Here is a 72,089-nt window from a genome sequence, read left to right on the forward strand (position 1 = left end):
ACCCTTTGTTATGAAATGGAGCAACAAGCATATGCCACACTTCACTCGATCAGAAATTTCTCTCCACCCTACTCGATCATGGCGCCTCTGTCTCTCTTCCTCTCCCTCTTCAACTTGCATTGTAGATCATGGCTAACCCTAGATCGTGAAGAAAACCTAAGTTTCGAAGAACATCGAATCATGTAAACTGTAGAAAAGCTGTAGATCGTGGCCAACCCTAGATCGTGGCAAACCCTACTTTGGAAGGTATGTTTTATATGTAAAAAAATCCTAGATTTTCTTATTAAATGGCACAAATGTAGATGTATATGTTCATATTATAAGATATATGAACACATTAGGGTTTTTGTTTGGGAATAGTAGGGTTTTTTTGAAAGGTGTTGTACAGTGGTGACTTCGATAACCTTTAAAAATTAGGGCTTTTGTTGTTTTACATTTGCTTGTCATCTATTTTGTATTTAAAGTCCTCAAGGGGACTTTTTCTCCACAACGGCAGTAGGAATCAACCCAGTTTTGGGTTTGGTTAGAGTTGTAGCTCTAATTGCAGCTATTAGATCTGTTGTTGGTGTGGCTATGGTGGCTACGATAGCTATTGTTGACACTTGCCACCTTCCATGGCTGTCGTAGGAGAGAGAGAGAGAGAGAGAGAGAGAGAGAGAGAGAGAGATTTGATATAGAGTGAGAGAGGGAATCTTTTATATAAAGTGAGAATGATGAATGAGGTATGAAAGGCAACTGGGTATATGTTGCCATTAAAAGGCATTTTTGTCTAAAATTTGGCAAAAGTATTGACATGTGCCTCGCAACAAACGGTACTCAAACGGAAGGGTGCTCCTTGGGTAACGGTAGAAGATGAGGGGGTGTGTATGGGCGTTTTTAAAGGTTAGGGGGTGTCCGTGTCTAAACCAAATAGATGAGGGGGTGTGTATGGGCGTTTTTAAAGGTTAGGGGGTGTCCGTGTCTAAACCAAATAGATGAGGGGGTGTTCGTGTAATTTTACCCTTTTTTTTTAAGATACTTGTGTTCCAATCATAGAACTTCTATTTTCGATTAACTTGAATTTTTGCCTTAGTTACTTGCTCGATGAAAAGAAGGAAATGAACAATTGAAATCGAATAAAAAGACTCCGAGTGGGCCTGATAAGGGCTAACGTACACCCAAGACCAGAATGATCATGGCATCAATATTTTTTGGAAAAATGACAGCTAATGACGTGTTTTGATAATTAATACCCGCCAAGGACATTTTTAGCATTAACAAATGTTCTCAGCATGTCCTTGACGGATATTAATTATCGAAACACGTCATTGGTCGTCATTTTCCCTTCTTTTTTTCCCTGCAAATAGAGTTGGATATTATCAATAAGAAACAGGGCCCGAAAACCTAATTCAGTAAGGCAAGATTAGCTAAATGGTGGGGGACAGGAACCAAACCACCCCCCCCCCCCCCCCCCCGAATGTGGGTTACTTTTTCAGTTATTTATTCTCTTAATGAGCTTTTGGTTGGGCTAGTATATGATTGTGACTTTATATATGTCTCGTGTCATGTATTTCATATACTTGTAATCTTCTACCGCTTATACTAAAAATAATAATTAATAAGCACAAATCTTTTAGTTTTGGATTAATTGTCATCAATACTTTATGAAAAATATAGTATATAGTAAGCGTTAGGTGTTCAGACTCGAAGTCTTAAATAACTAATCAAGGGTCTTGTCTCAAGGGCAATACTAATCTAATTCGTCCATTGCCAATCAGAGTATTATAAAACATTTCTGTAGACGGTAGTAATATCTACTACTCAATTATTATAGGCGTGTGTGTACCATACTTTTTGGAGCCTAGTTTTTGCTTCGTAATATCACATAATTTTTTTTCTATTATCATAAACATTGTAGAATACAAATTTCTGAATTACACCAAATGGGAAGTCCACAATCGGACCAAGCCTAGTAAAAAAACACTAAAGATAGGTACACTACATTGTTACACTACATGATACACTACATTTTATGTGGAGCTCACATCGGGTCCCACAAAAATTCAAAAAATACCCATAAATTTTAAAATATTATTTTATGGGGACCTATGAAAAATCAACTCCAACGAATATCAGTAAGTATTATTTTTTGATTCGTAGGGGCAAAACTATTCAATTGCACAGTTTCGCCCCTACAATCCAGAAATAATACGTACTGATATTCGTTGAAACTGATTTTTTTTACAGAGCCGCATAAAACAATATTTTAAAATTTATGGGTATTTTTTTAAATTTTCGTATGACCCAGAGTAAACCCCACATGAAATATAGTGTAACAATGTAATGTATGTAGCATCTCCAACCATTAATTAAGAAACAAATAACTCCCATTAAGGAGAACCAATAATCAATCTTTCTTTTTGGCAAAGATTGACCTTGACCTCTCGAATGGAATTTTGGTAGTATACATGGTGGTAGGGTTGCAAATGAACCGAGCCGAGCTTTGTTGAGCTCGAGCTCGGCTCGTTGACTAAACGAGCTAAAATCTTGAACTCAAGCCTTAACGAGTCAAGCTTGTCATTTACTAAACGAGTCTCTTTAATAGAGCTCAATCTCCCTTAAAGAGCCGAAAACTCAAGCTCGAGTTTGGGTCATTTACTGAACGAGCCGAGCTGAGCTCGCGAGCAACTTGGTTCATTTGCAGCCCGGCCACATAAATTGTGTCAGTATATTTGTCACAAAATTTCATTAGCTCTTGAAGTGAAAAATAAGTTCAAAAAGCTCTACAGTCGGATTCCGTGAATAATATTTTATGCTAGTCTTAAACGACCCATAAACTTGGACAATTAGGCGTTGCCTTTTTCTGATGGAGCAAATGCTTCACCTTAAAGAGGGAAATTTGGAACTAGGAAAGTCATCATTCAACAGTCAACCTCTTCAAAACTGGGGAGTCATTTTCATTTGTTTCCCTTTTCCATCCCTTGGAAAAAAACCCGACACCTAACGTACATCACAAGTCCCCCACACAACAAATGAAGGCAAAGAAGACCATTACAACATCTTACACCTATATGTAGACACAACAACTTATAAGAGGAATCGTTCCATTCCCCCTCAACATATTGCAATAACACCCAAACCAAAACAACGCCACCCACTCCTCCGCCACACACCGCCATGCCGTCCGAGAACCACGACGACTGCGATAAGCGCCGACTACGTATTCCACGATCCGGCTCTAACTGTCAATTCCCATCGTCCGAACATCGTAGAAGGAGCCAATATGATTTGAACAACAAGATCATGCTCACAGCAATCATTTCGCTATCCGTTGTGGTTGTGGTGGTCATCGTGCTCCACATATACGCGAGATACGTCCTCCGTCGCCAGGCCCGCCAGAGAGCCGCGATTCGGCTGGGGCTGATCGTTTCTCAGGTGGAGCCGCCCAAGACAGGGCTCGACCCAGTCGTCATCGCCTCTCTGCCGGTATTCTCCTTCAAGAGAACGGAAACCGGCGATGAGAGAGAAGGGGAAGCAGAGTGTGCGGTTTGTCTGAGCATGTTAGAAGACGATGAAATGGCTAGGCTTCTGCCAAACTGCAAGCACACTTTCCATGCGGAGTGCATTGATAAGTGGCTTGGTTCCCAATCGACATGTCCCATTTGTCGGACAGAGGCGGAGCCGAGGGTGGTGCCGGAGCTCCCTGAACTGCCGCTAGAAGGCGGTGGCGCTCCACCTACTGCACCACCCGTTGCTCCGCCTCCAGAGGATGCCAACTCCACATTGGGAAGCGTGGAAGGGACGTCATCAGATGGTGGGATACAACCAACACAATCCTCGGCCAAAGTGAACGGATCGATCTCAAGGTTGAGTTCTTTTCGGAGGATTCTTAGCAGGGAAAGGTCGTCCCCACGAACTCAATCTAGTGGACTGGAAGAAGATATTGAGAGACAGTGATTTTGGGTAGAAAGAGTTTCATTAATCAGTTACCGAGGCAGCTACCATTGTTCCTTCTCTCAATTTCTATATGACTTTTGTATTTGCTTGTTATAATTACACGAGAAACATAGATGAAATTATCGACTCGATCGAGTCGCCGGCCGGTGAGAGGATTTATTCGGAGACGGTTTGGTTCGGCCTATGATTATATTGTTCAAAGCCTGAGATTCTGTACGTTAGGAATTCTATTTGTTTACCAGTCATATTGTCATAAGGAAAGACTTTAGGTATTTGGCTACCTAAGGTGCGTGTGATTGTGAATACATGATAGGGACAGGTGAACTAAAGCTCCATGTGCAGAAGCTAATTTGAGGATAAATTTTTGGGTGCCGAGCAGGTACCCGTGGCGGTACCGGCTGGTGACGGTCCAAACTTATTACCTCTCTCTCCCCTCACACAACCACTCTCTTCTTTTTTCTCTTTTTAAAATCCAGACCGTCCAAAACACGTTTGGACGGCTGAGATCACCAACAGGATACCACGTGTGTGTGATATCCGCCCGGAACCCAAAAACTTCTCTAATTTTAGCCTTTGCTTTTCAATCGTTGACCTCGTGTGCATGTTCAACATTTTAAGTTTGAAAAGTTGAATTCCCAGCAGTTGTTGGTCTTTGACGCTTTGAACTACTGAGGGAGAGGTTTCTGGTGAATTCCCAAAATGAGATTTGCTCTCATTCTGGTCATATTTACCATGAATGACAACTTAGAGTTCTCCCTTTCAAAAAAGGAAGAAAAAGAAAAGAAAAAAAAAGGGCTAGTTTCTCCTATTAAATGGGATTTTTGGTATTTAGCACTAGGTTTTCTATAAGGTATAACAAGTTATTTCTCCCTAATGAATGGTATCTTCAAGAGAACCGAATTGTCTTTTTGCCATAAGACAAAAAAATTAAGGGAGAGTTCTCTGATGAGTTGGAGCAACCCAACACCTGAGCATGTGTTGGGTTTGTTTTGATGATCTACACCGTTGACCATATAGAACTCGTTGAGAATTTCAATCATACCAAAAATCAAGTTCATTAGATATCAAGCAGTATCTTTGTAGATCACATTTCTCTTGAGGAAAACGAAAAAAAAAATTTGAATTTGATCCAATGTCACTGAATCCAATTTTTCCTTGAAAAGAAATGTATTCAACAAAAGATATTAATCAGTATCCAATGAACATGATTTTTACATGATAAAAGTTTGCAATGATCTCTCTATAAAGTAAACGGTTTAGATCGTCAATATAGCTCCGCACATGAGCCCACAAATGGAAAAACTACACGCAGACCAACTGCCGAAAAGCCAACTCTCTCTCTCTCTCTCTCTCTCTCTCTCTCTCTAACACACACACATAGAGACAGACGTGCCGTGCTGTGCACTAATAATGCACACACACAAGCACGCAGATATAAATACCATTTTTTGACACACACACACACACAAAAAGGGCAGGGACTCACTATATGATGAATTTTACTTGATAAATAAGTGAACTAGCATAAAAACTTAAACTTACTAGTAATAAAATGTCTCAGTTATTTCCAAACTGTGCCTGCAAACATAACAACAGATGGCATATCCCTTCAGACCGTGAACTATTATGCATGCTCCAATCCAAAGCAGATGTAACAGATTTTGTCAAGAGTGTAGGTCTTCAGGATGAGACCTCAAAGGAACTTTTGAAGTTGTTGAAATGATCAATCTGCTATATGTGATTTTTTTCATTATTTATTTTTCTTCCCTTTTGCTCTGACTCAAATTTAGTGTGTAGAACTTGGTTATTCCCTCTCTGTTACTAATCATATGGAAATCTACATTCTTAGAGAAGAAAACACAGCAAATATGATGTCTCCATGATATTTTCGTATCTAAAAGCGATTTTCAGTACTGGTGTTTGTTTGAAGTAGGCCCATATTGAAACCTAATATATCAGGATTACGTGAAACTAACCAGAAAACATGCTGCTAGTTTTTTTTGTACTGACAATTATATATTCATTCCCTTCGCATCTGTGTTTAACAAACAAAACAAACAAGCACGGAACTGAACATCCTCTCATCCAAAAATCTATGATTAACGGGCTGCAGGCACTAAAAGTACTAACTAGCAAGTACATTAAAGTCTTAGACACCAAGGTTATGACTCTGAGCACTGAAGACAGAGCAAAACCAGTTCAGATAGGCCGTTCAAAAAACAAAAAAAAAACCAGTTCGGATAGAGCCCCATAGCATCTGCTTATAGAGGTTACTTAAATATCAGTATATCAAAATCAACGCCCTTATAATTTTTACATTAACAGACAAAGAAATACTGACTGCTGTATGTCAACACTTAAATGGTACCTAAACTCCTAAGTCCTAACCAAAATTAACAGGTATACCTAAACCGTACAAGCAGATGACACAGAACACAGAGAATTTTCGTTTGGCACTTTTTTTTTTGGGAACAATTTCCGTTTTATAAAAGGGACGAGCCCAAAAAAGCCAAGGGGATTGCCTTGGACAAAACTACATCCTACCAACAACACCTGACAGCTGAACTACAAACAAGCAACAAAAACAAGATTACACCAAAAATCCTAACTACATGCTACCAGCAGAAACAACGAAAAACCAAGCAAAGGACAAGACTAGGCTTGTTTGAGCACTCTCATAGGAATTCCCAATTGGAACAGAGCTTCAAGTTAGTAACAGACCTGGGTAAATTCTGCCAAGAGAAGATACAGATTTAAGCTGGACCAAACACTATCTCAGGAATACCCCACCCCAGACAAAGCCTAATATTCTCAGTAGTCTTAGGAATCCTCCTACATGAGACTGAACAGGCTTTCACTTCATTCACAATCTGCTTATCAACAGTAGCAAAATCATGTCCACTATTGGAATCTTGGAACAATTTTCATTTGGCACTCTGAATCGTCATTTTAATTTGTTTCCTTCTGCCGGCCAATGTTAAGATATAGAGGTTTGCAAACGAACACAACCATGGCTGATTTTGTAAAGTGGATTGCATACTGAAATATAAGAACATAATTCAGTATATCCAATCTATCTACTAAAGTCTGCAAAACCAACACCAAAAACCTTATATTTTACTTCTCCAACAAAAATTTTGGTTTCGTAATGTTTCCAGGTTACATAGAATTGAACTGGATTGAATTTTACTGTCCCCCAAAAAACAATGTAATAGCCAAGAAAAAATGAATGGTTATCAAGGGCCAATACCATGTACTGGAAAAATAACTGCCACAGCTTATATCAAGATTTGCAGGGTAGATTCCCGCTGTCGTTGATGGCCCGGTAAAGCTTCCATTGTTCACTGTAAAGCTGGAACAGACCATACAAACATTAACATGGATACATGATACATCTAAGTTCCTGTGATACTGAATAGTTTGCACAATACTGAATAATTAGTTACAAAATTCAGTATCCCAATCTACAATTTGGCATAATATTCTTTAAGGAAGTGCTCATCCATAGTTTTCAACTTTTCAGTATTCCATATTCTGGTCATGCATTTGTGCCTCCACTGCTATGAAACAAAAAATAGAAGTCATTAATCTTTTATTTAGATGTCAAGTGTGATTCTATCCGCCCAGTAGTCTATTGTAAATTTGTAATATTGTAAATCTGTATGTTAACTTCGTAGGTAAGTATTGCGGTGTCTAGCCTGGTGAGAATATCATGTTTTCTCAACCATCATGCTTGTATATGTAAGAAGGGAAAAAATGGATTTGAAATCATGATATGGATGAGGTTTATAACTCTGGAAATCTGGAGTATTTTGGTGAGCAATCTCACTACAATTAAAAGTACAAATGTAGACTATCTCGTTTCTCACCAATTGACGCCAGTTTTTTTAATGGAACAATGTAGAAAATGGAAATTCCGCATCTCAGTATATCGCAACCTATGAACCACGGATAATTTCTAGAGGGTAGTCGTGTTCGTATTGTATCGGTATCCACATCAGATACCGATACTCCTATATACATATCCCAAAAAAGTATCCCCAAGGACCCCAACATCAAAATTATTTTCTAAGTTTCGGATACTTTTTGGATAATTGAGATCACATATCCAAATTTTTATGAAACCAAAATTGCGGCACTTCTTGCATAGTGTTAGAGTAAAATTGTTAGGAGTAGAGAGAAAAGTAAAGAATTTTGATTGTTTACTTACTCTATATAGTCTATTGAATATCCTTATCGTGTTGTATGTGTGGTATACAACTTTTAGATGTTAACAATTTAGTCATAGTTGTCAAATCGTGAATTGAATCGAGAATCGAAATGGTCATTTTTCGAATCGTGAATCAAATCGAATCGTGAATTGCTCTGATTCAGTCATGACTTCTATAATGCATAGAAACCTATGGTTATTGATTAGAGTATCAACAATATATACTACAAATGAAAGATTTAGGCCTAAATCAATAAATACTTTCTTCTAAATGATGATTTGATAATAACGTGGAATATTAGGTAAGTTGCTTCTATTGCAACTACCAATAGATGATGATTCGTAAAGCCTACTTATGGTTCTTTTTGTACGAAAGAGTTATAAGTACGAAACAAACCCTTAAAAGGTCTATAGGGTTGTTATATTCCATTTATCTTCCTCATTTTCGATTCACTCTCGTAATAAATCTCTTTTTCTTATTATCTATCCATATAACATAGACAAAAAATGACATATAACAATAATAGACCTTAAACAAAACAAGAGGAAAAAATGAATTTTGGAAATTTTAAGTGAATCGAATGATTCACTTCCGATTCTCAGCTATTTCCGATTCGGCAACCTATTCGTATCGATTACCCACCGAATCGTATCGAATCGTACGATACGAATCGTAAATCACCGATTCACTTACAATTCTCAGCTATTTCCGATTCGGCAGCCTATTCGTATCGATTACCCACCGAATCGTATCGAATCGTACGATACGAATCGTGAATCGTACGATTCTGACAACTATGAATTTAGTAAGTAACCAAATAAACTTGAAAACAACATAAGAAAAATATAACGGCCGGTTTACCACCATTTTTGTGATTATGCATAATATATTGCTAGAAAATTATCAAAATACGTTCTACTCTAACATATCCCAGCCGTACCCGTATCCCTTTTTGTTAGATTTTCTTGTATCGTCATGTCTATATTGTTATTGAATCCGTATCCCTTATCGGTATCCATGCTTCATAGATCGCGACATTATTCTGACAAATGGAACAATGTAAAATGGGAGAGTTCTCTTCATCCCCATTTCTCACCCTTTTCTTGCTACTTCTCACTTAATTTGCAGACTAAATACGAGAGAAAGTTCGGTTTCTCTTCGCGAATGAAGCAGGTTGTAAACTTGTAATACTTCTTCTTCTTTTTGGGTATTCTGAATTTTTGAAACAGGGATGGCCATAAAATCAAAACTCAATATTTATAATTGAGCATGTTCACTTCCTATAATGATGCAAAATACACCCTTAATGAAGTACATAAACCATTGGGCTCCTGTCCCAGTTAGTAACTCTTATCCTCCCCGTGTGGGAGGTCAGGATTTGAGACCCGTCATGGGCGTTTGAGATTCAGGGCTATGGATAGTCTCTGAACCCCATGTGGACTAACCCACTAACACCCCGCTAACCCCGGCCTGCTAATGTATACTCCTACTATATTGGCAAAAAAAAAAAAAGAAGTACATAACAAAATGCACATACATGCATTATACAGATACAAGCTGCCATCCATATTGCATGAGAAATAATTTTAATCAGTTACCTTGATGGGAATTTGCAGCTACCATGACCTGAAATAAGAAACCGAAACAAAATTAAATTAAATTAAATTAAGTTAACAAAATAAGGGGATTATAATTTTTGAGCTCACATTCAAAAAGCCGAAAATCATACTGGGATTGAGAGAGGTGAGAGCCGCCGTGCCGCCAAAGTTACAGCTGTCGTCAGTCAAGCCGTGTGTAAGGAAGTAATCGTTGAAGGCATACGACGCCATTGTTAGTATGTCGCCGGTGTCGTAGCTGGGCCCAGGGCCGGCTCATAAGTTTTGGAGGCCGAAAGCAAATATCTTGAATAAGACCTTCTTATATCTTTCATACAAAAGTTGGTCTACACAAAGTTTCATTAAAAAAAAAAAAAGCCATTACAAAAGAGGGGCCTCAAGGTATGCCGTACGCAAGTATTTTCCATCTGTGATCGTCGGTTCCCTTCCCTTCTGAGTCGTGAGGCTTATTTTGTAGTTCCTAAATTTTAATTGAGCCTATTTTGTGTAAATAAGGTTTAGTGCAAAAAAAATTTGGGTCATATATACATACATATATATAGGAGTCTTAGAATTTTGGAGCCCTCATTTTTAGCATTTTTTTGGGGCCCGAAGCCTATGCTTCTCCCGCCTATGCCATCAGCCGGCACTGCAGGGCCCGCCTTGCTGGATGGGTCCGCTGCCCGGGCCGCAAGCTCAGTCCAGCGCGGCCTGGAGAGCGGAGCTTTTGGCATTGTTCATCGCCACGCACCACAGCTCCGGCATCACCCCTCCGCCGTTCGCGGCGGGACTGGTGGATTGTCTGAGGGAGGTGCGTAGTTAGTGAAGGTGGGTATGGGGATGAGAGAATGCGCGTGAGAAGTGGGATGTGGTGGTGAGGAAGGTGAGGGAGAGGAGGAGAGAGAGAGAGGCGGGCATAGCGATTGCCAGAGAGAGAGAGAGATGTAGCCGTTGACTCAATTTGATTTCAGTGATGACCGTTAGGGATGGCAATCCCGGCCGATTCGGGGATTTTTCGGGAATCGGGTAGGGGATGGAGATAATTTTTTTTAAAAATTGGGGAACGGATAGGGGATGGATATGAGTCGGTCCCCGCCCCATCCCCGCTCCGCGCCCGCCCCGTTTGTGTATATATATATATATATATATATATATATATATATATAATAAATAAGTTATATATATAAATGAAAATTATATAGGAGTACTATATATACATAAGTGAGGAAGAAAAAAAGAAATTAAATCTCACTGTCAATTAACATAGAAGTAATTGAATTCACTTACCACGGATAGAAGATTAGTAGAAAGAAGAGCTCAAATGATAGTTCTAGTTAGATAAATATTATTCACGTCTGATAAATATTGTTCACGTCGGAAACTTATGAAATAGCGTCGTATTGAGAGACTAAGAAACGAAGCTTTAAAGAGCTCTGCGTGTGTTGTTTGTTCTTGGCGTCTTGTTGCAGGAGGGATACCGGATTAAGAATACCGATTTTTCCTGTGGTTCCAATTGGATCCCCAATTCCCCACGGGGATCCCCGTTTGGGGAGGGGATGGAGGGTAAAAATAATTCCCCGGTGGAGATCGGGGAGGGGATGGATTTGGATTCGGGGATCGGGGACGGGGATAGTAGTATCCACCCCCTACCCGCCCTATTGCCAACCCTAATGACCGTTAAATCGCTATTGACTTTTCGTCTTCTTGGGCTGCTATCGGCTGAGAAACTTGGGCTGGGCCAAATTGAGCTCCGGCCCAAATAATTTTAGCAAAAAGGGAGATTTTTAGGCCGGCCCAAAAAATTAGACTTGGACCTAATTCAGTTCAGTACAAAATATTTTATACCCCCTTTAGTCCCGGCGCTACATTGTGGACAAAAATACCTCTCACGGGTCAAAACAAGCATATCCCGGATCCTCTCGCGGGTCAAAAATACACCTTGCAGGTCACGTTCCCGAACCCTCTCCATACAGCTCAACAAAACCCTCTCTCTCCCCAACCACTACAGAACCACCCTAACTCTACCGCTACAGAACCCTAACTCTTCCGCTCGACAGCACTCTCTCTCTCTCTCTCTTTCTCTCTCTCTCTCTCTCTCGTGCAATCAATCAGGCAACAACATTTCAATACGGCAAAGAAAGGTATGTACATTAAAGAATATCGAAAGTCTATGCAAAATTTCTATGCGAACTGTAAAATATGTATATGAAAACCTTAACTCTCATAAACGTGTTGCATCTATGTGAAGTATGTGTTTTCGAGTTATGTGAACTGTGTGTAGGGTTCTATGTGACTGGCCGCTTCTCCGGCGGTGAAGAGGTCGGGATAATGAGCACTTTCGATGGTTTCGGTTTTAGGTTTTTCATTTTTGAGTTTTTTCTATGAGAATTGTGTATTATACATGATATCTGTCTATGAAAACTGTGTATTTTTCTACTGAAACATTGTATTTTTCTATGAGAAAACTGTTTATTTTTTTATGAGAACTGTGTACTATACCTATGATGAGATAACGTAAACACTCTATCTAACTTTTGTTCATATATTTAACGGGACACAAGAAGACTTACAAGAGTTGAACTGTGTATTCTGTTCTGAAAGAATACATGTTTAAAAAGTTACACGTCATCATTCTTATCCATGAGAACTGTGTATTTTCTGCGAGAACATTATATTTTTCTATGAGAACTATGTATTTTTCTACTGAAACATTATATTTTTTTTTGAAAACTGTTTATTTTTCTATGAGAATTGTGTACTATACCTATGATGAGCCAACGTAAACACTCTATCTCACTTTTGTTCATATTTAACAAGGCACAAGAAAACTTACACACAAGATTTAAAAACTTCTTACGAGATCAGACCAAGAACACTAACAATGGAGGAGGCAGGAGTCATTACAAGATCAAAAACTCAACCTAACAGGCCAGCAACCACGATAGTTAACCAATCATCACAGTACCCTTCGCAAACTCGGGGAAAGAAACGACAAAGACCAAAACAGAAAAAGGTCGTCAAGAAACGCCAAAGGCTTACCTAACAATCTGAATCTGAACCAGACTCTCCAATCCAAACCCAAAAGCAAACCCAACGAAAGAAACAACAGAGCCCAAAACAGAAAAAGAAAGCCACCAAACAAGAATCAGAATCAGAATCAGAATCACAACCAGACTCCCCAACCCAGACCCAAAAGCAATGCACATTCAGGTTCAATGTAATAGGAACAGTGGGGCTATTGTCAAAACTGAACTTGAACAATGCCCACTTAGAGCTCTTGAAACAAACACCGTTTTGAATGCTGATTGATACCATTAGGAAAGACAAGTTAGCCAAAAAAGCTTGCATGAAGCACGATAAAACCATCTTGAGTATCATTCAGAACTATGATACCAATGACAACAAGTTCCTCATTGGTGGTGAAAAGGTTGCCATAACAAGGAATGACATCAAGCTAATCTTTGGAATAGCTTGTGGGAACAAACCAATAGAAGATTTGAACAAGAAGAAAAGTGATGTTGCATTTGCAAAAAGAATGGGGATCCAAGAGGCAATGATTGGTAGTAAAAAGATGAAAGACATGATCAATGAAATACTGCAAAAAAAAGAGGAATCCATAACTGAAGAAGATATCCAAGATGTAGTCCACCTTGTATGCATGTTCATTTGCCTGACGCTGTTTTTCTCCACATCAGGAGTCACCATTGCATGGACATATGTGCATTGTATGAAAAAAATAGAAGAAATAAAAGACTACGACTGGGCACAATCCATTGCAGAAACATTGAATAAATCAATGCACAAGTTCCATGACAAACCAAGAGATGCAACAGGATGTGTGGTGGCATTGATGGTAACTTTAAATCTATTTTGCTATGAGAAGTATTTTTGGGTATTTTAATAATTTTCTTTTATTCTAATAATTTCCTTTTACCTGTTTTTGCAGTATTGAATTTGTGAACACACGGATTTGATTGCACGACCAAAAAATGAAACAATTCCAAGGCTACTAAACTGGAATACCTCAGACCTGAAAAAAAGAATTGATGATTTTAAAGATTTGAGCAATGTCAACATTACGGTACATATACTAATCAAATTGCTTAACTTGGACACGAAAATACACATTTTTCATAAAAAATTACACACTTCTCATAAATAAATACACACTTCTTATAGTAAAAACACAGTTCTCATATAAAAAATACACACTTCTCATAGCAAAAACACAGTTCTCATACAAAAAATACACTTCTCATACACAGTGCTCATAGAAAAATACACGGTTATCATATGAAAAACACAATTCTCATACAGAAAAATACACACTTCTTATACACACTTCTCAATAAAAATACACAATTATGATTATAAGTTCACATCTTTCAGGTATATGAGGAAGAACTTCAAGAAACATGTCAAGAAGCTCAAGTCTACAGCATGCCACACCCAGAAGTTGTAGATGACAATGACAGGGAAACTATATCACAGATGATGCAGCATACACAATCTCCTCAAAGTCCGGTACTACGACTTGATGAGACACACTTAACTGAAAAACAGCAAACATCTCCTCTTGTGTCAACATCATCTCCTAAGAAACAACAAGCAATATTCTCACAATCATAATCAGACGAGACTATGGTTCCAAGTACTTACATACCTCTGGACTCCATCAATTTCAGTCAGGGCCTAATTAAAGAGCACAACCAGATGGGTAAATTCTGTGACAGCTTACTGGAGGACAATGATCAAGTTATCATCAAGGATCTCCAGCAACAAGTCCAATATATTCAAAATAAAAAACAAATACTTGAACAACAAAACCACGGACTTCAAAAGGACAAGAATACAATGAAAAATGAGCTGGAGGAAATGCAAAAATAACGGGATGCAATAAAAGAAAAGCTATAGAAGATCGTAACTATGTCCAACACAATGTTGTAGGCCCAAGAACAATACAAGTTCCTTATAGAGAAGACTGCAGTCTTGGAAAAGGACAGCAATACAATGAAAAATCAGCTGTTGGAAATGAAAAAAGAAAGGGATTCACTAGAACAAAAGCTGCAGAAAATGAATACTGTGTCAAACGTTTTGAAAAAGGACAGGGATGAAATGGAAAAACAGCTGTTGAAAATGGGAAAAGAAAGGGATGAATTTGAAAAACAGAAACATATGATGCTGCAACAGTTTGAAATTGAGAAGAACAAAATCAAAAAAGCCCTTACGATGTAAATTGAATCCCTAATGACCGAGAAGAGCCAGCTGCAAAAATATCTGAGCACAACTGAACAAAAGAAAAATGCTATAATTGTTCAAAAAGATGCAGAAATGCGCAGCTTAACCAATAAGCTTTCCCTCACCAGCAAGCTTTCCGTCCAACCGCGACATACCAAAGAACCTCAAAAGCATTTACCGGTTCTTGAAACTGATTCCTCTTTGTTCACACAAAGAAGTGAGGAAGCAATACATAACATCACACAAACGTACACTGATCAGAAGATTGAGCAAGTGGTCCATGAAGTTATACAATTATATGCTCATGCCGGGAAAAATTCTGAAGGGGACAACAAAGATGATAATGCAAAACAAAGACCACGAAGGCAAAAAATGGATGACAACTATTACTACGGTTCAATCACAAAGGATGGTCGCAAAAAAGAACAAATTGTCCTTGTCGAAAGTGACAAGCCACAAGCAGAAACCAAGAAACTTGATGACAAGATTCCTCCCCTAGGAAAAAAGGTAGATATTGTCCTTGCCTTGCTACCTGACGAATGCCAAGAAACAATCAGAAAATTTTGGAAACTCGAGGAGGGATGGTGAAAATGCTAAACCCAACAATTTACTGTCTTTAAATCATTTCAGATTAGCTAATGTTATGTATATCATGCAGTAAACACATATGGGATTGTGAATTAGATGACCTACGCATATATCAAGAAGATGTGAGGTTTCTGCTATGTGATCGAGAATTAACAGGCCAGATAACACAATAAAAAAAGAAGCAACTCTCTTTCTGTATTTTAAGAGAAGTTTATATGAGATCTACGCTTTTGTATGAGAACTGTGTTTTTTCTATTAGAACTGTACGTGATAAACAAATATTTTTTACATTCTGATACAGTCAATAGATGCCTACGTCCACTTGCTGACTACAATACTACAACCACCAACATCTGGACCATCCTTTTCATTGGGAATAGAAGATTCCCAACAAGATATGCCGTTTGTCTTCAACAGCTTTTCATCAATAAGAAAAGGAAGCACTCTCTCACAATTCATGTATCAACACTCACAATTAAGAGGTTGCCTAATTATCTTCTTTCCAAACAGACCTTCCTTGGAGGTGATCAAAACTCAGCTAACAGAGCACTTGATGTCGTCCGCTCAAAGATTTTGAACACCAGAACAATCGTTATCCCAATATTTGGTTCAAACCATTATATTTTGCTTGAGCTAGACACCATTGACCAAGAATGGAGGTTCTACAACTCCATCCACAGATAAGGGAGAAGAGATAAATACTGTAAAGCAACTGCTAATCTGGTAACATAATCCCTCCTTATTCTAAGAAAAATATATGAACTTTTTCAACTGTGTATTGTAGTCTACGTGAACAAACTATGTGAAATGTGTATCGTTAATGTATCCATGATCATATTCTGTAACAGAGAAAGAATGTCACGAACTACATCAACCAACAATGCAAGAAAAAGATTAAAACCACTGCAAAGCTCGTGGACAATGCACTACAACAAGAACCAAGCTCGTAAGTATCCTTCAACTACCAAAACTCGTCACTGCATCTTATATAAGCACCTAACATTAGTCTTGTATTCACAGGGTTGATTGTGCAGTTGTTGTTGTCTACATCATTCGCCAAAAGCTAATGAAAAAATCAATTCAAAGCGACCTTACAAAGCAACAATGCCTTTAAATGAGAGCTGATATTGTGTAAGCTTTTGTCAGTGACCCGAAGAGATCATGGACTCCAGAGATCTATCATAATAGGATGAAAAATCTCAGACGGCAAAAATATTATGACGACCAGGAGCTTCTTGAAGAGAAGAAAAAAAAGGCATAGATTCAACTTACTCATCAAAGTTGATAGTGATGTTGTTCATCAGTTGTATAGTGGTTAATGAGTTGTTTAGTTTACTGGTAAATGAAGATATACAATCTCAGACTGAAAAAATAGTTTTGGATGTGAAAGTAGTGCAGATGAGTAATGACATGGTGAAGGTGTTGTTCATGACTTGTATAGTGGTTAATGCGTACTGTTCAGTTTAGTGGTTAATGAAAATATACAATCATCTTTCTCTGAACTTTATTTTTCATTGTTCAAAGTTTGCAGTTCGCATGGTGGAAAAACACAGTTCTCATACACACTTCTCATACAAAAATTTGTAATTCGCATAGAAAAAATACAGTTCTCATACACACTTCTCATAGAAACCTAACATAGCAGAAACCTCATTAACCACTGCAAAAATATTAGTTTCGGATGTGGACGAGTTTTGGATGTGAAAGTAGTGCAGATGGGTAATGACATGGTGGAGGTATTGTTCATGACATGTATAGTGGTTAATGAGTTGTTTAGTTTAGTGGTTAATGAAGATATACAATTATCTTTCTCTAAATTTCATTTTTCATATGTTCATAGTTTGCAGTTCGCATAGAGGAAAAACACAGTTCTCATAGAAAAATTTACAGTTCGCATAGAAAAAACATAGTTCTCATAGGAAATTTCACAATCTTCATAGAAAATAACCAATTCTCATAAAAAATTTAAAGGGTATATTTGTAAATTACATCTTCAACGTGAAACCCTATTTTATATGGCCTATAAATACCCCTTTTCCTTTTCTCATCTCTTCATTTCCCACCCTCATCACAACTACACCAAAAAAATCCTAAAAAATAGCAGAAGACTTGGCAAGACTTATCAAAGATGTCGTAAATGCATCACTCAAAGCGACCCATGAAAAACTTGATGAAACCCAAACCCGATTCTTCGAAAACCAGGACAACATCAACCTTTTCAAGAAAAAAGTGCAGATCTTCAAAGATGGGAAACTTGCCAAAATTTTGGCAAAGGAAGCGGAAGAAGCCACAACTAGCAGAAACGTGCGACCAAGAAGACAACCACCAACTAACTAGGGATCTAATTTTTCAGTTTAGCTGTTCTATGATTTTTTTTTTCTTTCTTTCTTAGTAGATCTCTTGTTTAAATCTGGTACTTTCTTCTTCTCCTTGTATTTGGATCTATCAGTTCCATCTAAGATCTATCAACGATGTATGTCTTATAAATCTGAATGTTTTTCCTGGTTTATTATATTTCTAATTGCCAAAAATACTTAAACCAAAAAAAAAAAATAGTCACAATTAATTAGTAATCTCGAATATATTCTATTTTTTGTTTTATTTATTTTTATTATTATTTATTATTTTTCAAACAAAGATCTCTATATTTTGTTTTTGTTGTTTTTGTTTTGTTTTTTTAACCCAATCGTTGCACTTTAAAACGTTCACCACGTGTATCACTACCATCTTCTTACTCCATTAAATACCTAAAAAGTTACACAACCGCACACCACTTTTCATTTTCAGAGAGAGAGAGAATAAATCTCTAACACAAACTACGATGGTAGCCCCAAATTAGAACGCTCCGAACGACACACCACCAAACAACGCTCCAAAAATCTCACCCATGGAGGATGCGGTGAAGAAGATCATTGAGGAGCATGTGGCTCCTCTCAAAGCTGAAGTGGATCGACTGCATCGCCAGCACAGGATATAGAGTATCGATCTTCTCCGACTCAGGTTAGACATCCAGGTATTGATGGACGCTCACAGAGCAGAAGGGAACAAGGAGGAAGAGGAAGATGCATAATAGAAGTTAGGGTTTGGTGCCTCAACTACTTTTTGAAAAATTAGGGTTTCTAGTTGGGGTTCATCAACATTTTGGGAATTTTTTGCTACTTTTTGGCTCCTTCCTCAAATGATTAAGGAATCTAACTTCGATGAAAATTAGGGTTTTTAGTTGGGTTAAACCACTGATGCTGTAATTAGTGCTATCTGACTCTGATAATAATTAGGGTATTCTGAATGTTAAGTTGGATTTCATCTATGTTAACAATCATTTGCTATTTGTTAGTATGGTTTGGTGTATGTCAATTTGATGCATGTTGTGTTAGAATTTAACTTATCACGAAAAATGCACACTTTTTATAGAAAAATACACACTTTTCATAGGGGAAAAAACACTTCTCATGGAAAAATACACACTTCTCATAGAAAATAACACATTTCTTATAGAAAAATACACACTTCTCATAGAAAAATAAACACTTGTCATACAAAGTTATCATATAGTAAAAAACACAGTTTTGATACACATTTCACATAGAAAATACACACTTCTCATAGAAAATACAAAGTTCTCATAGAACTATTATACACACAGGTTACTTAGATACTTCACATAATTCAAAGTGCTAGAACAAAACACAGAATTAGTAACAAAAACACAAAAAATTTCTTATTCACAACAATTATTTTATGAATCAAATCCAATAACATTGTTACAAAAGATAGTATAACATTATTTTTTGTACGACTCAATTATTAAAACCTAAAAATCAGGCCTCAAATCCTCCTTACAAGTAAGTTTGTTATGATTCTCCATCTTCTCACACCTACCACACTTCATTTCTTTAACCTTCTCCCCATTTGAACGAATCATCTTTTTCTTAGGCCGCCCTAGAGGCTTTTTTGACAATGGTGGCAGAATACTAGTGCCACAATCAACCACATCACCTTTCAACAATGACGCAACCGGATAAATTGGTTTTGAATACACCTGACGATAACTCTCAATATGAAAATAATGCTCTACATACAAGTTCAAATCCTTTACCATTATATTTGATAGCACAAACAGCGTGGCAACAAGGGAATCCATTCAACTGCCACCAACAACAACTGCATGTACGCCTCTCAATATCAACACATACAGACGGACCCGTGTCAACTTCAAATATATCAGCACTTGAAGGAATCACTTTCCATGTTTTAACTAAATCATATAACTTTTCCAACCGAGACTACCCATAAGGACAAATCACCTGCTCCCATTTACTTGCCATTTCTCTCCTCAAACACATTGATTTCATCATCTTCTTCCTTATACGATCAACCATATCCACCACGGGTAATTCACGCTCTTTCAATATCCATGAGTTAAAGCACTCAGCTAGATTAGAGGACATTGCTCCATAACGTTGCCCCAGGAAAAAAACATTCGCCCAGCACTCATTAGGCAACTCCGACAGAAAATGAACAACAGCTGCACCACCGTGTTTCAGCAAATTACCCATATGCTGATTAAACTTTGCCACAGTGAGAGCATAAGCACATTTTGAAAACACTTTGATCAAACTCTCTTTATACTTGACATTTGTGGACGCCAAAGTAGTACCCAAGTTACCCTTCAAATGATAGAGACAGGAAGCATGAAAGCTTGAAGGAAACACCTTAGCAATACCCTTTTTTATTCCTCTGTGACGATCAGATATAAAAACAACAGCCCTTTTCTCTTCATCTAAAATACCATGCAACTTCTCCATAAATCAAAGCCAATTATCATTATTCTCAAAATCAACCACACCAAAGCACAATGGAAATAGACCTGAGAAGGAAAAAATAATTCAGTAACCAGTTCATACATATGGCAAAATAAGTTCTCACACTTCAAGAACCAGTTCTCATAATTCTGAAAATAGTTTTCATATTTCTCATAGTGCATTATAGCCTATGTGAACTGTATGTTATATTCATATGAGAATTGTATATGTAATCTATTCATACCTGCATTACCATCTTTAGCTCAATCAGATATCAAGCATCCTATATGACTATAAGAAACCAGTTCTCATATTTCTCATAGTGCATTGTAGCCTATGTAAAATGTGTGTAAGTAGTCATATGAGAATTATATATGTGATCTATTTTATACCTGCATTACCATCTTTAGCTGAAGCAGACATCAAGCATCCCATATGCTTTGCCTTCAAGAACGTTGCGTCAACGGATAAAACAAGCCTGTAGTGCTTAAATCCTTGTACACAGGCATCAAATGCTATAAACAACCTCAAAAAATGATTTGTGGTTTGATTCCACTCATCATCAAAAACACTTCTAGGATCCGAATTCAGAACAACATTACCATACCATTGAAGTTGATTAAAATAATTTGAATAATCTCCAAATGCACTTGACTTGGCTTTCTGGACAGCTAACCAAGTACGACTATATGACACATCCACCCCATAATACTCCTTCAAATCATCAACAACATCAACATGACGTTTCTTTGACTTGTCTCGAACATCATCCATTATCAATTGACTAATCAGAGATGAATTAGCATGACAGTTCTTTGTCGTACGCCCAGCAACACCACAACAATAAATATTATAATACCTTTTGATGTAAAAGCAACCACTGACCTTGTCAAGTCTAGCATAGATATTCCACTTGCAAGATTTTACCTTACAAACTGCAGTCTCACTCTCTCTGTTTCATTCTTTACAAAGTCAAACTCAAAAGAATGAACAATTGAATATTTCCGCAATGCATCATGAAAACCTTTCTAACCCCCGACAAACAACTGACCAACACTTTTAATAAGCTCTTTCCACGCATCGGACAACCTTGGCCGCTGCTGATGCGGGCAAAACATAGCTCCCAAATCATCCTCTTTACCTACATATCCCATTGATTCCAACCGACAGCCGACTAACCCTTGCCCACTGAAACAAATGCCCTTACTAGTGCTAGCACCACCACTATCGAAAACCCCACTACTATTAGCACCAATATCAACACCACACCCACTAATACCACTATCAAAACCACGACTATCTACTAATGTAACTTCAATGCAATTCAATCCAATACTATCAGCTACAACAAACATCACCTCCAAATCTTCATCATTATATAACATGGTACTAGGATGATCACGTATAGCATAAAAGAGTTGCAATGAGTATCTTCTCAACTCACTAAACTTGCCACACAATATCTTCATATAATCTCCAATTCTCAACGACCGAGACAACTTTATTCCAGCACACAATCCATTGTATTAACAAAACAGAATCAACGATTTCTCCGTTCCCTAACAAAAAAATAAACAATTCACACAAAGGAAAATGACACAATTTACATAAACCAACACAGTTTTCTCCTATAAGAAACACAGTTTTCATATAAATAAATGCAGTTCTCATTTAAAAAACACAATTCTCATGCAAAAAACACGAAAAGACAGTTCACATCAAAATCTAACAAACAAACACAATGATAGTTCAAGTTAGGCCACAATCTAACAACAAAAACGACATTTAAATAATAAAAATATGAAAATAATCACATAAATAGTAAAAAAATCAAAATCTAACAACATAAACGACATTTAAACAGTTCTTGTGCAAAATACACAAAACAACAATTCACATTGAATTCATATGAGAACTATAGTTCAGAAACCAGTTCTCATAGTTCATAAACCAGGTCTCATAGTTCATAAACCAGGTCTCATAGTTCAGAAAACAGTTCTCATAGTTTAGAAACCAGTTCTCGTAGTTCAGACACCAGCTCTCGTAATTCAGAATCCAGTTCTCATAGATCTAAAAACAGTTCTCATATATCAAAACAATCACATAAACACTGAAATAAACAAATCTACCAACAAAAACGACATTAAATACCTCATCTGCTCGACTCCATCAACCTGCATGTCCTCACGCACCACAAAGCTACAACGAATCACAAAGCAACATACATCACTGCTACATGAAAAGTACATCAACTGAATAACTAATCAAATCTAACAACATACTCAAAAATACCTCTACAGATCGATTGAATTTTAATCCAACGCAGTTCCTCCTCTCAATCAAACATCAATCGCTCAAGCTAGACATCAATCGCTCTCTCTTTCGCGATCTCTCCCTAGATCTCGATATCTCTCTCTCTATCTGTCTTCTCTCTCCGCCAATATTCTTTTGAAAACAAGCCTATATATAGTAAACCCGAAAAATGGCAAAAATGTCCATCACCCAACATACCCGAGCCCTCCAGCTTTGGGAAAATATTTTAGGGTTGGGATCATACTGAGGCTAGAAAGGAGGACCGGCCTCTAATTATCTATAGCAAAAATGACACTCACACAACAATTCAAACACAACAACTTACACAACCTTTCACATATATGTGGGGCCCACACATACTACTATGTGTGGGCCCCACATATATGTGAGAGGTTGTGTAAGTTGTTGTGTTTATATTGTTGTGTGAGTAGCATCTTTGTTAATTTTAGGGCTTTCGGGAAGATGTTTTTGAACAAAAGTTCGGGTTCGGACAAATGTACCCGGTATACTTTCTGCTTCGTTACCATAACTATAGAGTAATGATTTTCATTTTGGCATTTTATTTTTTGAGATTCAAAACATAGTATAGTGTAATTAGAAGTGTCGAAAAGAACATCATAAACTTGAAGCATAAGGAAACACAGAGACCTAATTCGTGTTGGGTTTTGAGTAGAGATAGATAGATACACCCCGTTCGGCTAAATAAGCTAAGTGGCTTATTTTTTTGTCCTTATTTAAATTTTTTCGTATTTATTAGTTTTTCGTCAATTTTTTTGGTATTATTGCATCGTCATGACGAAAGAAATCTAAAAAGTAAAAAATTATGATCGAAATCAATTTTTTTTTGAATAAAGACAAATCGTCATAATTTTTTACTTTTTAGATTCCTCTCGTAATGACGATGCAATAATTCCCAAAAAATTGATGAAAAACTAACAAATACGAATTTTTTTTGAATAAGAACAAAAAAATAAGCCACTTGGCTTATTTAGCCAAACGGAGAGAGTAAAAATTTATTGGGAGCCGTACCTAGAGAGAAAGGTTTGGTTCAATCAGAGATATCGATTCAATTTCTTCATTCATTGGCTGGATAGTCTATCGAGCCATTGAGGCATAAAATAGCGATATGTGCGATTGAAATGAATGTGTTATACATACTTACAAAAATTCAATGGTAGAGAGTGGGGACGAATTTCCCACTTTTTTTTTGTTTTGGGGAGCATGTAAACATAATTTTGATAGAATTTTACAGAAGAAATTAAAAAATGTCAACCATAATTAAAAGTAAAAACAATTTTCATTATGTGAATACCAAGTTATGGGGAATGATACCACGCGATAATTGTTGTCGAATGATATAATAGAAACAATAATTGAGATTAATTTTTGAACTTGTCAAAACTATTTTATAAAATCTTGAATGTTTGGGCTTGGTCATGATATATCATTGTACCAAAATATTATCATACTTCAATGCTCTTCGACTCTGATTCATGGCTCAGCTACTGCAAAAATTAATTCTTTAGAAAATTAATTAGAGGGAAATAGCATTGCAAATTCACAAAGTCTAAGCTCGTGAATTTCATGAGATTCGTGGTACTTATGTTATTCTTAACCAACTACGAGATGGTGAAATTCAAGAGGTTTGACATCGTGAAATTGATGAGACATGAGTTAGTAAAAATCATGACCTCGAAGCTCGTAAAAACCACGAGTGTGTAGCTCGTGAAATTCATGAGGTCGGATATGATAAATTTCTAGAAAAAAACTGTTTTATTGTATATTGAAATTCAGTAAATTTCACTAGCTCGAAGCTCATGAAATCCACGAGCTCAAAGTTAATGAAATTCACCATGTGGAAGGTTGTGTTTTTTGAAATTCAGTAAAAGTAACGAGCTCAAACTAACAAAATTCACGAGGTTGAAGTTAATGGAATTAACTAGTTGGTGGTTATTGTCATCTCTTGTGCATTAGTGTATTTCAATAACTTTTATTGTTAATTTAATACGGAGTAGTATACTTTCCCGTGAATTTAGACAAAAATTACCGTTGTAAATTGAGAGAGAGAGACTGTTCAAAAAAAATTGAGAGAGAGAGAGAGCCGAGAGGGGGAGCGCATCATTAAATACGGCACATGTGGGAAGGAAAAGGGCTGGGGGAGCGCATCATCATTAATTACAAGTAATCCTCACGTAATTAGGTTTCCTAATTTGCTGTTTATACATGGAGTGGAGGACGTTGTGAGAGAGCACCGTTCAAAACCAATTCCCTCTCACCGTTCAAAACCAATTCCCTCTCTCTCTCTCTCTCTCTCTAAATCGCGACAACAGATTCTTCTCGTTAAGCATCTGTGCTCTCGAATCACACACCTGCTCACAAACCCTAGGGTTCTTCGTGCCCCAATTTTCTCTCCAGAAAATGGCCGGAAACATCCGAATCCAAGACGACGGAGGTGAAAACCCCACTCTCACTCTCACTCCACGAAAATTTAGATTTCCGAAACATTCGCTACGAAATCTGTGGTGCTCACTTTTTGTTTTCTTTCTCTTCACTCGTTTCGTGCAGATGAACTCGATGCTGAAGAGGACGAGAGAGAACCCATCGACGGTGACCCCGTCGTCAACGACGACGAAGATGAGGAAGACGGTATTATGGCCTTCTCTTCTGCTTTGTTGTTTTGTTTTTCCCACTGTATACTCTTGTTTGTGCCATCTCTTCAACTTGTGGAAAACTTATTGGGTGATATGTTGATTTTGTGCATTTTATCTTTATGTATGTAATGTGGTGGTTCGTGTGTGTGTGTATATATGTATATTTACAAATTTGAGTGATTTTAATGTGTTGCTGTTTATTGGTTTTTGTTGCAGCACTGTACATGTTCTCCATTTATACATGGGGTGGAGGACGTGGTGAGAGTGGGACTGCACCGCCCGAAACAAATTCCCTCAATCCCTCTCTCTAAATCGCGACATTACTGATTCTTCTCATTCAGAAGCATCTGTGATCTCTTAGGGTTTTCGCTCGAATCACACCTGCCCACAAATCCTTGGGTTCTTCGTGCCCTAATTTTCTCTCCATAAAATGGCCGGAAACAACCGAATCTCAGATAAAACCTCCACTCTCACTCCATGAAAATGTGGATTTCTTAAACTTTCGCTACGAAATCTGTGGCGCTCATTTTTTTTTTCTCTTCGCTTGTTTCGTGTAGATGAACTCGATACTTGATGCTGAAGAGGATGAGAAAGAACCGGTTGACGGTGACTCCATCAGCGACGACAAAGATGAGGAAGACGGTATTATTGTCTTCTCTTCTGCCTCTTCATTCTAGTAGGTTACTCGGGTTTCTGGTGGCTTATTAGGGTTTATTTGGTTTCACCTTTTTGCTCTGGGAAGAAGGGACTTATTTTAGTAGGTTATTAGGGTTTGTGACTTGTGGTCGAAAACTTATTTGCCAAAATGTTGACTTTGTGCATTTTTTCTTTTTGCATGTAATTTATATTTTTTAAGAAATTTTGAGTGATTCTAATGTGTTGCTCTTTATGGGTTTTTGACCGGTTGGAGTTAATTTAATGGTAATTCATGTTCATGTAGATGAATATAGGACCCTTTTTCATAGTCTTTTTGGGTGCAAGATCCCTTTTGGGTTCGGTGCAGGTGGGCTTGAAATTAGGTGGTGGTGAAAATCTTTGTTGGATTACATTTTGGTCGGTGTAAGCATACCAACCACTGTGGATTGTTTGCCATTTTTTTTTTTTTTTGCATTTTCCATATTGACTAATGCTTTGTTTCTGGTCCTTGAAGCATTTGCTTGCTTGCAATATCAGAGGGAATAATGTGTTACGGTTAGGTATGATTCATATGAATGTTTTCACACTCATTGCATAAGGTATAGTAGTTTTTTTTTCTTTTGTCATGTGAGGCCAATATTTTGGCTTTTTGCTTGACTGCCTATTACATTAAAGGAGTGTCGTCAGAAATATAACTGTGAGATGCATAAATGTCCAATTCATAAATGGAGTTATGTACTTGATGACTTTTTCACTTATGGTGATTGTGGATGTCTATGAATGCTGACTAATGTGGAAAAACCCTTAGGCCAACAACTTTGCATCCTTGTTTGAGTTTTTGTTTCTACTATGGTCAACCCATACAAGTTCAATTTGGGGGGATCATGGTAGTTTGAGGGCCTTTTGTTTATGTAGCCTTACATAACTATTAAGTAGAAGTTGTTTCAAGTTTTTAATTGTTGGGGGGAACCTTCAATGTATTAAAAGGGCTCTTTTTTTTTACTAGTTTCTTTTTGGGTGCAAGATACTATTTGGGTTCAGTGTAGTTGGCCTTCAAATTAGATGATGGCGAAGTACTGCTTGATTTGGATTTCTCTTTTTGTGTTTGCAGTCTAAACTATAAACGGGTCCTCGTATCGGGACAAACCATAATGAATTGTTTGGCATCTCTTTCCATTTCTTATTTTCTTTTCTACCTATTTTCAAATGACTATATTGATTTGTCATATCATCTTATGCTTTTAGATGTCTATTCCTTTGAAGCGTTGGCTTACCTTCAATTTGTATGGGGAGGAATGCTTTCTTACCCACATATCGATGAAATCGTATGCAAATTAATCACAATATCTAATCCTTTGTATTGAATGTCAAGTCATTCAATCTGCACTCATTATGTAAGCTATGAAAATTTCATCTTGTCTTTTGAGGCCCTTTCTCAGCTTTCGCTTCACAGCCCATTGCCTAAAACTATGCATGGATTGGAGGTAAATGGGCTTTCATCATTACTAGTTTCTTTTCAGGTCTAGGATCGCGCTTGAGTTCGGTGCATGTGGGCTTGAAATTAGATGGTTGTGAAAAACTGGATTAGGGCATATTTTTCATTGCTTAGAGTTGGAACAAAAATGTGGTAGCTGTAAGCAAACTAACCACAGTGAATTGTTTTGCATTTCTTTTCATTTGCATTTTTCATATTGAGTAGTGCTTAGTTTTTTCTCCTTCAAAGCATTGGCTTACTTGTAGTATTATAGGGACTAATTTGCTACGGTCTGGTATGAAAGTTTTGGCACTCATTGCATAAGGTGTGAAAGTTCTTATTTTTTTTTGCTTTGAGGCCACTATTTTGGCTTTTGCTTGATTGCCCATAGGCTCCCCCCGCTCTCCATCTTTTTCTAGTGATTTCTCAATGACGCTCCGTTCTTGTCAACTTTTTGTCCAAAACTTTTTTTGGTATTCTTTACTCTCTTTTTTGAGCTTTTTGTTGTAATTTTTTTTGAGATTAATAATGTCTGAATGAGAGGAAGCGGAAAAGTATGAAAATGTGGGCCGATATTGAAAAAAGTCAATAAGACAACACTTAGACCAGAAAGACAACTGTATGGTATTGTTTTCGTCTTTAGTGAACTTTTTTTTTTGCTTTTGGTCGTAATTTTTTTTTGAGCTTTTGGTCATTATTTTACTTGGGTAAGTAGAGCAACGTTGATATACCCCTGAATATGATTATCTTATTTATTTTATAGACTTTCTAGTGGTTTTGTCGTACACCCAATTTTGTATGAAACTGCAGCTCCTGCCTACCATCTTTAATTTCAATCTAATGTGCCGTGGTCATAGCATCCAATGTTGAGTCTTCTGGATATTGGTTTTAACAGTTGCATGTAGGCATTACATGTTAATGTCAAGCGCACTTGGTGTGACTGGGAAACTGGACATTTATACTGTTGAAACTTGAAATTTCTTGTACTACTAAAAGGGGCACGCCTCCTGTAGTGATCTGTTTATGTAGCATTATATTTTTGTGCGGTGTCAATTTTTCTATTTCGATGTGTATCATTAAAGTCCTGTAAACCCTTTGCCTGCAGGTTTTAATTTTACTCTATTGACGTTGCCGTTGGGAGCAAAGCTTGCTGTCCACATCTGCCCGCTCATCTGCAACGACTGGCTCCAAGGCTGTGTCGATTGCATTACCGTGGTCCCCGCAAAACCTCAAGTGCGCTTGGTGCTGGGATACTGAAAATGAGAGACAAAGCCCTGTTCCTCGGCGGCGAAAGGTATAATCGTGTACTCTTCAGTATAATATGCATCTGTAAAAAGTGTGGTTTCATGGATTTGTAGATCTAAAACTTTAAATCCCCACAGGGGCTTGCCCGATTTCGGTGCCCTAATGAGGTTTCGTTTGTTTTGTGAATTAACCAGCTTGGAATTGGAATCAATACTCACACACTGAATGTGTTTTTGTATTGCATCAACTGTGGTGGTTATTAAGTATTTCACTTTTGCAAGTGTCATATTTCAGCAGATGAAGGATCCTCATCTCTCTCTCTCTCTCTCTCTCTCTCTCTGACCATTAACTATGCGTGCCTCTCTCTTACCTTTGCCCACCTGTAGGTCTGTTTTTCTCACAGCTGAAACAATACAAATGGATATTGTGCGAAATGGAATTCAATTTTTTATTTGTTTTTGCTTCATATAATTGCATGTCCTAAACTTCTCCCTGAGGCTTAAAAAGCCTATCAGCTTCTTTTCGTAGACTAAAAGAAGCTGAAAAAGCCTATCAGCTTCTCTTTTTTTGCTCAGATTGCAGGTATTTCTTGTTAATGAAAATAACTTATAATTTAGGCAGTTAAATGTATTAATTTAGGCAGTTAAATGTATTTGTTGGTGTTTATTTTACAGTGCCACCCCGACCGATGGATCCCAAGAAAACAAGGCAGTATATGGGTAAGGTACAGCTGCGTGGAAAGAGAAGGCAGAATGAGAGACTTCAAGTGGTTAAGCATGAAGGAGATGGTGGAGATGATCCTGATTTACCCAATTAGGTGCATTGAAAAATATTTATTGGATGGTTTGTATTTGACTTGAACTTATTCTATCTTCAAGTTGGTTGAAATTAAGTCTGATTTAAAGGTGCATTTATTTTTACTGTTAAGAGCAATAATATTTATTGGCGGTTTATTTAAGTCCCTTTTGTTCTCTTTTTTTAAGCATAAGATGACCGGTCAAGTACTCACCATCTCTCATATTCATTAATTCTCTGATATTTTGAGTATACTTAGAGGATTTTGGATTGGGTTGAACAGGGATTCCTTCTGGTTGTTTGTCAAAACATTAAAGGGGTAAAGTTTGTCAAAACATTAAAGGGGTAAATACTCTTTCTTTAGAGCAGAATCTGAAGTTGATTCTCCTTCTTGTTGTATGTGCAACATAATTCATAGATATTGGATCGTGTTCAGCGAATATTCCTTGTGTTTTGTCATGATTTTAGACGGGTTAATCCTAATTTTGTAAACCAGAAGCAAAATCTAGAAAGCATAGAAACGGTAGCATCTTAGAAGAAGTTTTAAGCAGTTTTTTTCAATTCCCAAGTGTGTGCAATAAGTTCCCTACAGGAGCTGGTTTGCGCACTGAGGGAGAAAGCTCCTTTATTTTTATACAAGTTTAGGGCCACAGCACAAGCACCTTGTTTTGTAACATGGGTTATGTAACTCATCTATTGAGCATTGATATGGAAGTGATATGTATGATGATCATTACTCAAGATGATAGATTGATGGTAGAATGGAAGTATTTGTAATTCAAAGTGCGAAAGATACACATGAGGTTGCACAGATACGTACTCTGCTATATAGTTTGAGGGCATTGGTGTTTTCATAGCTTTTATTGCTCATTCTAAAGCATTCAATGCATTCGTATGATTGATCGGACCCATGTTATGTGTATTTAGGCTTTTTCCTTGATACATAAATTTGAAGCTCATAACTAAGTTATGAAAAGAACTAGGCCTTGATCTGGCAATGATCTGATTATTGCTATGCTTTGTTGTTACGACTGATGAAGTTTGCAGCTTTTCTTTTGGATAAAATGTGGAATTGTGGGTATTTATTCAGGAATTAGATAAGAGTGGATGTAGATTCTTTCCAGGCGTGGAGATTTAGCTACTTATGGGATTCCAAAGTTTTTAGCCTTAATTGGAATCATTGCCGTTGATTGCTTTCACATGATGTGTGCTTGGAAAAGGAAATGATGGAAGAAAATAAGAAATGTGTATGTCTTCGTTTGCATGTTGAAGCCTAGCATGTTTCTCTAACTTTGGATTATGTTTTACTGATGTTGTTTTTGAAGGTAGCTGGTGTTGTCTGGTACAACGGACAAGCACACCAAATTATGTTTCATTGTTGAAATTCTGAAAAAGCTGGTGTTATGTGTGTGCAGGTTTGTGCATGACCCTGTGTTTTAGGAACAAATCTATGTTTGTGGAGCTCTCTGCTGGAATCATAAATGTGTTAACTTTCCTTGTGAGGAAAATCCAAACAAGTGTTCTAAGGTAATCTTTCAAGGACAGAGTTACTTTGGTTTTTCATATCTTGTAGGAGTTTGGTTGAACTATTGATTGTGCCTGTAATTTAATTAGGTTCTATGTTGCAGTTGTGCTGTAGCTTTGCAGTTACTTTTGGGCTTGTGTTTGTACAGAAGAGAACAAGTAGGAACTGAACTTTTGGTTATAGCCGAAGGACTCAAAGGCCCCTGCTATTTTTTCTCCCCATGCTGAGACTACTGGGTGAACTTTGACTGATTTCGATAATTTTGTTTTTAAGCGCCGGTGTTCCTTCTTCTTCCTCACCTGGACTTACAGTCTGTAACTTCTTACTTCTAACACTTGACTGCCCATTGCTGTAATGGATGGAATGGAGGTAAAGGGCTTTCTATCTTTACTAGTTTCTTTTTGGGTGCAGGATCCCCTTTCGGTTCGGTGTAGGTGGGCTTGAAAATAGATGGTGGTTAAAATAAAGGCTTCTTTTTCATTGTTTGGAGTTGGAACTATAATTTGGTCACTGTAAGCATACTAACCACAGCAAATAGTTTGGCATTTCTTTCATTTGTATTTTTTATGTTGATTAATGCTTTGTTTCAGCTCCTCCGAAGGTGGCTTACTTGCACTAGGGTCAGGTATGAAAGTTTTCACACTCACTGTTTAATGTATGATTGTTTTTTTTTTTTTTCCTGTACTTTGGGGCCACTATTTTGGCTCTTGCTTTGCCCATTACTTAAAAGGATTGTCTTCGAAAATATTAGTGGTTAATGCATAATTTGTATTTAGTGTCAACCTTCTTTCAATCCACACTCACACAATTTGTATTTCTATTTGTGTGTGGTTTTTTTTCTTCCTTTTCGTTTTCATAAAACGTTATTTTTTTGTAGAGGTCTTATGGTCTCTTTGAACATTTAACCAAACCAAACTGAGTCTTATGTCCCAATCACTTGGGGTCGGCTATTTATTTGAAATGTTAGATTTTGAAAATATTTGCTTATAGTAATCTTGCTCTGAACACATCCAATTTCAACCAAAGTCTATGTATCCCCTTGATTCCACATTAAAAGCTTCGGTTGGAGATTTTTACCGGTAAGTTTCCAGGATTTTAGATTTTATGCTTTTTGTATCTCTCATTTGTGGTGAATTTTGAAATCATGCTGAGGAGTTTGATATGTGCCATAAATAGGTTTTAGTGTTAGTTTGAGATTGTTTTGTGGCGAAAACTGGATTAGCCACATTGAATCACGATGATGAGGTGAACGAAGTCTAGCCACAACAAGAAGACAGAAAAAATGCTCATTGCATTTATGGGGTTTGATGAATTGCTCCTATTGGAACCAACCAACCCAACTCCTCACTGCCCCCCTCTTTGTATGTCTGTATTCCCCCAACCATCGGTCTCGTCCATGCTTCATCGGGACATATAGTGCAACTTGGCCTTTTTAAAAATAATAAAAGTGAAAAGGGTAATAGAGGCATCTGCGTTTGTACTATCGCCTCCGAAGTTGAGACTTTATGTATGATTAAGATGTTCCTTTTAAGTTATTAAACTAGTTGGATAGCATTGTTACCCTATATGTACCTATGTTGTCCGACAAAAATGTCTGGTCCTTTTTCCATGTTTACTGGATGCCTTGGATCTCTTATTGGCACATCAATATACTCATCAATCAGTTCATTCAGGGTCTGCAGCATTGTGGAAATGTCTAGATAGATGATTTTTTTAGGAAATTTACAAGCTTGAAAGTTTAGAGAGGAGAGCGATCATTTGAGGATCTCTCCAACCTGCAAAAAAATGTTGAACAATTTTGTTAGCTAACATCTCTAAATACTTTATTGTCAACTGCAACCGAAGAGATCATGTCAATTCTCTCAGAGATAATCAGGTCATTGTTTGATCCCTATCTATTTGTATGCGAGACAACACTCACTTCCTGTCTTCTTTGTTTCTTGAATTTGGTTAGTGGTGTGCAAAGTCAAGTGCTTTGCCTGGTAACCAGTTGGATATATATGTGTTACATTTCAAGGTCTTTTAGTGATTTTAAAATTGGATTTATGTCTCTGTTTTGGTTTTTTCTCAGCTATGGTTACATTTTTCCTTGAACAAAATGGCATTTTTGTCACGGATTCATGTGAACACATGGTGCAATGGCATTAATCAACTATTATATAATTCCTTTTTCTTCACATTCTCATGCAAGTCTAGGATCTCCTCCAGAAGTTACTTCCAAGTTCTAGACATATTTCAATAACGAGAAAAAAAAAACTTCTTCTAATAGCAATGGCTGTAGAGAAACTAGCGTGGATTGGAATTACAAATTCAAAAGTAGGGTTCCTTGTTTTGGTTTGAAGGTGTCGAAGACAAAGGATTCCATTCAGACATATCTTTGTATCTTACAATATCAGAACTTTACCAGCGGCTGCCTTAAAGGTGTCAAAAACATGAGGAGGATCAAATGATTTAGTGCTGAGATGTGTCACTTATTCGATAAGGTTCAGAAGACTAAAATGGGTATTATTTCATCACTTATGGTAATAGTTGTAAGCATCATAGATGATCTAGAAACAAGTTGCTGCTTTTTGGTGTTGTTTAGTCCATCTCTTGTTACAGGTTGTATTTGTCGACATTGTTGGGATGTACTTATTTGACAATGATATTCTCCTTATTGGCTTGTTCATCGGGCTCAAGTTAATAAAATCTTTTTTCTTATAAAAAATGATTATGCATTGATTTTTACAGAGTTACACTGCTTACATTAATGTTTAGAGACCTTTGCTTTGTCATTTTACTGCCGTTTCTATGTGTTTATGAAGTAGTTTTGACGAATATTTGCTCTCTTTAAATGCAAAACTGCAACTTTTCTTTGAATTGGAACATTTGATAGTTTTCTCTTCGCAGGAATTAATATATATAGATTGAGGGAAATAAATAATGCTTTAAGAGCAAGTATACTAGATGAGCTTAAATACATTTTTTGCTATTTTACCTAAGAGAAACATAAAAAAATAGTCTACACCAGATGAGCTAAAATGCATTTATGAATAGTTGTTCTCTATTTTTACCTATGCACTATTCATACTTCTTTCTTTTTTTATTATTTCTTTCTCTCTCTCCTCCCTCCTTTCTCCTCTCTTTAAACAATAAAAATAATAAAAAATGAGTGAAAAATATATATTTTAATTGGAGTTAGGTAAAATAGTGTTGAGAGAGGTGTGAGTAGGTAAAATAAAAAAAAATGCATTGTTGATCAGCATTTTTACATTTTCATTGGAGTACATGCTCTAAGTGTCCTATCACAATTTTTGGCTTTTTCAATGATATACTTCAATTTATGATTGTGGAATTGTTCTAATATTATCCTTTTTAGTTGGTTAACTCCTAACATTGTTTTTTTATGGCTGAGAAAAAAATTGCTTTTTTACATGATTTTAGGCACCAGAAGATCAGCCAAGGAGCAAGAAAAACTGCGTGTGCCATTTTCAGGCCCTGATAATCCTCAAGAAAAGAAAACACTGCAGAATCCTCCCCAGGTTCATCTACTGCCTTTTTAATGCGTCCCAACTTCTGAGCTGAAGTCATCTATTTTCGTTTCTAAAAGAATGGTGTTCTCGAGGAAATGGAAAAATAATTTATGCATTGCACTCCCAGTTATGGCAATAATTACTCAAATTTGGCATTTAGCTGTGAATACCTTATATGGACAGTGGTTATAGTTAAAAAGACAACATAAAATTAGTACATGGTACCTTGTTGGAATGGAAGCTACACCTATAGATTTCTAGATTTCTTTCTTCAAAAGAACTTTCTCGGAGGTACCGAGGTTGTGGCTTATGATTAAGTAGAAGTGTTTTTTTCATTGTTGTTTGATAAGTAGAAGTGTAAGTTGTTGCTAATTGGGTTCTATTCCCAATCCCATTGGAGAAGGAATTCGGCTTTCATGTGATCAAACCCATCACATCCTTCGACTTAGCCATCCCTTGGAAAAATCAATATACTTGGAGCGGTGGAATTGTTTTCTCGGCCTATGGTAATGCACATAAGATTGGCATTCAATTCAATTTGTCACTGTTATTGTGGCTTTTAAGTAATTATTTGAGGACTATTTGGTCACATTCATCCATAGTTGCACGAAGCGGGTGCGGAAGCAGAAGTGGGGGCGGGAGCGTGGGAGTGAGGGAATATAGAAGCTCCCAAGGTTGGGAGCGTGTACATATATTATGAAAATAATGTAGCATAGATTATTTACTTTAAAAGTACAATCATTTTAGAAACTAAAAATATCGGCCAAGTCCTCCATGAGTGTAAGAATGGGCTAGTGTTAAATATAGTATGATTTTCTTTTCAAGATATCATTACTTGGGCTAGATATATGAGTTCATCAAAGACCAATTAATAAAGCGAAGTGATAAATCCCTGTTTCTCGATACAAAGATCATACAAAGGCTCCCATCTTTGAAAAGACCGAGCTCCCATCTCAATGGGAGCGGGCTCCCGTCAAGTTCCTTAGTTGAGAGCGCAAAAGCGGGCTTCCATGATGGGAGTGGCACCCCCTTAGGAGCTCCCTGCAACTAAGCATTCATCATTAAAGCTCATACCAAAAATTCCCCTTTGGCTGCTCCACATGCATAGCACGTGCACGAGTCATATATATGCACTGAAAGCTTGGTCAAGTAATGTCATAGAATCTCAGTATTATTGTTTTCCTATTAACGTTTAGTCCGGACAATGGAAAATTTCTCATTCAGCCTTGTGAGAATTTGATAATTATCATCAACATCTTTCTTCCTTCAATTGTGGTTGTTGGCCTCTGTTTCTAAGTGAGAAGAGGCAAACTAAATTAGTCGCATATAATGAATCATCTAAGAAGAAAGTAGCACACATAGTATAGTGTAATTAATGTTTCGCTTGACTGGAATGTGCTTCATTGCTTGTGGCCTAGGACCTTAAACGTGGCTTAGAAAAGGGTCAAGCCCCTCTAGTTGCAGTTTAAAGTCTTTGTCTCTCATTCTTGCAAGTTTGCAAAATCTCCGGCTTTGATCTGATAGTTTTTCTTTCAGCTCTGTTCTCCAGGGTCAAGCTCTATCTCCTCTGACTTCTTCACGTGCTTTAAAGGTAAGTTCAGTAAAGCAGTTAGGAACTTGACAATGCCTATATAAAAAGTTTAGATTATTATAGTTATAATAAAAGAAAATCGATATATTTCTATCTTATACTATATCCATGGGGGAAAACCATGCTTCAAATTTTGGTTTTGCAAAGGCATCAGGTCTCACACACATTACAATATTAATCTATACAATAAGATAGAGAATTAGATATTTCTATAGACGTAGTAGAGGGTTCCATTAGCATGCATCCAGTAGGAATTGAACCTACGAACTCTCCAATTATGAGTTGGGCGCGCCCTACTGCTCAGCCTTAGTAAAGTCAAGGCCCATTAACTACGAATCGCCATTCCACGAGTTATAGTTTATAATTCTAGCATATCCTCTGATCCTTTTTTGCCCCTCTCTATGCATATTCTCAAATCATTATAGTTGTTTACTGTCTCAATCTGGAACAAACCTTATTGCGTCGGGTTTTTCACTTGAGAAAAGCAATGGAAATTGGAAAAGTTAGAATAATGCACTTATCATTATTAAAAAGAATGTCGATCTAAGTGGTACAGTGCCCAACATCATTTGTACAATTTCTTGAGAAAATCAGATCAGTGCATTGCCCTCATTTGTAGCTTACTCATAGCTCAAGTTACGACGGAGCTTAACCGCCTGATCTGTGCAATCGACAGTGACTTCTCCTCTTTCTGTCTTGTCCACTTCTCTGTGTGTGTGTGTGTGTGTGTGTGCCAAAACCACCTGATCTCCACCGACTTCCTCATCATCATCCTCAACGTGATCGTCATCTTTTCTCCTTTGCCATCGTAACCTCCATCACTGCAACTCTCACACACCACACCGTCCACCCCAGCCGTGTTTGAATCATTTCAACTCTTCCCGACCTCTTCCTCTCTCTCTCTTGGATTTGCAGAACCAGCCCACAATCGACCTAGTACCCTTCTCTCTCTCTCTCTCTGTCTCTCTCTCTCTCTCTCTCTCTCTCTCTCTCTCTCTCTCGCTCTCTGTCTCTATCATCTATGTTTATGTTTATGTCTACTGGTATTTGTATCCAATATTTCTAACATGTACCTATCGAAATTTGGTATTTGTATCCAAAATCTGGTATCTGTATGCAAATCCTCTCTCTCTCGGCGATGCTGAGATCACAAATGGGCAGATTTGGGGGAAAACACATATGAATTGTCAGGCATGATCTGATTTTACCACAAAACCCCGGACAAAATAGCCAAAAAGAGGAAAACAGAAGATTATCACACCTGCTAACGACTTAAGACGAAGTGAGGAATTGTATAGTGATTTAAGAAGTGCTTTTGTTCAGCTTGTGTTACTCACAGATCACTGAACACAGTTGATCTTTCAATGTAGATGTGCTTCATGTCTTATGTAATATTTTCTCCATTGGAATACACCAACTCATGGCCTTTGTGTTTTCTCTACGTCTACAGTGTGCAAGACAAGGATTTGACCATTTTAGGTGGTGCAATTACTAGCATCAGAGTTGATGCATTGCTGAAACTGATTGTTGATCTGTTGGAGGTTTTTTCTTCAATGAAGGGCCAGGTGGGGAAGAGTTTTTTAATGTTTAGATGCCGGCTTTGGTGAGGTAGCTGTTCTGTTTATTGTTAATTCTTTAATTGCTCTTCAATGTGTTTTGGGGCGGCTATTTGCTTGTGGAGCCATTGCATGATCAGGAAGGTTAACTAATGAAAACTCTCATTCCATCAAAGAGCTTACCAGTTCTCTTATTTCCCTTGCATCCAAGAAGCAGTATTTGCAAGAGCCCTGTCTCAATCATGTTGGGTTTGGTTGAAAAGGTATTTTGCATAATTATGTCTTAGTTGTTCCTTAGGGTGGTTTCAGGGGAAGATCAATAACACAAACTATTACTGTACTTATGCTTAGTGAAATAATATGAGTCTAGACTTCGACGAATGCAATCTGGAAAATTTCTGTATAAACAGCTTACGTAGCATCGCTTTCAGAGCTTTTGGTTACTTTGTTCAGAAAAACAACGTAAATATGGTTGCGATGAATGAAATTCCACACAATGATACATATCGCCAATGTACTTGGGACGTGAACTTTGTGTTAAGTGCTTATTTCCACCCAATGAGACATATTAAAGGAAGGATCATTTTTCTGGAGTAGTCGGACATGTAAACATGCACGCACGAGGTTCCTGCATCAGGATGCCTGTTGTGTCAAATTCATTTCAACATTTCTTGTTGAAGTAGTTGATAACTTGATATTATTCAGGGCCATGATCAACTATAACCTTCCATTGTGCATAGGTTGCGCAAATATCACATTCATTGCTACTACACTTTCCCTTCCAGCACAGGACTATAGAGTCTTGGTTATACACTTGTCATAATTTTAACAATGAAATGGCCGGATGGATTGAATAGGGAATTGCTATATGATCCAATAGTCTTGATGTTCGTAAGTGATGAAGTGCAACAATTCGTATCTTCCTCTCTCTTGCTTTCAAAGGTTTGAGTATTTGCTATCGCTGTCTGTATTACTAATCTGTTTCTAATGCACCTGTGGTCTCTTTGTGCTCCAGTATCATACTCTTATCTATTTGCAGTTTGGATATTTTCTGTCCGTACTCATGTTCTGTATTATTTTCCTTTCCTGTCATTCTCATAGCTTGTATGGTCTGGTGTTGCTGTTCTCATATCCTCATTACCTACATATATACTTTTTTGTAAATCAGCTGCGTAGGCCCATGTTGGAGAAGACTTCTGGTTGATTTGGAACTTGATACTGCATATCAAATACCATTGTAGGAGTAGCTTAACTTTGAGGACTTATCAATTGTCCATTTGTAAGCTTTTCGCTGCATATGGCCGAAACATATTTGGCATCTTTTTTGTTAATTGGTAGCTGGAAATGCATGCATCAAATGCACTGATTAGTTTTATTTGAGAGTGGAGTTGGACCTTCTCCATCTTTGCCTTTTTTGATTTGCAAAGGAATTTATAATTGTCAGAATTAACTTAAATTAGAACTTAAGTTTACATATCCGGAGGATAGTTAATTTATCTGAGCATAATCAAATTAATGTTCACGGTTCATGGGCATATTATCTCCATTGATTTTTAATCAATTTTATCTAAGGCAAGAGTATTAGTTTGTACTTAGACATCAAATTGTTTAAACGAGAACTTAAACACTTTAAATATCGCCCAGATTTTGGAGTTTGGAATTGTTACCGTTGGCTATTCTAGCTCATTACATTTGGAAGGGAAAGTTAAAACAAGCACTACACAGGAAACATATTTCACCTAGTCAACACAGATGCAATTGATTTCACAATGAGACTGGTTTCTTTTCCATCATCTATGGGTAAGCCTCTGTGATTCGTTTCTTCTGTGTGGGGCATTTCTTCAGCGTGTGGGATTTAACTTAATATATGTGTCTGCCTAGATGACGGGATCCTTTCATTTATAAAGCATGCCGGAGTTTTATACGAAGGTATACTCAGCTAATACACATGGGGGATGAATTTGAGTGGCAGTCTAAGGGAGAGATGGATAAGTGGTTTAACAGGATCATATGTGCATGGTTTCTATGTTGTTCTGAACAGAGTGAGCGGTGGCAATTTATAGGTTAATGGTTGGAGTTTTACAAAGAAAACATGAATGAATTGATTAGTTAAACTATATGGTCTTGTAATTTTCTGTCGTTTGTTGTTAGATTATTAGCAAATTCACTGATCTCATTAGGCTTATTGCAGATTGCTACAAAACCTGTTAAATCAGTTAAATTAAAATATTGTGGCATCAACCTCAGATTTGGTGGTTGAGTTCCGAAGAATGAAATAGATGAGGTTCCCAGTGTCCAGTTGAATTCTAAGTTCCAAGTATCTTTAAAGAAGAAAATAACTAAACTGAGATTTTGTATGATATTTCTTTCTTCATAGTTTCTTTAGGTTCTTCATAACTTGGGCTGCAGGGCTCATGGTTTTGAAATTTTAGTGCCATCTTGCTCGATGTGAATTGTTAATCTTCATGAAGGACACCTATGAACTCTCTGAGTATAACTTTGATAAACGAATTCATTTCTGTCCATATTCCAGTAACTCCTAAGAAAGGAAGTGATTAGATTGTGATGCTTTTCAGGCCGCAGTGTACTTTAATAAGATCGGAACGACGACTTCTTCCTGGAGAGGAGAGCAGATTGACATTCCGGTGAGTAACAAACTCCTTGTTTTGAGCAACGTTTTCCAATAAAGCCCTTTTGCTGTTTATTTAATGATTTTCATTTACAGGTATATTTTTTATATAGACCCCGAGTTTGAAATTGATCCTAAAATGGATGGTATCAACAACTTGATCTTGTCCTATACCTTTTTCAAGGTTTCTGAAGAAGAGTGGACTACTGCCCCCAATATTATCTGCGAATGGACCTCTAATAAGATTTAGCTTTTTTAACGATATTCTCTCAACTTTTTTCTTGATTTTTTAATCAACAATATTTTTTTTGTATGAAATCTATAGAGAATAGATGTTGTCAATATTCTCACAGAATCAAATATTCGTGAACACAAAGGTGTATGTGGCACTTTTGAGCAAGGTTCAGTTTGTGCTCGCTAAGCCAAAACTCTTGTGGGAAGCTATATGAAGAGGGTTGATGAAGCTGTCAATGAAGCGAAGAAACTGGCTGCAGGTTTGTCACAACCTCTAACTGGAGCTGCTTTCCTTGAAATTTTGAACTGCCAAATACATGGTGTTGTTAACATACACTCTTGAAAACTGCCCATGTTGAAAATCGGGGTAGTAAAACCATTAGTAGACTCCCACCATGTGCAGTGAACACACTAAATTGTAATTTCTTTAAGGGTCCTCAATGACTTCTTGTGGTGGCGACTTTGTTTCTATTAGAAATACCTTTCTTTATGTGTAGTGTATACCATTCCCCTTGGGGTTTCAATTGGGTGTTTTGTGGTGTTAGCCTTTGGTATTTACCAGAGCCTTTTCTGTTGGACTACTACAAACAAAGATTTTCATGTTCCCTATTTGTAACATGCATTAGACCAACAAACAAATTCTCATTCCCTTAAAAGGTCACGGGTCACTTCATTTGGCAACTAGAGTTTGAGGAAAGACACCATCTTTATGTGAATCCTCACGGACAGACATTCATATGTGGCAGATTAAATGATACCAAAGTTTTTTTGAACTGAGGATAGCTTTTTACAGCATATACCTATGCCAAGAGGGATGTAAATTCATACATGCATGTCTGCACGCGCTGTTTCGCACTTTTGTTTGGTGATGTTTTTAGTTCTATGCATTTCTCTCCAAGAGTAAAAAATTCCCTTCATCTTATTCCTTTTTTCTTTTTCTGAAATGCATGTCATCTCTTATTCGTTGTTGGCTATTCCACAAAGCAACTGTAACTGTCCAATGTCAAGATCTTTGGATTCAAGTGATTCAACTTAATGCTTAGGAGTGATTCCCCAGAAATCCATTTCATAACTGCATGCTGTGACCTTTATTTTTGTGTTTTTCTGAAAAGTAAAAGTGGCATAGTTAACTTATGTAACCTAAATTATGTGCAATCTTGAAAATATAAGTATGTGTCAAAGCAAACAACTTTTGCGGGTAAAATTAATAATTGAGAAAATTTTATGGTTGGTGGAACATTATCCTTAATTGGACATTCACCAGGAGGATGGCTAGTACGTGTTTATATGGAAGAATTCCCATGTTTTGCTTTTATTGACTCTAGGAAACTGCACTTGTATGTAATCTTACTTGCCAGTTTTGTTTCAATTCTCTTTGGATCCCTTCTATATTTGCATTGTTTCCTATCCTTGAGACTTAAGAGCCTGTGTTAATCACTAGTGTTTCTCCTTTCAGCCCACCTCCAGAAGGTTCACCAGGTGTTATTGAGCAAACTAGGGAATTATGTTGAAAATGCTCAAAAGTTGTCTATGCTCCGGAACTGAGATGGTGTATAGCAGGGAGGTAAATATTCTCAATATATCACTTTAACACCAACCCATGAAATCGGGAAGACTCAATAGCTTTAGTTTGCTACTCTATATTTGTCAGCTTAGCTTGTTCCATTTTGTGTATTTTGTTCTAATTCAAACGGTTGACAGTTTATAAATCAGGCCCTGTTCACATGTGGAGAGTTGGCAATGTAATTTCATCTCATTTGTCTATTTTGGAAGTGTAACTTCTTCTTTCTCTCCACTGTTTGGAGACGATAAAAGAGGGGTACTGTTTGGATGCCCCCCTCTCTCCTTACTATATATGCCAAAATCCCCAAATTCCCTACACCTTCACCACTGAAAAACCCTAAATTGCAATCCCTCATCTCTCCCTCTCTCAAATCGCTCAAATCTCTTGCTTCCAAGCCCTAAATCCCTCACCAAACTTCTGAAAAACAGCAACCCATCTCGTATGCACCTTGAACCGAGTTCGAAACACCCAAAAATCGAAACCCTACAGTTTGGTTTCAAAGCCATAACAGGCCTCACACAAAATCGACTCCCATAGCCTCGAATACAAGTTTTATATTGCCCAAAACCCTCTGCAATCACTGTTCACAGCCAAGAATCTGCAGCAATGGCACAAGTAGATCTGTACTAGAAGAAGCTCTGGCATCAGGAGCAGTTTGTCTCTCTCTTTGCCTTTCAGGTCCCCATTTCTCTTCGCCCTTCGTCGATCTCAATTTTGATACTTATACGTGTTCATTCGTTTCGGGCCATGCATGACTTTACCAACACAAACCGCAAAAATGGAAGAAACACGGAAGGAAAAAAGGATATTGAGGGAAAAGTTGGAAAACCTATCAAAGTAAAATTTAAATCATTTGACACTGCACACCAGAATTGCGGGAGCCACCACTGGCAGCATGTGTAACTACCAAAACACCCTCCTCACAGCCAAAGGAAGACATAAGAGGGCAGAGATATTTTTGTCCCCTCAAGCCATAAAAAGGATAGCATGTGTAACTCTACATTTCCTTCAATTTTGGCTTTGTATGCATAAACAGCTTGTAATCTAAAAATGTTCATATTATACCAAATAGGTTGTAAGATATAAAGATAATTGCGGAGAGAATTAAAATTCAGGATCCGAGGATGTCTTATCCATTTTTAGGATATGTTAGATATCTACACTTTAAGTACCGCAATGAATCAAGTTTGTAAGAAAATAGTGAACATTAAACTAGATGTTTTCCTATTACAAAGGGAGGGAAAATATGAAGAGAAAAGATAAGGGTAGTTACCGTAGTTTTATGGCCTCTAATTTATAGAATCTTTACTATAATCCATCCTAAACTTTACTTTCTTTTCAGGACCTCTGGTTGTGAAAGTAGCTGTGCTTTCATTCTACGGTCCATGATATTCGACAAAAAAATAAGGGAAGTCTTGTGGTAATGACACCTGAACTTTGTCCTTTATTTTATCATACACATGTTTCACAAAGATAAACCCACATGTTTGCTAAAGTTATTAGAAAAGGGTCTCTAGCCATTTTTGTGATATTTGTCTCTAATAGTGGATCTTCTAATTTCAAAGTTTGAGTAGGCAGATTCATTCATGTTAGGTATCAATATGAAGTGAAGACCTGCTTCACTGTGTTTGTTCTGTTTATTTGCCTACTTGTCACTTAGAAAGATGATGAAGTGTTTCCTGTCTAAGGAGAGGCATCAATAATTCTCAACAACCAACTGGATGAGCTGAGTGAAGCTTTAGGAGTTCCTTATAGGAATAATTTAGAGGTTCCCTATGGCATTCTTTTGATTCTGCTTATTATTGCTGTAGAACTAGCTAGATATCAGATGATAAAACCAAGTCTTATTGAAGTGCATGATGAGGAGCAGCAAAATGAATTAAGTTTTCCAATCACTTCGAACGATCTACTAACCAAAGAAATCTTAATTTAAGAAAAAGATTGAAAATCCGCGGCTTCTATTTGGATTCTGGGTTCTTGGAGGAACTTGTTGAGGGAAAAGAAAAAGTAAGGGAAACATATGGTTTGTGAATGGTAACCCCTGAAAATTTTCTCTTCATAGATCTCTTCACAAACCCAGGATCCAAACAGAGCTTGATCCAATCATAGTTTTACTTTATTTCATCTTGTATTTGTGGTTTTAAATTTTTATACTTTCATCTTGCAGGTTGGAAAGCATGGTATGATTATTGAGGTCACTGACTATAATACAAGGCGAAGTACCACGTATCTTCTTGAGTTTTCCTTTATCCTACCATTAAGGTGAGATTTTCGCTTTTGTTTAGTCCGGTATCTTATTCCTGCAAAGATAACGTGATGGTATGATTACTTCTGTTGGATTGGGTTGTTTCTCATTAGAAAATTTCTCATTTGATACGAGTGATGAAAAATTGATGTTAGTTGGAAACAATTGTCCTTTAAGCTCTATTTGTTCCCAAGAGAAGGAGATAACAGGAGTTAAACTCACGTTATTGTATTGGTCTAACATGTGGAGAAATGACACCGTAATAATAAAAGTTGACACTCAATTTTAGAATATGATGTAAAGACAAGAATTTCACAAATTGTATTGGTGTAAACACCTTAAGGTGTCAAGAAGTAAAGAATAGGGTATTCCAGATTGCACGTGAAAACAACAGTATGATGCTTTTTGGTGCTACTTTGTAGTGTGAACTATCGCCTTGTGATCTTTTTCTTGGGTATAGAATTTCATATTTTTTGTTTGTTTACATGATTATGGCATGACTAAGTCAACTGGAGTAGCAAGTCGTGGCTTCAATACATAATAGTTTCATGGTTACTCTTTCGTGGGGCTTCTCACTCCAAGTATGAAAGCTAGAGTGGTAGATTGGGTAGGAGGAGTGCTGAACTTTGGTTAAGAGGACTAGCTATTATGAAAGCAATGATTTTTCAATAACACGTGTTATAAAATCCCTGCAACATTCTATTTCTAAGATTGTATTTTGATCAATTCCATTTTGACTATAGTTTATTTTGTTTCCATACCAGATACGAATACCTCTTTCCTAGATTTTTACATTCAATCATACTGGAAGTGTATTTATTCATTCCCTGAATGCTTATTTCGTACTGTTGGTTACTAAATTGATAGTAAGGTTGTATTTGTCCAGAGAATTAAACATTTTTTAGTGTGTCATAGCGAAAGGGAAATATTGCAATATGCATTTTATTTGGGTTTTGTTATGATTGAATTATGGTGAGATCGATTAGGCATGGATCCATAGGAGTTAGGAAGACAAATACCACTCTAATTACGGTATTGAAGGTGTACCAGAGCTTCTGGTGTTGGTAATGGCTGTCCAAAAGGAATTTCTATGAGTTCACTATTTCCCTCTGCCTTTTGTGGACCGAAAAGAACCTACTATGGGTGGATCCATAGGAGTTAGGAAGACAAATACCACTCTAATTTCGGTATTGAAGGTGTACCAGAGCTTCTGGTGTTGGTAATGGCTGTCCAAAAGGAATTTCTATGAGTTCACTATTTCCCTCTGCCTTTTGTGGACCGAAAAGAACCTACTATGGGTGATCCATTGACATAGACAAGCTAGCTACCTTGGGGAATACCTTTCCTGTTCTATTGCATCAATCATGATAGCTGTCAACATAAGGTTGAAAGAATAGATAGAGTGCCGTTCATTTTCGGAGAGGGAACAATCTTTCTACTTCGACAAGGTCTTGTAGGTTCCCGGAATGACTAGAAGTCTCTCATATGGGAACGAAGGTAGTGAAAGGACAAGCACTCGCTGATTGAGAAACTTAAGTTCAAGTACTGAAATTGCGTAATTGGAAGCTAAAAATGAATTGTTGAATGCTGAAACTGACCTTTAATTGTTGAAAACAATGTGTCAGGGCTGGAACTGTGTGTGTGCGCGCAAAAGACAGATGCTGAATTTGAGGTAGTGTTCCGGTTTACCCCCTAAAAAAATAAGTACTTGTTTGCAATTTTCAAGCTTAAAAATAATAGGCTTACTAAAATAAAAAATTATGCAATATGGATCTTATTTTGTAGATCAAACCTTGCAAAAAATTTTAAAAATATTTTTGTAAACCCATTATTTTTAAGCTTAAAAATAGGTCCTTATTTTTTAAGTCCTTATTTTGGAATGTGGAACGGGGCCTAAATTAGTTGTTTTAGTATTGAAAATTTGTTAAGGAAGGAATAGGGCAATCGTTTACCTTTATGGGTATCTAAACCTAGTATATGATGTGTGGATTGATGTGCTCTATACTAGGTTGGGAAGCAACGTGCCTAAATTAGTTGTTTTAGTATTGAAAATTCGTTAAGGAAGGAATAGAGCAATCGTTTATCTTTATGGGTATCTAAACTTAATATATGATGTGTGGATTGATGTGCTCTATACTAGGTTGGGAAGCAACGACAAGTACCATGACTCCACATGGGGAGTGACCTTGTGTTGGCATCGTTTTGCTGGACCTCTTCATTTGGTACAATCCTGAATTTATTTTCTATATGATTGGGATATGGAACAAGGTGTTTGTGTTGCATTATGAGGGGAGCAATATTTTGTCAAGTCTGAATGGAAGTGTTATTGACCACAAAGGGTCATGTATGCCCGTACGGGTTGCTATGGTCAAGAGGGTTCACTAAACCTCGAAAGAGTAAAAAATTACCAACAGGGTAGCTATGGTCACAAGGGTCGAATGTGACCATACGATTATTTATGTGGTGTAGAAAGAGTTTCATTGTTAAGAGAGAGAATGCTAATGTGTGACAAAGGATATGCTTGACATTTCCATTCTACAATATTTGGAGAAAGAGTTATTATAGGAATGGTCCATTTTTTTTTAAATGTCTTTTGTGTAAAAAGAATCATTGTTTTTCCCATGTGATCGAAATAAGAAGGCCCACTACGAGCGGGTAGTGGGCTTAGCAAGAAGTATACGTCACGGTGAAGGAAATAAGTATAGAGTAGAAATTGTAGATAGAGAGTGTCAAGTAAATGAATGAAACAGTTTTGCACATACGTGTAATGCTTTTTTGAGGAATGTCGTTGGTGTATAGTAATCGTGTCCTTTTGCTAAAATAATAACACGGAAATGTTAATTTGATGTTATCACATTCCAACTTATAGAACGTTTTGTAGGTTGAGTTGGTGTGTGACACACACACATCCTCTCTCTCTCTCTCTCTCTCTCTCTCAAGTAATGTAGATAAAGATGGCACTTCAGGTTGATGTCATATAGTTTGTGATTGTTGACTAATGTGAATACTTCAATTTTGTCCAAGTAATAATTTCTGTGATTCTCTGTATGGTTAATGTGGAAATTTTTAATAACTATCAATAGACAAATCATAAAAGTGTATTGAAAAGGAGCTAAGAAGAATTGTCTGAGGGGCATACAATTCTCACGTAATAAAGTGCTACGTATACGTGTTCATAAACAAATTTTGTAACTGAAATGATTACTTAAGTAGAGCTTACCCAAAATAAAGTGCATCGAAGGTTTATCTTTTGTCATTTAACTTTACAAAATATTATAAACTGTTGCCTAATTTGAATTCCATCCTTTGTTGCTCTACATACCCTGTATATATAAAATGACAGATTGGCAAATTTGGTTTCACATTGGATGTATGATAATGTGAATTAGGAGCTAATTCTTATTGCCAATAATTTTTCCAAGCTAAGTACAGTAATTCATTTACATTCCAACGACACAAACAAGAGAAAGAAAACCCAAAAAATACTCCTTAGGCCAACAACAAACACAAGGCACCAAGGCCAAAGAAAGTCAACTGTCATGCCAATTGAAAAAACGTAAGTAGATTTATTAACCCATATTTGAGTTTCAGTGCCAATGAATCAATATATTTCCCGTTAGAGTCGTAGATCTTATTTTGGTAAGGATTCTATTCTTGGTGTGCAATCCCAAAAACTCATGAGGATGGAAATCGGAGGAAGGAGCATAACAGAACAACATTTCCTGTTCAACTCCAACAACCATTCTTCTTGACAAGTTTCCTTAAAATCCAAAACCCATGAATTCATTTATGATTCCTCTTGTATATACTTGTATTTATTGCTTCTCAATTTAGGAATTGTCCATCTTCTATTACTCGTCAAGAAATTTTTATCACACAATGAGTATAACAAACCAATGAGCACAAAACGACGTGTGAGCACGTTGCACCTTCCCTAGTAGTACTTAAGGACATATTGTTATGAGCTTGATGGCTTGGATGTCTATGCTGGCTTGTGAGGAACAACCCTTCGGGATACTAAGTTTTTATCTTTTCCTTTTGGGAAGCAAAATTCTACTCAACTTTGCATAATTAAAGTTTTTGTTTGAACCCTGGTCAAGTGGTACAATATAAATTGTTTTAGGAGACAATGATTGTTTTTCGGGCCTTTCTTTTGTGTGGACTTAGTTATATCTATGAAGTACGGATTTTTTCAAGTGTGGAGTTGCTTGGGGAACCTCAATGTATTAATGGGCTTTGTTTATTTTGTACCAAAAAACTGAAGCTCTGTTTCTTTCCTCGTTTCTTTTAGTGTTTCTGATCTCATAATTCTTGAAAATGACACCACTAATTTTATGATTAATATTGGAAGATTGGCGAAGAGGCCTCAAAGCGCTTTGCGCTGACATGATAACCAAATTGAAGAAGGCATTGCCATGGAGAAAGAAGTAGTATGTTATAATTTCTTTTGTTTGATGATGGAATACTGTATTGTGATGCAATTTCTAACTTTCTTTTTCCTTTCACTGAAGGTCAAAAGCCCGCCAAATTTTGCTGATTTCTATTCTTGTGCATTTCGATGCTGCCTAACAAGTATGGTGAATCCATGGTGTTTTGTATTCTTAGAACCTTAATATTTTTTTCTTGCATCTTTTACCAAAAGGAAAGCAGAAGAGTATCGACATTGAGAACATCTGCCACTTACGCGATCTTGTCCTAGGATCCTAGTTCCGTACCCAAATTGATTATTTCATTGAGTATCTCAAGGTGTGTAGTCGTAGTTTCAACATGCTCCCCTCAATACAACAGTACTTTATGTTCCTTGTTATTCATCCACTGCCTAATCATGTTTTTTTTTAATCGGCATCCAATGCCTAATCTTTATCACTAATACTTGGGTGATCGCATTTGAGTACAACATTTTGGGTACCATGTGATGTGCCACCAATGTAGTGGAAGAATGGTCCCCATATGTCATGTAGTGGAGCACATTCTACCAATGCAATGGTGACTCATCACATGGTATCCAAAATGTGGTCACCGTAGCATTGCTCAATCTTTAAGCTTCATTTTCTTAAGTATTCATGCAAATTCAGCTAGGATTTTTTGTTTTCTGACATTTTCAGTTAGGTTTGGAAATTTTAGTGCCTTAACTATTTGCTTAGCTGTCTCCCATACTAATGACACTGTGGATTGAGAGTGGTGAATAGCATTTTTAACCAAATTAACCTACCCACGAAAATATGGGACACTGAAGAAACCATTTAAGGTTGATTGGAGAAAAGAACTGGAACCCAATTTACATGTGGAAAAATTTCAAAATGCCCCCCAATCTTTGCACTCAATGTCTAATAGACACCCAAAAGTTTCATAAAGTTCAATTTTACTCCTAAATTTTTGCTCCATCAATCAACTAGACACCTACCGTCAAAATCTGTCAACTAACAGGTTTTGCTAAGTTGGATGTTTTGCTCCGTTAAATAGCTTACAACCATACTCTTTCCTTCTTCCTCTTTGCCCCCTCTCCCCTCCCCTCCCAAAACCCTAGCCCTAAAATCTCCAATTCCCTATCTCATCCCACATGACTAACCCTTTCCTCCTCCTCCTCCTCCTCTTCCCCCCTCCTACGGCAACCAAGAATCAATCTCCAATTTCACCAACATGGCTTCCATTTTCCAAAAGTGAGAAGCTTCACAAACCAATTGAAACCCATGACTGTAACATTAGGAAAAGAAATAAAGAGAGAGAGAGAGAGAGAGAGAGAGAGAGAGAGAGAGAGAGAGAGAGAGAGCCTTAAATTAGTTAAAATCGAAACCCAAAAATCATTGAGAGAGAGAGAGAGAGAGAGCGCCTTAAATTAGTTAAAATCGAAACCAAAAATTCATTAGGAAAAATAAATAAAAAGGGGAGAGGCATTTACGGCCTCTACAATGTTTCCTTGTTGGGTGGATACTAAGGAAAAAGTGGTTTGCAAATTTTTTTTTTCCGAGGGGGTCATAACCAATTGATCTTCTTTGGCCATGGAGGAGGTTTGCCCTTTCTTCGTTGTTGCATAGATATAGATGCTTAGTAAGAGAGAGAATGAGAGTTGAGACATAGGGGACATTTCAAGTGCTATGGGATACCACATAAGCATATTTAACTGAGCCCAAACGTCCAAGTCAGCCAAATCCATTAGCTATTTTATTTGACAGATTTGAAGGGTAGGTGTCTAATTGATTTTGACGTTGCAATAGTTTGGGAGTAAAATTGAAGTTTGTGGAAGTTTGGGTGTCTATTAGACATTGAGGTCAAGTTTGGGGGGCATTTTGAAAATTTTCCTTTTCATGTACTTAAACATGAGGTCATTCCTTGAAGGAATTATTGACCCTACAGTTATTTTGGATTGAGAGATCACGTGCGGCTTAATAATCTTGCTGGATTATTTGTCTCAATGATATTTTTGTACTGTTAGTATTATTTTTTATTGCATCCTCCCTTAACTATTAGAGTTTCCTCTGGTGGTGCTATGCAGTTGGTAATGCATGTTGGAGTTTAGGGTTCAAATTTGGTACGAATTGTTTGTGTTATGTCTGTTATCGCTCTTTGCTGTATATTTTTCTTTTGTAGGAGAATTTGGGGCATAGCTATGCTGGAAGATTGTATTTGTGTTTCTAAGTAACTTGCTTGTTTGAGTCTCATATGAGGATGGGTTCTAGCTGGGAGTGATACTAGCCTGTCATGGTTTACTGTATGTCTTTTCTCTGTTGTAGTTGATTTGCCTAATTTGATGTCTCATCTGTTTTTTGGTTGTGTTTCATTTTTCCCCCCCTTCTAGTTTCTGGTATGGTTTACATTGCCATTGTGTTGTCAGGTATAGTGCTGTGCTTCTTCCTTTTTTTTCACCCCTCCTATCGTAAACTATTTGTAGAGCATTATCTATAGATTGTCATGTAGTGTCAATTTTTCTATTCACATGTGTACCGTAAAATGTGAAATGTGATGTGGTATGGTTTACGTTGCAGGTTCAATGTTTCTCTCGTAATGTTGTCTTTGAGACCTAAAATATATTTAGGATATCTAATGTTATGATATTGCTTTTTTATATATTTTTGTTACTTTTGGTTTTTACCATATTTCTGTCCTCCTCCCACACATGTTGTGTAGATTTTCATTGGCATAAGAAGGAGATGACATTATCGGTTCTATGTGTTTTGTTCTTGATTTTTTTCCATGATTGGTATCTTGATATGTGAAGATCGATATAAGTTGACATGACAACAGAATATTTTTTCCCATGATTGGTATCTTGACATGAGTTTCCTATTTCATGAAGAGTGTAGTTAGATGGTCCCTTGGCCATGCAGTGTTTTAGTAGTACTGCTAGAGTGTTGGAGTCTCTCAGGTCTCATTGAGTCTCATCGTTTTCCTTGTCCTAAGCTGCTTGGCTTGTATGGAGTCTGTTAGCATCTTGTGGTATAAAAGAAGCACTAGCTTGGGTATGCGAAAGCTGAGATGTCCCAAAACACATTTGCTTGTATCACATGATAATCACTATGCTATCCAGTCTTCGTGTAGGCACTTGCCATGGCCCGTACATTTTAGTTGTCTGGATGTCGTGATAATCGCACTAGTCTTGGCCTCTTGACCGACATTTCGTATCAAAGTCTGTTTTGCATATTCACATTTTGCTCACCATCTTTACACAAAATCCCTACACAGCTTGCTTGCTTGATGCCTCTTGGCTTTAAACTATCTGAACGCTTTCTTGCATGATGCCTCTTGGCTTTAAACTATCTGAACGCTTTCTTGCATGACGCCTCTTGGCTCTAGAACTTTTTCATTATCTATGCAGCTTAGCACTTCTTGTCTTGCATCTCTTTATGCATTGGTCGCTTGACCAGTGACTCTGCTTGCTGTTTTCTAACATATTTTCCCTTCCCCTTTTTGCCTTGTGCTTGCTTATCCTGTTCTCATGCACTATCTGTTTATGGCTTAATAAACAAGTACATGTGAAATCAGTCAAAGTGCATTAAACTGTTTTATGTCAAATAAGTAAAGGCCAATCTCTGTGGTTGGGCTGAGAGGGGTGGCTTACACCTTCCCCTCACCGTCCCCATGAATCCCAAACTCAAAATCTTGTCCCTTTTGGTTTCTTGGATCCTAAAACCAAGTGGCGATTCTAAACAGAATAAGTGTGCCTCAACGGACACTTTTGATCAAACAAAGATATGCTGCAACTGGTATCTAACAAACAAACAAGTAGTTTCGCTTATTGGCCATCCTATGTGGTGAGCTCTTTTCGAGGGGGTGTCCACAATCGGGAGGAACTGATACATATCCTAGATTCGCGCGATCAAGTGTTGAGATGTAAAACGATACCATTGGTAAGAGTTTTGTGGAGTAATCTGGGTAAGGAAGAGGCAACATGGGAAAGGGAGGATGCGGTTAGAGAAAAGTACCCGCACTTGTTTCCAGTGTAAATCAATGTGAGTCTTTTGAAGTTAAAAATCTTGGTTACCAATTATTGAATTACATTGATTGTTATGGTTTATGCATATCCAGTTGATGCATGACTCGTTTGATTTGGTTTATCAAATTTCGAGGACGTAATTTTTAAGGAGGGTAGAATGTAGAGACCTGTATTTAATTTCAATAATTATAATGTTTAACAAGAGCTTGTGTTGTTAAAAATGTGAAATGTGATGTGGTATATATGGTTTTTTGAGCTTGAGTCCGCATAAAACTGTCTTTTCATAACGTATTATTGTGAGGGTTTTATTTATGAAAAAGTTAGTTTATTTATGTTTAAAATCGGGGGCGTGACACTATAACTTGAATTCAGAATAAAAATCAAATTAAATCCACATCCGGACTAACTTTGGTTGTAGAACTGGCACAAAAAGAGGAATTTGTCGAAGGTGCTACATCGATCTATTCGGAGTAGCGGAGTAGACAACAATGATGAGCTTGGAATTCAAGGGCTCATTCCGTCAGCTGTGTCCCGTTTTGTTTCTTCAAATCATAAGTAGATAAGTCCATTTTCATGTTTTTTTTTTCCCCTAAAATTATCGTTACTACAACAACAAACAACATACACACTACTTCCTGACTACCAATTATACCAATGAGCTAGCAGAAACATCAAAGCACGATACATAACACTAGTATCTTACAAAAAAACAGATAACAAACTTTACAGAAATGAAAAATGAAACTTGTGTGTTGTCTATTACCTATTGAACTATTAAAAGCTCAAGTATTTGTAAAATCTCACAATCAAATCCTAAACTGGTTGACTCCAGCAAAAGAATATTTCCCTTTTCTGGAATTCCTTATGTGTATGGTTTCTTTCTATCAATAGTTTTACAGCCATTGGGCTCATCCTAACACAATAGGGTGTAGTTTTGAGTCGTGTCATTCAAATTGGGGGTCGATTGATTCATTGGTGCGACTTGTATTGTTCTCTCTCTCTCTCTCTCTGAGTTGATGAACATCAATTTCCTCCGCTTCATAGGCATGAGGAAGGATGTGTTCTCATGGCAAAGTGTGACATATTCCAAAGAACAAGACTGAGACAGTGGCATTGTGGCAACAGTTGGGCTATTGCAACCTTTACCAATTCCAGAAAGGAAATGGACTGATATCTCTATGGTGACTTTGCTTAGCTTCCAGCTTTGCACCATCTAGGCGCCCTATAGCAACCTTTCACTCTCTAGGTGCCCTGTAGCACGCTACCACTCGCTTCTTGACTAGATGCTCTGACTCAGGCTCACTCCTAGGCTTAGCTCTAGTCTCTCACTTGGAATGAGAGATTGTGCCATAAGTAGGCACTAGTAGCAAGAGATTTCATTGAGGGATTGCCAAATTCTCAAGGTAAATGAGTCGTTTTTTTAGTGTTGGATCAATTATCTAAATATGTGCACTTCATGGCATTATCTCATCCCTGTACTGCTATAGATGTGGCCAAGTTTTTTATATACAGTCTTCAAATTGCATCGCATGCCTGCTTCTATAGTGTCTGACACGGACAAGGTTTTTATTAGTGCTTTCTGGGTAGAACTATTTTGTTTGCATGGGACTGGATTAAATTTAAGTACAGCATACCATCCCCAAACAAACGGACAACCTGAAGTGGTCAATAGGTGTTTGGAGTTCTATCAAAGGTGCATGACCGGGGACAGACCCAAGGTTTAGGTGCATTGGTTGCCCTTGGCAGAATGGTGGTTCAATACAACCTATCACTCAGCTATTCAGATGACTCCCTATCAGATTGTCTATGGTCAAGGCCCCCTATACTTATATTCACTACATCCCAAGCTTTTCCAGCATAACTGCAGTTGACCAGTGGGGATATAATTGCACAAGGGATGTGGAGATGGCCCAGATTAAGGAATCCTCTCATTCAAGCTCTCATACCTCAAACTCCTCCAAATTTGAGACCAAATTCTGAAGTGGAAGATTATGTTCTTTGGCTGCCTCACCCAAGTGGTAACTTCACTGCAAAGTCTTCTTGGAATCCTACAAGGGATAGGTACCCAATTCAACCTTGGCACATAATCATTTGGAGGAATAATGTGCCTAGATGGTCCTCTGTTCTTTGGTTGGCTGTTCTTCGAAGGCTCAGTACGAAGGATAGATTGAAGGCATGGAGTATGCAGATTGATGGTGTTTGCTGCCTCTGCAATTTTGAGGAGGAGACACAGGAACGCTTCTTTTTTTAAAGCACTTACTCCGCCGTTGTTTGCCAGTTTCTGGTTGTAAAGAACAAGGTTCAAGGGATGCCTAGTAAATTAGGAGAAGTGATCACTTAGTTCTGCTCTAATGTGACTGGGAATGGCTTTAGATGCACAAGCCTTAAGTGTACCTTGGCTGCAGTTGTTTATGGGCCGTGGCAGGAGACGAATAGTCGAATTTTTAGAGGTGTGGCGAAGGGGCATGATCAGGTAGCTGTATAAGGGATTCTCTCAGTTCCAGGAGAAATGTGAAATATTCCTTGAAGAATAAGGCCCTCTGTGAGACATGCACTAAACAAATATCACTTTTTATAGCTTAAGTTCATAGCGTTCTTTTAAAAATGCTATAAAATGGAAGCAATTATTGTGTTTTTTAAAGTTAAAAAGAAGGGAAACACACAGAAGGCATTATACAGCGTTTCATCATCCATCCACAGCGTTCTGTCACAATAGAAGAGGCGCAAAAATGACTTTGCGCCCCAAATCGCTCACACTACTTCAAAATTTTCACTCGATTTCCGCATGATTCCAGATCTCCCCCCAATCGCACACCGCTTCTATTTTTCACTCAATTTCACAGTGACACCCGAACCCATATCTCCCAATCGTACTCTACTAACTTGTGTGAGATTTCTCATGCTGTGCGAACGGCGAACTGGTGTTGGTTGCTATTCTAGGGTTTTAATGATGAGTTGCAGGTTGGTTGCTTGTTCTTCAGTTCTCCTATTATCTGATGATTAAGCTCTGTTTTCGTACTAATCTTGGACTTCATCGTATTTTCGCTCTCCCGTTCTGTAGTTGGAGAAGAATCAAAGATTTATTTTCTTCTATGGGCGAGAATCGAAGACATATTCAGACCTTTTGCACCAGTTGAAGCAAAGAGGTCATTGTTCGGAGAGTCCTCAGCAGGTTTGATTTGATTATTTTCTTAATTTTTGCACAAATACGAAGGTAGGGTTTTAATCTCGATTTTGGATTTATACAGATTATGCACTTAGAGGGTTTGGATTTACTTTCATCGCCTCTTTCTTTGATGAGATTGAAGCCTATATATCTGTATTGGGTCCGTGTGCATGCTTTATGTACGTATTGTTAGCAATAAGATAGTTTCCAGTTATGGAGTACTATATTGGTTAGTATTGTTGTAACTCTATAAGATTTATGTCACTCCTTTGGTTTTTGGATGTGGTTTAGTATTTCTATTTCATAACCCACTTGTTTTGGGGAAGAAAATTTTAATTGGTTTATGAAATAACAAGATCCCATTTTATTGCAAATCCTTGTCTGAAGGACTCTCGAGTTATGAATCATTATTTTGTTATTCCAGATTCCTAATCATGTGGCCATTCAAATTGCTCTTGAACTCAAAAAGTTGCTCATAGACGATAGCCTTCTCAACATGTAAGTCATTGCCAATTACCTTATGTTTTCTATCTGTGTTGCTTTCAGTCCAGTTTGTATGTTATTCTAGATACTAAAGGTTCTCAGTACCTGTTTTGCAGCTCTCAATTCGACCTGGAAGCTAATTTGTTTAAGGTATCGCTCATTACACTGGTTCTCTCTCTCTCTCTCTCTCTCTCTCTCTCTCTCTCTCTCTCTCTCTCTCTCTCTCGTATGTTTTTGTCATTAGTTGTATGGGCTTTCGAATCTTCATTTATGGAATCCATACAAAAATATGGGGCATATGGGTAAGAGCATTAGTAGTAGATTGGTAAGTTAAAGCTAAGCAAGCAATCTTTGAATTGAACATGACATAGGGTGACAAACCTAAGATATTTCCACTGTACCCTGTAATTAGACACATTCTATTGCGGGGGATGTCAGTTTTTTTTTTCCTTTTATGCATGTTTTTGTATGAGTATATTTATGTGGGGGTGTGTGTAACTTCTCACGACCTTGTATAACAATTCAGGTTAGGCTCAGTAGCTACCCTTCAGCTTTTGAGCCATGGAAGCTTGGGTAGTTATAGCTTGAGTTTCCTGAAACCTTATCCACTACTTGTAAAGTTAGTGCCAAAGGGTGGTGGTAATGCCAAAACTGTTTTTGTTGGTGTCAAAACTCCAGATAATCAATCTTTCTTTGTGGCAAAGATTGACCGACCACTCTAATGGAATTACGGAAGTATACAAGGTGGTAGGGTTGCAAATGAGCCGAGCTTTGTTGAGCTCGAGTTTAGCTTATTTACTAAACAAGTCAAAAACTTGAGCTCGACCTCGGCTCGAGCTTTAACAAGCCGAACTTAGTCATTTACTAAACGAGCCTCTTTAATCGAGCTCAGCCTCCCTTAACGAGCCGAAAACTCGAGCTCGAGCTTGGCTTGTTTATTAAACAAGCCGAGTCGAGCGTTAACGAGCTGAGCTCGTGAGCTGCTTGGTTCATCTGTAGCCCAGCCACATAAATTATGTCAGTATATTTGTCACAAATGTATTTTAGCTCTTGAAGTGAAAAATAAGTTCAAAAAGCTCTACAGCCGGATTCTGTGAATAATCTTTTATACTAATCTAAAACGACCCATAAACTTGGACAATTAGGTGTTGCCTTTTTTCTGATGGAGCAAATGCTTCACCTTAAAAAGGGAAATTTGGAGCTAGGAAAGTCTTCAAAACTGGGGAGTCATTTTCACTAGTAATTTGTTTCCCTTTTCCATCCCTTGGAAAAAAACCCAACACCTAACGCGCATCACAAGTTCCCCACACAACAAATGAAGGAAAAGAAGATTACAGTATAACCCCATTTTACACCTATATGTAGACAATTTATAGGAGGACTCGCTCCATTCCCCCTCAACATATTGCAAAAAACTCTAAACCAAAACTACGCCACCCCCTCCTCCGCCACACGCCGCCATGTCGTCCGACGACCATGAGAATCACCCACCATGTACTCCACGAACCGGCCCTTTCTTTCCAAACCCGTCGTTCGAACCTCGTAGAAGGCACCAATATGATACAACAAGATCATGCTCATTGCAATCATTTCGCTATCCGTTGTGTTTGTGCTAGTCATCGTACTCCACATATACGCGAGATACGTCCTCTGTCGCCAGGCCCGCCGGAGTGCCGGGGCTGAGGTTTCTCAGGTGGAGCCGCCCAAGACAGGGCTCGACCCAGCAGTCATTGCCTCTCTGCCGGTATTCCCCTTCAAGAAAACGGAAACTGGCGATGAGAGAGAAGATGATGAAATGGCTAGGCTTCTACCAAACTGCAAGCACACTTTCCACGCGGAGTGTATTGACAAGTGGCTTGGTTCCCAATCGACATGTCCCATTTGTTAGACAGAGGCAGAGCTGAGGGTGGTGGCGCCAGAGCTCCCGCTAGAAGCGGTGGCGCTCCACCTACCGCACCACCCGTTGCTCCGCCTCCAGAGGGCGCCAACTCCACATTGGGAAGCGTGGAAGGGACGTCATCAGATGGTGGGATACAACAAACACAATCCTCGGCCGAAGTTAACGGATCGAGCTCGTGGTTGAGTTCTTTTCGGAGGATTCTTAGCAGGTAAAGGTCATCCCCACGAACTCAATCTAGCGGACCGGAAGAAGATATTGAGAAATTTTGGGTAAAAAAGAGTTTCATTAATCAGTTACCAAGGCAACTACCATTGTTCCTTCTCTCAATTTCTATATGATTTTGTATTTCCTTGTTATAATTACACGAGAAACAGAGATGAAATTATCGACTCGAGTCGCCGGCCGGTGAGGGGATTTATTCGGAGACGTTTGGTTCGGCTATGATTATTATTGTTCAAAGTCTGGGATTCTGTACGTTAGGAAATGTATTTGTTTACCACTGTAAGGAAAGACTTTAGGTATTTGGCTACCTAAGGTGAGTGTGATTGTGAATGCTTGATAGGGACAGGCGAACTAAAGCTCCATGTGCAGAAGCTAATTTTAGGAGAAACATTTGGGTGTCGTTACCACGTGGTGGTACTCATCGGTGATCTCAGTCGTCCAAATGTGTTTTGGACGGCCCGGACTTATTAGCTCTCTTCCTCCCCACAACTCTCGCTCCTTTTTTTTCTCCCTCCAAAATCCGGACCGTCCAAAGCACATTTTGACGGCTGGGATTGCCAACGAGGTACCACACCACCCGCTCGGCACCCAAAAACTTATTTGATTAAAGCCTTTGCTTTTCAATTGTTGACCTCATGTTCATTTTCAACATTTTACGTTTGAAAAGTTTAATTCCCAGCAGTTGTTGATCTTTGACGGCTTTGAGCTACAGAGAGGTTTCTGGTGAATTCTCAAAAGGAGGTTTGCTCTCATACTGGTTACATTTACCATGAATAACAACTTTTAGAGTTTTTTTTTGGGGTAAATTAACTTTATAGAGCAATAAATAGAATTTACAGAGTTTTCCAATACAAACTCTGAAATGGCTACCAATAAGGAGTCTTAACAAGGAAATAAATGATAACCAAAGCCCAAACACCGACTAATAGAATACAACAGAACTAGACAAAAGGACAACCAGCTAAGAACTAAAAATCCAAGAATTTAAGCCTCATATATCAACCAGCAAATGGTTCCCTTTAGTCCGCTTGAGGCCTCTCCAAGAGCGTTTGCATGCCCGAACTTCATTAATAATGTGACAGCCCAAGAGAGGAGCAGGAAGAGCTTTACCTTGGTATATTCTAGTATTCCTTTAGCGCCAAATCCAATAGATAGAAGCTGCCAACGAGAGTTTGTAGATTCTACTAGGGATAGAGGCACCAATCATTCGAGAACACACCCAATCAATTTCCTCAGCCAGCCTCAAAACAGTTCTTGCAATTTGATTCTTGGTTAATATCATTTTCCAAACCTCCTTAGAAAATGGACACTAAAAAAATAGGTGTTCATGGGACTCCATGGCACCAAGGCAGAGGCCACAATTAGCAATCAATCCCTATTCCCCAGCTACTTGTCTTTTGTAGAAATACGACCTATAAAAGCAATCCACTCTATGAAGGCCCAATGAGGAATATGGTGGGGAAACCAAATACTTTTTGCTCATGAAACCATAGGAAGAGCAGCCCTCAAAGCCTGTCGATTGCTATAGCATCACCAATTTCTGGTATAAAGGGTCTAAAGCATGCCAGTTATCAATCCAAAGATAAGTAGAGGATCCATCACTAATCATGTATTTAATCCAAGGTTGAGCTAGATCTCTAAGATTAAAAATCTTCCTAATGGTCCAAGAAGCCTCGCTAGGAATTTTAACTCTCCACAAGCTTTGATCTTTAATAATGTAGGTGTGAATCCATTTTATCCATAATGTATCAGACTTTAAACACAGGGCACATAAGTGTCTTAACATGAAAGCTCTATTCTAGCCTGTAAAAGTATCAGCAGTGGAATAAGCAAATGTGAATAATCAAAACATGCTACATCAGATTTTGATTATCCATTTAGAGGTTGCTAAAGTTAGTAATGTCAAATCCTACATTGGTTATTTTTTGCCCATAATCAAAACCAATGGGCTATCCAAACTTTTTCCCTTCATTTCATGCATATTTTTTGAAAAAGCAGTATTTGAAGGAAAAAAACAGTTTATGTCAGAAACAATTCAAAAAATAAGTTTATCGAAACAAAAAATAGTTTTTCAAAAAACACACTTTGTTCACTTAAAAACTATAAATACAATTTTGAGAAATTTTGAAAGAATTGTATTTACACAAATAGTTTTGAAATTTTAAAAACTATAATTATAGTTTTTTAAAAGCAGATTTTGTGTAAAAAACAGTTTTCTATAAAAGAGTTTTGAAATTTCAAAAAAAGAGTTTTGAAAAACACACTTTATTTACTAACAGTTTTAAATTTTTTTGAAAAAATTGTTTTTTGTAAAAAAAAAAAAAGGTTTCTGAAAAAAAAAATCTGAAAGTTACAGTTTGTTAAAATTATTTTTTGAAAACATTGTTGAGAGAGAGAAGGTTTTTGTGTAATGTTGGTGTACTTGATTGAGGGATAAAATTTGGTTATTGACAAAATATTGCTAGCTTTAATTATTGAAGAGCCAAAATTTGATGAGTTGTTAAGAGGTGGCTAGATTTGGTTATTTTAATGTGAGCACTTTTTTTATTCAACATTGCTAATTTTAACAATTTTTTGTTTTGCTTATTCCACTGTGGATGCTCTAAGAAGTCTGAATCCTAAAACAACTTTTAGAGTTCTCCCTTTCAAAATAGAAAAAGAAAAAGGACAAAATAGAAAAAGAAAAAGGGAAAAAAAAGGGCGGGCCTGGGGGGGGTGTGTGTGTGTGTGTGTGTGTGTGTGTGTGTGTTGGGGGTTGGTGTGGTTTCCTCCTATTACATGGAATTTTTGTTATTTAGCACTAGGTTTTCTATAAGGTATAACAAGTCATTTCTCCCTAATGAATGGTATTTTTAAGAGAACCGAATTGTCTTTTTGTCTTAAGCAATGTTCTAAAAGTCGCAAGGCGCTAGTTGGGCAGTCAGCCACCTTCGAGCTATTAATCGGATTAATCGGGCAATAAATCGATTCATATTCATTAGTAATTGGCGATTAATAGTTAGTCGGACCTAATTGGATAGACCCCGCCAGCGATTAATCGCCAATTAATCGTCGATTAATTCCTTGTTTTAGAACCCTGGTCTTAAGACAAAAAAAATTAAGGGAGAGTTCTTTGATGAGTTGTAGCAACCCAATGTCAATGGATTTGATCCAATGTCGATGAATCCAATTTTTTTCTGAAAATAAATGTATGCAAAAGATATTAATCAATATCCAATGATCATGATTTTTACGTGATTAAAGTTTGCAATGATCTCTCTATAAAGTGAACGGTTTAGATCGTCAATACGGCTCTGACACGAGCTCACAAATGGGAAAATTACACACAGACCAATTGTCGATAAGCCAACAGAGATAGATGTACCGTGCCACGCACATATGCAATAATAATGTGTTGTTTCAATTTAATATTTTACTTTAATGTTAATATTAATTTCGTGGGTTTGAGGAGATAATATACACAATTAGAGATATAGGAGTGGACCTTTTGAATTGGTCTCCTTGTTTTACTCGTAATTATTAGTAGCATGTTGTTGCATACTAACGGCAGATACACCCACTAATACTTGATTATTGATTAGAGTTTTTTTTTCTTTTTATCCCCTAAACTATGCATATTTTCTCTATTTAGTTCTTAAACTATCAATTTGACGATTTCATCCCCTCAACTATCATTCCGTTACCTACTTAGTCTAATAGATAACGAAAGTTAGGAATTTGGACAGAAAATGCCATGTAAGGCTTGTTTGGGACCATATAGAGCAGATCCTTGATTATGATAGCCTTAGAGATAAAAATTAATTATGATCTTTTAGATAAAATGATCAGAAAAATAAGACATTCGCACTAGTTTCAACAGATTGAAAATTGGAACACTTAATTCTGTAACCATATTTTTTAACCTTCTAAAAAATTATTTGCTTGAATTTTCAATCCATTTGGAACGGTGCGAAAATCTTATTTTTTTGATCATATTATTCTAAAGAGTCGTGATTAATTTTTATCTCTAGGGCTATCATAATTAAATATCTATTTTTTATTTTGGAAAAAAAATTATGAGAGCTCTAGAAAAAAAATTAATTATAACCTTTTAACATAAAATAATTAGAAGAATAAGATATTCACACCGGTTCACACGAATTGAAAATTAGAGTGCTTAATTTTTAACCATATGTGTAATATATAAACAGTCTAAATTCTATATAAAGAACTCAGTCTTTTAAAATGTCACATAAGATTCTAATATATGAATTTTGTTAAAAAATTAAGTGTTTCAATTTTCAATTTGTTTGAACCGATGCGAATGCCTTATTTTTTTTGATCATTTTATCCTAAAGGGTTATAATTAATTTTTATCTCTAAAGCTCTCATAATCAAGAATCTGCTTTACAAGGTCCCAAATAGGCAAATAGGGTCTTCCGTGACATTTTCTGTCCAAATTTCTAATTTCTGTTATCTATTGGACTAAGTAGGTAATAGTATGATAGTTTGGAGAATGAAATCATCAAATTGATAGTTTAGGGATTAAGTAGAAAAAATGTGCATAGTTTAGGGGATAAAAAGAAAAAAAACTCTATTGATTATCTCCTTATTCTTTTCCTAAAAATCTGCCATTATCTAAAGCCCTGACAAACTAACCTCTATGTTAATGCCTATCAAACTACTGCTCTGTTATTTCGGCTGAAGTGACAACAGTACACAACTCTATCAAAATCTCATTCTCTTCTTCCAATCAGTGCTCTCTTTCAGAAATATAAAAGCTTCTCGTGTTTCTTTTACTTCATACTTTTCGTGGATTATTTTGAGTGTCGGGAAACTACACGATTCGTGAGTTCGATTCATTGCACCGAAAAGAATCGTTGTATCTTGGGAAAAGAACGTCATCCAACCCTGTGCATAAGGGGGTGTATCATTCCTTAGGAGGGCGCCTTCATGTGCCTCGACTACTCTACAGGCCATTCTTATCTTTTCTCTTATAATATTTATTTGCCTTTCTTGGATGATTATTATTCTTGTTTAGGCATTTAATTTATCTAGTAGAATTATCCTAATCATAATTTTCCCAACATAATGCACACACTCACAAGCGCACATATATATATATATATATATATATATATATATATATATATATATATATATGCCGATCGAATTTTGATGATCCGAGTCGCTCAATGTAATCAGAACGTGAATTTAAGGGTGCTCGCGAGAAATCAACAAAAAAAAATGACCGAGAAGGGCTTCATCCGAAAATTTTTTATTGAACGGTTCAACAAAAAACTGCTCAAATCAAGCCCTTCTCAATTAGTTTTTTTGCCAATTTTTCGCGGGCACCCTTAAAATCACGTTCTGAACACATTGAGCGGCTTGGATCATCAAAATATGATCGGGAACTATGAGATTAATATTTGGAGGGTTTTTTTAAGTGTCCCCGGAACCGCCCATATATATATATATATATATATATATATATATACAAAAAATGGACTCACTATATGATGAATTTTACTTAATAAATAAGTGAACAAGCACAAAACCTTAAACTTACAACTTACTAGTAATAAATTTCCAAGCTGTGCCTGCAAACAACGACCCGGGGACCCTGCCGAGCGGCACCCCTGCCGAGCGGGTGCCGAGCGGCCAATCCGGCCGTTCATCTCGGAATCAACGGCCCGAATCGAAACATCTTTTTCCTTTTCTTTTTCTTTTTTTTTAAATCCGTTCGGTACCTTTACATCCGGGCCATCCAAAACACTTTTGGACGGCCGAGATGCGCTCGGCACCGCTGCCAAGCACCTCTGCTTGGCAGCATCTCCCAATCCGCAAACATAACAGATGGCTTGTCACTTCGGACCGTGTGCTACATTATGCATTCTCCAAAGCAGATGAAACAGATTATGTCAAGAGTGTAGGTCATCAGGGTGACACCTTAAAGGTGGAACTTTTGAAGTGATTGAAATGATCAATCTGCTATATGTGACTTCCTTTTAATTGCTCTTTGACTCAAATTTAGTGTGAACTTGGTTATTCACTTCCCTTCCATCACCCAACAGTAAACTCTTTTCGGTTATTTTGTATCAAGTCCCTCTCTATTACTAATCATATTGAAATCAACGTTCTTAGAGAAGAAAACACAACAAAAATGATGTCTCCATGATAATTTTCGAAACTAAAAGCGATCTTCGCTGGTGTTTATTTGAAGTAGGCCCATATTTTATTTATTTATTATTTTTTTTGATCCGAAGTAGGCCCATATTGAAACCCAATATATTGGAGTGTAATTTTGTTCACCCTCCTTAGAAGAGGGAAGTGGGTGAACATTACCCTCTCTTTTATTGGTTGAAATAGTGTGGGCCTCACCACATGCTTATCATGCAACACAATTTTGGGTAAGCATGACATCACTTTGTGGTGGGGTCCACATCATTTCAACCAATAAGAAGGAGGGTAATGTTCACCCTCTTAAGTGGAGGGTGAACAAAACTCAACTCTGTGGTTTCGTGTAACTAACCAGAAAACATGCTGCTAGTTTTTTTGTACTGACCAGTATCTATATTCATTCCCTTCGTGTCTGTGTGATCCTAACAAACAAACAAAAAAAGTACTAACTACGATTAACAGGCTGCAGACACCAAGGTTATGACTCTGAGCGCTGAAGACACGGCAAAACCAGTTTGGATAGGCCGTTCTAAAAAAAAAAAAAAACCCAGTTCGGATAGAGCCCCATAGCATCTACTTAGAGAGGTTACTTAAATATCAGTATATCAAAATCAACTCCCATATAATTTATAAATTACCAGACAAAGAAATACTGGCCACTGTATGTTTAACACTTAAATGGTTACCTGAACTCCTAACCAAAATTAACGGGCGTACCTAAGCCATACAAGCAGATGACACAACACAGAATTTTCTTTTGGCACTTTGAATGCTCATTTTGTTTCCTTCTACCGGCCAATGTTCAGATACAGAGGTTTGCAGACAAACACAACCCCGACTGATTTTGTAAAGTGGATTGCATACTGAAATATAAGAACATAATTCAGTATATCCAGTCTATCTACTAAAGTCTGCAAAACCAACACCGAAAACCTTATATTTTACTTCTCCAACAAAAAATTTGGTTTCGTAATGTTTCCAGGTTACATAGAATTGAACAGGATTGAATTTTACTGTCCCCCCCAAAACAATGTAATTGCCAAGAAAAAATGAATGGTTATCAAGGGCCAATTCCATGTACCGGAAAAATAACTGCCACCGCTTATATCAAGATTTGAAGGGTAGATTCCCGCTGTCGTTGATGGCCCAGTAAAGCTTCCATTCTTCACTGTAAAGCTGGAACGGACGATGCAAACATTAACATGGATGCATGATACATCTAAGTTGTTGTGATTTTGAAATAGTTTGCACAATATGAGATGAATGAAATATAAAATCACCAGAACATCAGAGGATAGAGAACAATTTTTAATTTGTATTTGAAAATACAGAACATCAGAGGATACAATTGAATGTCGTAAACAAATTCGAGATATTTGCCTGATGGGAAGCAAACATATAAATTAATGACCATATTAACTAAGTACATACTCTGTAAAGCCTACAGAATATCAGTGTTTGAATTAGTTACAAAATTAAGAATCCCAATCTAGGATTTGGCATAATATTCCTTAAGTGCTCATCCATAGTTTTCTACTTCTCAGAATTCCATATTCTGGTCACAATGTCACATATTTGTGCCTCCACTGCTATGAAACAAAAAGTAGAAGTAGTCTATTGTAATGTTGTAAATCTGTATGTTAACTTGGTAGGTAATATTGCGGTGTCTAGCCTGGTGAGAATATTACTCTTGAATTCTATTCTGGTGAGCAATCTCACTACAATTAAAAGTACACATGTAGACAATCTTGTTTCACACCAATTCATGCCAGTTTTTCTAATGGAATAGTGTAGAAAATGGAAATTCCATATCTCAGTAAATCGTAACCTATGAAGCATGGATACTTTTAGAGGGTAATCGTGTCTGTATTGTATCACCATCTGTATCAGATATTGATACTCCTATCTACATATCCCAAAAGTATCCCCCAAGGACCCCAACACAAAAATTATTTTCGAAGTATCGGATACTTTTTGGATAATCGAGATCACGTATACAAACTTTTATGAAACCAAAATTGCGGCACTTCTTGCATAGTGTTAGAGTAAAATTGTTAGGAGCAGAGAAAAGTAAAGAATTTTGATAGTTTACTTACTCTATATATTCTATTGAATATCCTTGTCGTGTTGTATGTGTGGTATACAACTTTTAGATAATAATTGAGCAAGTAACCAAATAAACTTGAAAACAACATAAGAAAACTATAACGGGCGGTTTACCACCATTCTTGTGATTATGCATAATATATTGCTAGAAAATTATCCTAGCCGTACATGTATCATACTTTTTTAGATTTTCTCGTATTGTCATGTCCGTAACGTATTGAATCCGCATCCCTTATTGGTATCAATGCTTCATAGAACGCAACATTATTGTGACAAATGGAACAATGTAAACTGGGAGAGTTCTCTTCATCCCCATTTCTCACCCTTTTCTTGCTAGTTCGATCTCACCTAATTTGCGGACTAATGACGAGAGAAAGTTCTCTTTCTCTTCGAATGAAGCGGGTTTACTTCTTCTTTTTGGGTATTCTGAATTTTTGAAACAGGGATGGCAATAAAATCAAAACTCAAAATTCAAAATTGACCATGATCACTCCGTATAATGATGCAAAATATACCCTTAATGAAGTACATAAGTACATAACAAAATGCACATACATGCATTATACAGATACAAGCTGCCATCCATATTGCATACACATTGTACGTAGATAACTAGGTTTGCAACTATTACCCTTTCCGCTAAAAGGAATAAGTTTATTTTTTGAATTACATGTGATGTATTGTGAGAAAATGACCCATCTCATCGTAAAACGGAAAATAAGTATACTTAAAAATAAGAACCATAGTGGAACGGATCGATAATCAGTTACCTTGATGGGAATTTGCAGCTACCATGACCTGAAATAAGAAACCGAAACAAAATTAAATTAAATTAAGTTAACAAAATAAGGGGATTATAATTTTTGAGCTCACTTTCAAAAAGCCGAAAATCATACTGGGATTGAGATAGGTGAGAGCCGCCGTGCCGTCAAAGTTACAGCTCTCGTCAGTCAGTCCGTGTGTAAGGAAGTAGTCGTTGAAGGCATACGACGCCATTGTTAGTATGTCGCCGGCGTCGTAGCAGGGCCCGCCTTGCTGGATGGACCCGCAGTCTGCGCTGCCCGGGCCGCAGGCCCAGTCCAGCGCGGCCTGGAGGGCGGAGCTGTTGGCGTTGTTCATCGCCACGCACCACAGCTCCGGCATCACCGCTCCGCCGTTTGCGGCGGGACTGGTGGATTGTCTGATGGAGGCGCGTAGTTGGTGGAGGTGGGTATGGGGATGGGAGAATGCGCGTGAGAAGTGGGATGTGGTGGTGAGGAAGGTGAGGGAGAGGAGGAGAGAGAAAGAGGCGGGCATAGTCATTGCCAGAGAGAGAGAGAGAGAGCCCAGAGATCAGAGAGAGGAGAGAGGAGGAGCGAGCGGCACTAAAAAATTCTTCGTGGAAGAGAGAGTGGAAGTACGGGACTACTCAGGAGTCACGACAAACGAGTAGTCGTTGACTCAAATCCTTTTCTTCTTTTGATGCAACGGAAATACGTTGACTTAATTTGAGTACAATGAGGACCGGTAAATCTCTTTGTGGCTTTTCGTCTTGTTGGACGGCTGAGAAACTCGGGCTGGGCCAAACCGAGCTCCGGCCCGAATAATTTCAGGGCTTTAGGGAAGAAGTTTTTTGAACAAAAAGTCTGGGTTCGGACAAATGTACCCGGTATTGCTTTCTTCTTCGTTACCATCATCATAGGCTGCGTTTGGATGGCAGGTATCTTAGGGAGAATGCGAATATAATTTCAAAACTCTAACATTTCGTGTTTGTGAAGAATGGAAATGAAAATGAGATTACTGATCTCCAGTGGCGGAGCAAGGATTTCAATTCAGAGGTGACACCTAAAATCAATGCACACTTTCCGTCCCGCAAAGATCATCTCTTACAATATAACATACAATTTTTGCCTAAAACTATAGCACTTTCGTGCATAATTTTCTAAATTGCTAAACACAAAATTAAAGATCTCAGTAGTTCTTCGAATCAAATGTGCAATAAATTGCACGTTTTTTGACAATGGACAATCTTTACAAGGCGGAGAGAGTAATTCGCTAAAAAAGTATAAGTATTTCAAGGTTAATTATTCATAACACCCGAAAACACATACATTTTCGTATGTAATCATCTATCAACAAACTTAATACACTAAAAAACACACATGTTCTAAAGTAACTATTCGCATAATTTTTAGTTTTTTCTCTTTTTGTTTTCTCCTCCCTCAGATCTAACCTTCTCTGATCAGCGGGCTCCGCCGTCACCAGAGTCGTTTGTCCGCATGTAATCCGTCGCCGGAGCCCTTGTGGCAGCAGCGGTGGAGGCAGTGAGGGTTGCGATTCATTTGGCGATTTTTGGGCGGCTGGAATTAGAGCAAGATCTGGGGGGAGTTTTGTCTCTCTTTGTGAGAGTAATAAAGTTTGCCTTTGGGCGATTTGTTTACTGTTTGGGCTCAATAAGATTAGTATGAATCTATTGGTGATTTGTTATAAATTCATTAGTGTGTTCATTTCTGGTCGAAGTTCATTTGATCGTTTGGGTTCTTGTTGTCTTATTTTTTTTTCTAGCAATGTATCTCAGTTTGAGACTGCTATAGGATATATGAATCTTCCGCTCAACATAAGATGCGTCAGGCGATGCCTGGGTTGGGGATGAAAGACATCGGTCGCCTCGTTTCTTTCTCGTAATGTATCAATTAGATGATTAGTTTGATTTTGTCCAAATTATTTGTAATAAATTTTGTTGTGTAAGTATCGTTGGGTTTTATCAATGCAGTACCTCACTTTCATCATAAAAAAAAAATCACTTAGCAATCATCAATATACTTATAGTACCCACAAATAATACCAATGTTCCGTAGAATAATGTTATTTTTAAGATACAAAATTAGTTTTTTTTCCAAAGCTGAGTGGCACGTGTCACCCCGCCCCCTATGTTACCTCCGCCGCTACTGATCTTTCAATCTAGGAGGAATCACATTCCTGAATATAGGAAGAATTTGATCCCTCCCACCCCATGGGAATCTTGGATTCCTTGCTTGATAAATTTTAAAAGAAAACATTGGACTTTAGGATATTGTCAAAATAAATGATTTCTAGAGAAGATTACTTAATTAATCCAATCGTCGGTGTAGAATTACTCCGGATATTGAATTACCAAATTTCTATTCCTATAAAAGATTACGGACGGCCAAACTGAGCCATGGAGTAATGATTTTCGTACTTCATTTTTTGATAACTACACTCGTTTTCTTGTTTTTCCTAGGAAAGTATAAATACAAAAGCGTCGCTAAAAGACAAAAATTTAGTGTGATTAGGGGCCCCGCCACCCAATCGCAACCAATGGTGGACGTTTTACTTTGCGGAGCCCGCATCACATGTATTTTTGGACTTATAACAAAAATATAGTCTATAATACAAATATTGTTGGTTACTAGTTTTGAAAAGAAGACGAAATTGTGTACATATATATAATCGCATTTAATTTTATAAACACGGCTAAAAAGTGATTGATAACATGAAATGTTAGGAATTTTTTCCACAAATATATGAAAACTTTATCAAAAAACAAATTCATTCAAGAGACTTGCAGGGGCCAATCCTATATAACTCTTACAAATTAACCTGAAAATATAGTATAACTAGTGGGATAATTGAGAGGTGTGTAAGTGTCACGCCTCATACTTTAAATATTTCAAGAATATAACTTAAAAGTGTGATTAACTATGAACTAAGTTTTTTTTTTTAATCGGCAAAAGATGAAATTTTATTAAAAATGGAAAAAGGGCAATCTAACAAAAGTCGGATAATACATCACAAGGGCATAGCCCAAACCACCTAAGGGTCTACCCAGGTCCACAACAGATAAGACACTAAAGCTCAACCCAATACCCAAATTAATTTTGGCTGCTTTTGAATGGAAAGGGTAAATTTTCATGAAACTTTTCCTTCTCTCATTTCTTGTAGACCGTAAAGGGAGCTTACTAACATTTTGGTGCTATAAGAATGATTGTTCTCACTCCTTTTACCCTTTTTTAGTTGTGGAAATTGAATTTCTATTAATGAAACCTCAGAAGCATTTTCTGATCTCGTTGGTTAGTTGGGATATTTATTGTGATTTACTGGGCATTTCTTATTCTAGCTTCAATACTTCCCAGCACTAAAGGCAAATCTTTGGGTTTGTATGATTTGCTTTTAAACTCTTGCAATCTCCCTTTTGTGTAATGAACTTAACTATGACTTAAAACACATGTAAATATATGCAAATTGCTTGCAAAACATATTCTACTACACAGTGCCTCAATTTACAATACCAATACTCAAGTCAAAACAATACCAGACTTGAAACATCTCGTGCTAGCACGGGCCATTCAATGGCGTATTTGGGAGAGACCCCAAATTTGAGAGATATCCCTTAATTCTCGATAATAACGGTGACACAATTGGTCTACTTCAATAACTCGAATCTTTAGAACTTGTAGAAAAGAGGAAAGGAAAATTAAATTTTTTTTCCTACCATTGAAGGGGTGTTTTTACTAACAATTTTTTTTTAAAAACTTAAACACATTTTATCATATCGTTTTTATTAATAAAAAAGTTTCAGCATTTTATCATTTTGTTTTTACGAACAAAAAAAGTTGTCAACAAAAAACTTTTGTTGCTACAGTAACTTTACTCATAAACCCCAACTTATTCACTACCAGAACCAACTTGACATTTTTTAACAAGTTATTTACTACTGAAAACACCTAACAACTTCTCAACCACAAATAAATCCATAAATTTTCCACTACAAGACACAACTCTTGAGTGATTATAAGAAATAGAGGTGAGAAAGTATTGTACTAGTAAGAGCATCTCCACTCCTTACTCGAATCTTGACTCAAACTCAAATTTGAGTAAAGATCACTCAAAACCCTCATCCATTGCTTATCCAAACCTATATCAAATTTGAGTTTTACTAAAATCCTTATTCAAATTTTTGTAGACAAATTTTACACTTTTAAATTTACGACTTTACCATTAATAAAATTTTTACTCAAATTTGTGCTTGGTTTGAGTTTGCCCATTGGAAAACCCAATACCGAAGGATGGGGTGGAGATGGTCTGCTCTAAAGAAGAAAATGAGAGGAAATAAAGAGAAATTGAGAGAAAAGTTGAATGGAAATTTGAAATTTTCCGTTCTCTAAAAAGTTTCTCGTCCGACCAAAGTCCTATTTATCTTCTTCTTGGTTTCTTACCAACCAGTAGCAAAACTGGCAAGCAAAGGTCGCAAAGATCTTCCAGACGAGTGCTGGGAAATCATA

The 72,089-nt window shown here is 37.3% G+C and overlaps 4 protein-coding genes and 2 pseudogenes across 6 annotated transcripts; 4 read left to right on the forward strand and 2 right to left on the reverse strand.

Annotated features, from left to right (window-relative positions):
• The first annotated feature begins 3,018 nt into the window (after nucleotides 1–3,018).
• On the forward strand, nucleotides 3,019–4,265 carry LOC131330142 (RING-H2 finger protein ATL40-like). The gene has a single exon (XM_058363634.1). It carries the CDS (start codon nucleotides 3,157–3,159, stop codon nucleotides 3,934–3,936), a length of 780 nt encoding a protein of 259 aa, XP_058219617.1. The 5' UTR covers nucleotides 3,019–3,156; the 3' UTR covers nucleotides 3,937–4,265.
• Nucleotides 4,266–6,910: 2,645 nt separating this feature from the next.
• On the reverse strand, nucleotides 6,911–10,638 carry LOC131328605 (PLASMODESMATA CALLOSE-BINDING PROTEIN 5-like; annotated as a pseudogene).
• Nucleotides 10,639–14,989: 4,351 nt separating this feature from the next.
• Nucleotides 14,990–15,923, forward strand: LOC131328606 (uncharacterized). The gene is made up of 2 exons (XM_058361531.1): nucleotides 14,990–15,564; nucleotides 15,639–15,923. The coding sequence occupies exons 1-2, from the start codon at nucleotides 14,990–14,992 to the stop codon at nucleotides 15,739–15,741; spliced, it is 678 nt and encodes a 225-aa protein (XP_058217514.1). The 3' UTR covers nucleotides 15,742–15,923.
• Nucleotides 15,924–24,970: 9,047 nt separating this feature from the next.
• LOC131328841 (uncharacterized) lies at nucleotides 24,971–37,653 on the forward strand. Of its 2 annotated transcripts, XM_058361788.1 has the most exons (13): nucleotides 24,971–25,135; nucleotides 25,249–25,329; nucleotides 25,551–25,592; nucleotides 25,892–25,976; nucleotides 28,550–28,641; nucleotides 28,679–28,738; nucleotides 29,364–29,532; nucleotides 30,900–31,011; nucleotides 31,113–31,521; nucleotides 31,600–31,634; nucleotides 34,433–34,530; nucleotides 36,058–36,112; nucleotides 37,563–37,653. In XM_058361788.1, the coding sequence occupies exons 2-9, from the start codon at nucleotides 25,249–25,251 to the stop codon at nucleotides 31,234–31,236; spliced, it is 765 nt and encodes a 254-aa protein (XP_058217771.1). In that variant the 5' UTR covers nucleotides 24,971–25,135; the 3' UTR covers nucleotides 31,237–31,521; nucleotides 31,600–31,634; nucleotides 34,433–34,530; nucleotides 36,058–36,112; nucleotides 37,563–37,653. The 2 variants fall into 2 exon arrangements, with proteins under 2 accessions (XP_058217771.1, XP_058217772.1); XM_058361789.1 differs by lacking the exons at nucleotides 31,113–31,521; nucleotides 31,600–31,634; nucleotides 34,433–34,530; nucleotides 36,058–36,112; nucleotides 37,563–37,653 and adding an exon at nucleotides 29,768–29,829 and having other exon boundaries at nucleotides 29,364–29,506; nucleotides 30,900–30,969.
• LOC131328607 (E3 ubiquitin-protein ligase ATL41-like) lies at nucleotides 37,563–58,970 on the forward strand (annotated as a pseudogene).
• A 6,204-nt stretch (nucleotides 58,971–65,174) lies between these two features.
• LOC131328842 (PLASMODESMATA CALLOSE-BINDING PROTEIN 5-like) lies at nucleotides 65,175–68,709 on the reverse strand. Of its 2 annotated transcripts, none has more exons than XM_058361791.1 (3): nucleotides 67,704–68,709; nucleotides 67,578–67,605; nucleotides 65,175–65,877 (listed from the first exon to the last, which is right to left on the reverse strand). In XM_058361791.1, exons 1-3 carry the CDS (start codon nucleotides 68,107–68,109, stop codon nucleotides 65,712–65,714), a joined length of 600 nt encoding a protein of 199 aa, XP_058217774.1. In that variant the 5' UTR covers nucleotides 68,110–68,709; the 3' UTR covers nucleotides 65,175–65,711. The 2 variants fall into 2 exon arrangements, with proteins under 2 accessions (XP_058217774.1, XP_058217775.1); XM_058361792.1 differs by having other exon boundaries at nucleotides 65,737–65,877; nucleotides 67,681–68,706.
• Nucleotides 68,710–72,089: the final 3,380 nt, after the last annotated feature.

Source organism: Rhododendron vialii, chromosome 6a, assembly GCF_030253575.1.
Source record: "Rhododendron vialii isolate Sample 1 chromosome 6a, ASM3025357v1".
NCBI classification, from domain to species: Eukaryota; Viridiplantae; Streptophyta; class Magnoliopsida; order Ericales; family Ericaceae; genus Rhododendron; species Rhododendron vialii.

Coding starts and splice junctions, on each gene's coding strand:
- LOC131330142 (XM_058363634.1), top strand. CDS start 3,157: ATGCCGTCCGAGAACCACGACGACTGCGATAAGCGCCGACTACGTATT.
- LOC131328606 (XM_058361531.1), top strand. CDS start 14,990: ATGACCGAGAAGAGCCAGCTGCAAAAATATCTGAGCACAACTGAACAA. Junction 15,565..15,638: donor TGGAAACTCGAGGAGGGATG/GTGAAAATGCTA, acceptor TATATCATGCAG/TAAACACATATGGGATTGTG.
- LOC131328841 (XM_058361788.1), top strand. CDS start 25,249: ATGAACTCGATGCTGAAGAGGACGAGAGAGAACCCATCGACGGTGACC. Junction 25,977..28,549: donor CGACAAAGATGAGGAAGACG/GTATTATTGTCT, acceptor CTTTGCCTGCAG/GTTTTAATTTTACTCTATTG. Junction 29,533..30,899: donor TGAAAAATATTTATTGGATG/GTTTGTATTTGA, acceptor ATGTGTGTGCAG/GTTTGTGCATGACCCTGTGT.
- LOC131328842 (XM_058361791.1), bottom strand. CDS start 68,109: ATGACTATGCCCGCCTCTTTCTCTCTCCTCCTCTCCCTCACCTTCCTC. Junction 67,606..67,703: donor TCTCACCTATCTCAATCCCA/GTATGATTTTCG, acceptor TTCTTATTTCAG/GTCATGGTAGCTGCAAATTC. Junction 65,878..67,577: donor AGCTGCAAATTCCCATCAAG/GTAACTGATTAT, acceptor CGTCCGTTCCAG/CTTTACAGTGAAGAATGGAA.